The 72089-nt window shown below is 40.2% G+C and overlaps 2 protein-coding genes and 1 non-coding gene across 3 annotated transcripts in view; all 3 read left to right on the top strand.

The window, feature by feature from the left end:
- The window catches only part of KRT39 (keratin 39), a 6972-nt gene extending 373 nt beyond the window's left edge, over window positions 1-6599 (top strand). The window contains exons 2-8 of the mRNA XM_019980452.2: window positions 1-447; window positions 1300-1382; window positions 2108-2264; window positions 2983-3144; window positions 3259-3384; window positions 4721-4941; window positions 6338-6599. The exon at window positions 1-447 is cut by the window's left edge and continues 97 nt beyond it. Of these exons, the coding sequence (XP_019836011.2) occupies window positions 1-447; window positions 1300-1382; window positions 2108-2264; window positions 2983-3144; window positions 3259-3384; window positions 4721-4941; window positions 6338-6599 (1458 nt within the window). The remainder of the gene's footprint in view (window positions 448-1299; window positions 1383-2107; window positions 2265-2982; window positions 3145-3258; window positions 3385-4720; window positions 4942-6337) is intronic.
- A 29313-nt stretch (window positions 6600-35912) lies between these two features.
- On the top strand, window positions 35913-53762 carry KRT23 (keratin 23). The gene is made up of 8 exons (XM_019980644.2): window positions 35913-36676; window positions 44306-44388; window positions 45984-46140; window positions 47408-47569; window positions 47657-47779; window positions 50771-50991; window positions 51821-51852; window positions 53407-53762. The coding sequence occupies exons 1-8, from the start codon at window positions 36281-36283 to the stop codon at window positions 53478-53480; spliced, it is 1248 nt and encodes a 415-aa protein (XP_019836203.2). The 5' UTR covers window positions 35913-36280; the 3' UTR covers window positions 53481-53762.
- A 4877-nt stretch (window positions 53763-58639) lies between these two features.
- LOC139177878 (U6atac minor spliceosomal RNA) lies at window positions 58640-58765 on the top strand. The gene has a single exon (XR_011562343.1). It is a non-coding gene; the product is annotated as a U6atac minor spliceosomal RNA (small nuclear RNA).
- The last annotated feature ends 13324 nt before the right edge of the window (window positions 58766-72089 follow it).

Below are 72089 nucleotides of genomic sequence, written 5' to 3'. Positions count from 1 at the left end.
ACAACTATGTCTTCCGCAACACCATGCCAAAGCTGTTCTGGGATTACAAATTTAACAACCATCCTTCCTAACACCAGCTGCCAGCATGGTGGTCTTAAAGCCAATAGCTGTCAACCAACCGGCCATGGTCTGAGAACCCTCCAGTCCCAGGACGACGAACCCACTCCTTGCTTTTCTCTCACACCCCTCTGCTTAATCAGCAACTTCCATACCTGTCCCTTTCTGGATGATTGTGGCTGGTGTGATGGGAGCATCAATAGTAATGAGAAAGAGACCATGAAAATCTTGAACAATCGCCTTACTAAGTACCTGGAAAAGGTACGGATGCTGGAACGAGAGAACGCCGCACTGGAGTGTAAAATCCAGGAAGAATGTAACAAAGAACTCCCGGTCATATGTCCTGACTACCTGTCCCACTATGCAACCATTGAGGAGCTCCAGCAAAAGGTAAGATTCTTAGGAACATGTATAATCCCATTGTGAGTTGATGGTCTCAAAGCAATAGTCATTTGCTAAACTTTAGTACTTTAGTTCATTTTATACTGAAAAATATTTTGTAGAATAAGAAAATTTCTTGAATGAAATTGTTGAGGCAATATTTAGAGTTTTACAGCTTTTCATCTTCCAGAGTTACACTCTGCTATCAGATAACACATGACCAAAACATATTAATATCTGCTGCCATTTCTTTAACAAAGATTAGAAAACAGGGGTCTGAGAAAATGAATTTTGTTTAAACAAGGTCCGAAACAATTTAACTCGTATCCATTTTTTTCAATCATCATCACTCTTTTCTCCTTTTATGCTCATTTCATCATCTCCAAATTGTATAGTTTCTTCCCATGCCAAACCTAAAATTCTGAATGATATGCTGCTGCTACACATCACGGATTTTTTTTTTCTGTTACATTTTTTCAAAAAATATTTATTGGGCACCAGCAACAATGTACTGGACATTATTCTAGGCCCTGGGAACATATCGGTGAACTAAAATGTCTCACCCTCATAGTATGAACATTCTAGTGGACCCTGGTATGTTATGCAAATGTGTGATGAACTTTATATTTTAACAGCAAAACATCTACAGAAGTTTTTGTTGAAGTAATTCTTTTGCTGATCTTTTAGGAAAATAACAAAAAAACTCTGACTTCCCAAAGTTCCCCAGCATACTAAGCATAGCTACGAAAAGCCTAACCAGCCTCCCCCTGTTAACTGAAACACACAGAAGCCCCTTGGAGGCTTTTAAAGGAGGATATCTTGGTGTTTGTCTCATTTGTGTGTGCAACTTCTTAATTCTAGATCTTGTGTACCAAGGCTGAGAATTCCAGACTGGTTTCACAAATCGACAACACCAAACTGACTGCTGATGACGTGAGAGCCAAGTAAGCCCACCCGACTCTGTCGTCCATGACAGAGTTCACCCTGCGTCTGATGCGACACAGTCCCAATAAGACCATCTTCAAGTCTACTCACTCTCCTGCCCATGACATGTCAGCACCAGCCCAGAGAAGACCTCCATACTCAATATAAATGATTGAGATTCACGACCACTCACATGCATCCAGTATCTGCAGTTTATAACATATGAACACATCTGATTACCTGCACAATAGTCAGTAAGATAGATAGAGCTAATGTATTACTATCCCATTTAAGGTGAGAAACTGAGGTTTAACAGGCTCCAAGGCATGCAACTAGTACAAGGCAAAATGAAAACTTGGACCCAAGCTTGCTAAATCTTAATTTTGCTCTTTGCACTTACACTACACTGCCTCTAGTGGAAGGAGAAGGACGATAAACTCATTCATCTTAAATAATAAGAGAGCACCACTGACAAACTAAGGAATCATAATTCAGTTCAGTCTCTCAGTTGTGTCCAACTCTTTGCGACTCTTTGAGACCCCATGGACTGCATAATTGCATAACTGTATAATTTGCAAACCCATTTTGATGTTTTCAAATGATTCTACCTTTAAAGAGAATAAAAACCTCTGACGGAAACATAAGAAATGAGAAGCCTAGTGAAAAATGCAGAAGAAAGTTCTTCTTGGCTTGATTTACACCATCTACATTTTAATGCCTACTTTTTCATGTCTCATTTTTATAGGTACGAAGCTGAGGTGTCCCTACGCCAGCTAGTGGAGGCAGATGCCAATGGCCTACAGCAGATCCTGAATGCACTGACGCTGGGCAAGGCTGACCTGGAGGCACAAGTCCAGTCTCTGAAAGAGGAGCTCCTTTGCCTCAAAAACGACCATGAACAGGTTAGAGATAGACCAAGAGAGTTATTACAAACTAAGCCTCTAAAAGTAGCATCAATTTTTTTGAGTTGAATTTGACAAAAGTTGTCCCCACTAGCCACTACTCTGTTTTACCTTGATTATATCTACTACTACTACCATTCATTGATTCAGTGTGTTTCAAATCTGTTGCCTATAACACAATATCTGAAGCCTCCACTGTCCTCTCTAGTTTTTCCAGGAAAAGGAAGCAACCCAATTTTCCTGTGCTCACAGGTTTCCCATCTTTTTATAGGCATCTCTGCACAGACTTCTGCCACTACTGGTATAAGCCAATATTGGCATAAGGACATATTGGCATCATAAAGACTATGATCTCTCATTATAAATTTCACCTCTATGTCACTTCACCCGTTACCCATGGAAACTATCTAAATTCTTTTAAATCCTGATCTTGCTAGTTAATTCCTTGTAATATTGCACATACTTGAACACACAGTCGTATCTAAAATAGCCTTAAGTCGTAACATGTTTTATTTATTTATTTATTTTAATTGGAGGCTAATTACTTTACAATATTGTAGTGGTTTTTGCCATACAATAGCACCTGTAAATCATGTATTCCTTTATTGTGGGCTTTCTTTCAGATGCAATTAAGCTAAATTATCACTGTTAGACTGAAACAAGGGCACAAGAGGGTCATCTGTTCATCAAGTGACTTCACATTCTTTTCTTTCCATAGGAAATCAGTTCCTTACAGAGCCAGCTTGGGGACAGACTCAACATTGAAGTGACCAGTGCCCCTTCTGTTGACCTAAACCGGGTTCTACGAGAAATGAGATGTCAATATGAGTCGATCATGGAGACAAACCGCAAAGATGTAGAAGAGTGGTTCAACACACAGGTAGGGAGGGTAGAAAATGCAAAAACAAAAAGTTAACCCTACTTCCAGGGGCCTTGAAACACAGTCAAGTGTTCCCTTCATGATATCCTTTGATGGCCTTTGACTGTGTTTCAGATGGAGGAGCTGAACCAGCAGGTGGTGACCAGCACTCAACAACAGCAGTGCTACCAGAAGGAGATCATTGAACTGAGACGCACCATGAATGCTCTGGAGATTGAACTGCACGCCCAGCACCGCATGGTACCCAAAACACTGACCAGACCCAGCACAGCAGTGATGGCAATAGTCCCTGAATCTGTGTGGTGCTGTGTTTCCCAACATGTGTCCCTTAGAATAATAGTTCCTCTGTTTCCTAAAGGGTCTGTGCTAAAAAAAAGACTTTGTGGTCAAATAAGCCAGAGAAATCCTGGATTAAACAAAGGTGAAACAGGGTACCTTCCTACAGGCCTTTAATAAGCTGATGTTCACCATGAATCAACAAGAAAAGGATATATCGTATTCAGCATTTTAGAACTCATTTGACCATGGACTCCTTTTTTTTAAAAGAGCATCTCACAGCAATGATAATCCTTGGAGTACACTTTGGGAAACTCTATAAGAGCATTTTATTATATGCAAAACAGTTTTACAAACTATCAAATGTATTAAAATAATCTTTTGAAGGACATGGCATAATTATTAAGCCAATTTTACAGACGAGGCTCAGAGAGCTAAGGTGGCTTTACCAAGTCAAATCCAAGAGAAGTTTCACCTCACTTATTTTGTAGATGGAGATATGAGCTCCTGAGGCATTAAGTAACTTGTTAAAAGTCACAAAAAAAATTCAAGTCTGAGCCAGAATGCAGGTTCCAAAGCTGGAACCACTTCTTCCTCATTCTACAACCTCTCTGAAGTAGGAAATTATTTAAATGCTCTGGTATGAAGGCTATTAGGAAGACCTTGCCCCAAAGCTGGTTTTGTCACCAGCTGGTCAACTCATTTAAATTCCTGAGCCTCGGTTTTCTCATCTGTAAAAATTGGAATAATCATGAAAGACATATGTTATTGAAAACTAAAATCCCATTATATATAGTCATACAGAATGATAGATCAGGAAAGAACTTTAATTACCAAAGATTCAACTCTCATATTTTACATGTAAAGGAATTGCTCCAGTGAAGGAATTGTTTATGTCTAACTGCTTCTCACTTCCTTTTTCTCCTTTTTAAGGTACAAATCCTCATAAAGCAAGGTGCCATGGTAATGCGGTTTTAATGCCTAAGTGTAAAATATGTTGGAATTTTTTTCTGTTTTAGGTAGGAGAATGTGGTAGGAGATTGTCAAGTGATTAAGGAAGAGGAAGATAATTATTTAAAGAGATGCCCAAAGAAAAAAGACAAAAGCAAGTTTTAACATAGTTGATAATTTTATTTTTAGATTTGTTTGATCAGGAAATAATAAGAGGGCTTGGAGAATCATTAGTACCCGTCATTTAAAAAAAAAAAAAAAAAAACACTGTTTAAAATGATGCTGATCACAAATGACTTGGGTTTAAGGGAGTCATCATTAGAAATTCTCCTTTCCTCCTCTGTGATAGAGAGACTCCCAGGAATGTGCCCTGACAGAAACGGAAGCCCGCTACGCAGCCTTGCTGACCCAGATCCAGTGTCTGATCGATAACCTAGAGGCTCAGCTGGCAGAGATCCGGGGGGCCCTGGAAAGACAGAACCGAGAATACGAGATTCTGCTAGATGTCAAGTCGCGGCTGGAGTGTGAGATTGCCACATACCACAGCCTTCTGGAGAGCTCAGATGGCAAGTACGTAAAATAAAAGCAGTTTCTGCAAGAAAAGGCTCAAACACACACATACGTGTGCTGCCACCAGCAACGGGGAACAATCGCCTTGGTCTTCTTGTCAGTGATGGGGAGCTTCGGCTGAAACAGTCCATCCACTCTCTCTAGAGCTATGCCATTTGGAGGCCTACAATCGTAACCTAGTCCAAATTTGAGGGGTGAGCTGAACTGCATTGTTTTTGAAGAGCCAGTGCTCCAGATTGATTCCCTACAGGCTGGCTAGCTTCTTAAAGTCTTAAAAATTACTAGGGGAAAAAAATAGTTTCCCCAAAGATGAACATTCCTGGTGATTTACAGATTTTTCCCCTACTGAGATGAAAATCTGACTGTCATGAGATCGAATAGAAAAACCATGTTCCCTTAGAAGAAACATTCTGCTCAGGATGAAACTCCTAGCCTTGTCCAGTCACTTGCCCTTGATGGCCAAGAGCAGCATGTACACGTGTGTATATCAGCATCTTTTATAGAAGTTGTGATTTTGTTAATGATAAGAAGCTAACCAACTCATAAAGAACTGATAAGGAGTATGAGCTCTTTGAATCAACTCCATCCAAACTAATGCCCCAAATGCAGACTTAATTTACAACTGCTAAGGAGACTTCGTTCCCAGAAACAATCAGTGAACTCTGTTCACAGCAATCTTTTCACTGGCATGTCCACATTATATTAGCACAATGTTCACCTCTGTGATCACTCTGAGGAGCTATAACATACCAAAGTACCTTGAATCATCCATCAAAGAAACATGATGCTTCCTCAAAGAGTTCTCACTTGTAAGTCCTCCCAACTCTAATTCTCTAAAGATTAGTCACTTATAGACACCCAGAAGGTACTTCAGAGATCTTGGATGAAGTGTTGAGGACTCTTCCATAGATGGAGATCGGTCACCAAAAGTTCTGTGACTAACACTCTCATTAGGAAAAATACCAGATTAATTTCCTTTCTGCAGATAGTAAGCCCTCTGACTTGTCCCTTCTCACTGTTGAGTTCCCACTATATCCATTCTACAGATGAAAAACTAAAGCTCAGGAGGGTTAACTGACTTATCTGAGGTCATCAGCTGGCAAATGACAGACCTGGGCTCCACCCTTGTCTCGGACGCCTGGCCTGTTCATCCAACACCACGGCATTGGCTGTAATGGCAGCTTACATAATCTAGCACGTCTAAACCTAGGATGCTGCTTTCCCATGGGTCTGGTCTGATTCTTTTTCTTCCGCTGGTGCTTGTGCAAAATGAATAAACAAGTATTAGGAAGTACTTGTTTTAAGCGACACATACTGAAAAATTAACCACTGCCGTGTTTCTCCATAGCCACCATTGCCTTCCCTCAATCACAAGCAGAATTCTGTTTTTTCCTAGGCTTCCCTGTCACCCGTGTGCCATCAAGCTTGAGCCTTCTGCTTGCATATCCAGCAAGGCCAGGACCATGGAATGCACAGCCCCAGTTCACACGTCATCCTTAGGCCCCTGTGGGATACATGAGTCCCGCAGCGCCTGCAGCATCCTGCCCAGAATTCTGGTTAAAATCTGCACCATCACTGAGGAGATCAAGGATGGCAAAGTCATTTCTTCTCACAAGCACGTGCAGCCTTGCTTCATCACCAGAACTGCCAAAGCCTGACATCCCAAGGTGATAAAAATGACTCTGATTCATGAAAGAGAGACCAATCCTTGTTTCTGCCAGAACCCCCAGTCCCTTGAGGTACTTAGTTTCTTGCTACTACATTGGGTCCCCATTGCTAGATATAAGATTTTTTATTCTGCTCCTTCCCTAAGTCATTGCCACCAACACGACAATAAATGACATTTCTCTGGAAGCACATTTCCCATGCATCTGAAGGTCAGGCACGGATACGTAGGTGTGACGAGGTGACCTACATTACCTGACTCCACAGGTGATGGGCAGGTTCTCTTGTGTTCATTCAGGCCTGTTTACTTACATTCCTCTCTAAAGCCGGTCAGACAAGTTTGAGGGTTGTTTTTGGCCACAGAACATGAAGGTGAAAAGTTAAAATCTTCCCTTCTAAACTCCTTATTTGTATATAGAAAGAAGCTTATGTGAGTATGGCATGAACAGAGAAAAGTCTTTAATACTTAGTTTCCTTGAATAGTCATGAGTCTGAATCCTATTCACCTCTGTTGTCTCAATGACTGTTTATCCACACATACACACTCTGCCTGCTCTCAAATATTTTTTTAATTTTTTACTTATTTTATTTATTATGCTCAAGATGTTTTGGGCTTCTTGAATTTTAAGTTTTACAACTCATGGGTTTGAGGATATTCAAGTCCTTTATCTCCCATTCTCTGTTCTCTCTCTGCACTCCTTCTAGATGAAGACTGGAGCTTTTCCTCGTTTTTATTTTTGTTTGTGTGAATGTATTTTGTTGTATGTATTTTGTCTGCCTGCATGGCATGCAACATCTTAGTCCCTGGACTAAGGATAGAACCCACACCCTCTGCATTGAAAGCACCAAGTCTTCACTACCAGACTGCCAGGGAAGCGCCATGCACAAAAATATTTTTAAAGATGTACACATTCTCCAAAACTTTGTAAATCATCAGGCTCTCCAAACATTTTCATCAAGAATCGGAAATCCTCGTGGGGTATGAATCCAGAGCATTTTGAAGAAATATCTTGGATCCTTTCATTAAATGTTTGCTATTTCTCTTTCTATTCTTTAGGGAATGGGCTTTAGTTCTGATTGTTTGACAAAGGACATATAGCTGGAAATCTCAAGACATTACCCTGCTCCTCTATCTCCCTGTGACAGGCACCTTGAAAAAATAACTTAGATGCCTGCTTCAATCTATCAGAATAGAGAAATGGACTCAATAGCAACAAACTTTGCAGAGAAGTAATCAAGAATAATTCCTGCTTGCAAGCAGTCCCAATGTGAGAAAGCATTTAGGTACCAGCCATTATCAGAGCTTCTTACAGTAGGGTCTCAGAGTGTTTAAATCAGTCTGTACAAAATTTTTTTTACCTTTCCAGAGGTTTCAGTAAGTAATTTCAACCCACACACAGAATGTGAAGTCAAAAGTCCTGAAGTCCTATACTTGCCATTTTCTAACCATGACTCTGGCAAATCTTGAGCCGTCATCAAATTTAATTCCCTTGTTTGTTAAATAAGATTCATGCCTACTTCACAGGGTTGTTGTGATGATCAGATGAAGTTTCTATGTGATGCAGTTTCTATGTGAAGCTGCTCTGTATGCTGAAAATTACTATACAAATGTTATTTTTATATAAGCCCTAGAACTAATTTTATCATTCTTATCTCATGTTAAAATTCTTTCTCCATGAATTTAGTTCTCCAGTAATGATTTTAGAGTTTTAATAGTGTTTGGCTTTGATGGATAAAAAGAATAGAATAAGATCTCCTGTGATCAAGCCCACAGTTCTACTCAATAAAACATCTTTGAAGTCTTAGAGCACATATCAGTATCAGTTGATGGCTGTGGCCACATCAAAGATGAAAGCATTGTTTAGCTCACAGCTTAGCCTTACACTTCTTCCAGACAAGTAACAAATTACACTAAGCAAATGGATTTCAGGACTCCCAGAGGGATCTCTTTTCTATCAATAATCTCTTTTAACTCTGAATGCTCATATTACCCCTGATCAGCACTTCCTTGCATTCTATCTCAGACTGAAGGATGGAAATGTGGGAAGAGCATGCAGTTTAGAGTCAGAAACTCCAAGATAGAGTTTTAAATCAGCTTGTGTGTGAGTGTGAGCCCTTGAACAAAAAGGACATAATAACTAGGGCCCTGTCTGTTGTACAACTGGAAGGATTAATGGAGATAATGGTGAAAATCACCTTTTAATGAAAATCACCTTAACAATCTTGTGATCAACATAACTTTAGTCCATGCAAGTGGTCTATGACCCTTAAAATCAATGATTTTTCCAAAATTCATTAAAACTGAAATCTTATAAGATTCCAGGGAAAGCTCCCTCCTCTCTGACCTCACTAAATACCTCATGGTGATGGGGACTTATGTCTTAAGCAAATAGTGACAACAATGATATTCAATAAAATGTGCCATAAACTTTTAAAAAGGAGATAATGACAGTGAAAGGGTCTTATAAGCTGTAAAACGCTGTGCAGAAGGGAGTTTTTATTCCTTATATTGAAATCCAGGCATGTGTCATTTCCTTCCATACCTTCTTCCTTTGTGTCTGGTTCAGAGATAGTCCCCAGTCAACCCTGTACACACCATCAACACTAACTGGGAAACCAACTAAGGAAAGATCAGAGCTGCACGGTCTGCTCTGAGGTTCGAATCCAACAAGACTCAGGGTTTAGGAGCCTTGCTGGATTCAGAGAAACCTTGGGCTGATACGGCAATGCCATTGCCAACTTTTCCCAAAAATAGGACATCTTCCTTCTGCTCAGAGCAAAGTCTCCCACATGCCTTCCATGATTGAAGTAAATTATTAGAAACTGCGTGGTAAAGAGGGGGTTTGACCACTCAACAGCTAATGGGTTTCTTAAGTGTTTCTCTATATATGGGAAGATAAAACTATCTACTGGACTTTGTATATGAGTGGCCAAACCTTTTAAAGGTGATAAGTGGGTCTGGACTTTTCCCAGGAAGCTAAATTAATATCCTATACAGCCACAGGAGGGAGTTAAAGGGTTTTTTATTAGTTAGGTGTAGGCCAGGAGAACAGTACATAAGGGTCTAATGGAGAGGAAAAGGAGGAATTCGATTTAAAAAAAAACAAAACTTGTGGTTACCAAAGGAGAAGGAAGGAGGAATAAATTAGGAGTTTTTACTACTGTATATAAAATAACCAACAAGGACCTGCTATATAGCACAAGGAACTAAAGTAAGTATTTTGTAATAACCTGTAAGGAAAAAGAATCTGAAAAAACAGATACGTATCTATGTATAACTGAATCACTTTGTTGTACACCTGAAACAAACACAACATTTTAAACCAAATATACACCAACAAAATTAAAAAAATTTAAAGTGTAACTTTAGCACAGCTCAAAAGTCAATCATAAATCAGGAAACAGCATGTTCTCTGGAGTCTGAGTTCAAATCCCACCTCTGATTCCTCACTGTGAGACCTCAGACTGTTTATTGACCCTTCTTGGACCTCACTTTCCCCATCTGTGAAATGAGGGTATTAGCAGTAACACCACCAGATCATTCTGAGCATTAAATGAACTACAGCATGTAAAGTGCTTAAAGGAGTAGCTGATGAACAGTATGTATTCAGTAACTGTTAGTTGGTATTATTATCAATACTGCCATTACTAACAGAAATTTCTAGTTAGACAAAGCAGCCTAAAATAATTTCCCCAAGAACTGGGTTAGTGACAACCTCTTGCATTACTTTCCACCAGAAATTCTCCAGTTGACCCAGAAACTATGTCTAGATACCCTGGAGAGCTTGTAACATTCAAATTTGGGGGCCCTATCCCAGACCTCCTGCATTAGCATCTCCAGGTGTGGGACCCTGAAATGCAAATTTAAACAAATATCCTCAGCCGAGGCATGTATGCTGAACTAAAAGCCATTGCTTTCTATCTGACAAGTGCCTTTTGATTTAAAGTTCTGGATGATATGATACCTTTGTCGGGGGCTTTCTTTTAGGTTCTGAAATGAGCTTGCTAGATGACCACACTTGCAGACAGCTCCTTCTCCACATATCCATCCACCTGTTTATACAGTGGGGTTCATCAATAATAAATCTGTTAATAAGTGTTATTAACTACTCATTTAATCCTCAAAACACTACCATAAAGTAGTTATTATTAATATTCCCATATAAAAGATAAAGAAACCAACAAAATAAAGTTATTTTTTAATAACTGTCAATGGGAAAATAGTCTTTCAAACTTGTATAGAAAATAAAAAATAAAATACAAAAAAATAAAGAAACCAACAGATAGAGAAGTTAAGTGACTCACTCAATGCCACCACACAATAAGACTGAATTTTAAGTACTTTGATTTCCTTAGGAAAGTCACAATAGCACCTGATACTTGATATAATCAGTGTCCAAGAATAGAAACAATTCACAGCAGCAACAGATTATTTTTCAACCTTTCAAAGCACCTTTCTCCAGCTTGCTTGTCATTGCTTCCAGTGAGAAACCATCCCAGGAGTCTTTATGTCATTAGCACTGATAGTTCTCTTTGTCCAAAAATTCATAGACTAAGTGTGTTTATTTTAAATTTTACTTTACTGTGGTAAGAACACTTAACATGAGATCAACCCTCTTAACAGATTTTTTAAGTGAACAATACAGTTTTGTTAGACACAATACTATACAGTAGATTTCTAGAACGTATTTATCTTGTATAGCTGAAATTTTATACTTGTTGATTAGTAACTTCCCCCTTTCCCCTCATCCAAGCCCCTGGCAACTTCTACCCTTTGTTGCGATGACTTTATTTAAAATCATTCATATAAATGGAATTATGCATTTTTAGTCCTTCTGTGCTTGGCTTATTTCATTTAGTGTAATGTTCAGACATGTTGCCACATATTGAAGGATTCCCTTTTTTAAGGCTCAGTGTGTGAGTGTTTGTGTATGTGTGTGTGTGTGTGTGTGATTTTTTTTTTTTTTAATTCATCCATCAATGAACAGAGACGGTTGTTTCTTTCTCTTGGCTATTGAGAATAGTGCCACAATGAACATGAAAGTGCTCATATCTCTTTGAAAATCAGGAAAGTATTTTTGTGGCATCTAATAGTTTTTTTGGTTTTTTTTTTTAGTATCAGAGATGGAGAAACTGCAACTCAGAGAGAAAGGTGACTGGCCCATCACTACGCAGTCAGTAAGAGACTCCAGTACTCTCTCTTCTGCTTCTCTTTGTCGCGTCTGTAGTAGATAGACGTGAAACTGGGTCTGATGGAAACCACCCTGGGCCACAAGACAGTGCCATTCAGGTCTAATAGTCAGGAGCATCATTTGACTTCCCTGTGCTCTGGCTCCTCACCCAGAATCTTCTTGATCTAACATGGTTAGTTCCCCTTACAATTCCTGATGTCACTCAATGTGTCTAGTCCTCTGCATATGTACACAGGAAATGACACTTGGCAAAACGTCTCCAACTCCTCTCTCTGATTTCTTTCAAAATATATAGATCAGTCTTATGGACTCTGTGGGAGAGGGAGAGGGTGGCGAGATTTGGGAGAATGGCATTGAAACATGTATAATATCATGTATGAAAGGAGTCGCCAGTCCATGTTCGATGCACAATACTGGATGCTTGGGGCTGGTGCACTGGGACGACCCAGAGGGAGGGTCTGGGGAGGGAGGAGGGAGGAGGGTTCAGGATGGAGAAAACATGTATACCTGTGGCGGATTCATTTCGATATTTGGCAAAACTAATACAATATTGTAAAGTTTAAAAATAAAATAAAATTTTTAAAAAAAGCAATTTGATGCTATCAATAAGCTCTTTAAGTTCTTTATAAGCTAATAATTGTATGTTGTTATGATTATTAATTCCCTTAATTTCCATCTCTCCAACAATGGAGAAAAATATCTTACTCATTGTTTGAGTAGGTTTATCCTAATTCTCTCTGTTTTGATTTAAAATTGAAGTTTTCAAAGAACAAACTTATGGTTGCCCAGGGGAGCAATAAGGGGAAGGGGTAGTTAGGGAATTTGGGATGGACATGTACACACTTCTATATTTAAAATGGACAATCAACAAGGCCTACTGGTTGGCACATGAAACTCTGCTCAATGTTATGTGGCAGCCTGGATGGAAGGGGAGTTTGAGGGAGAATGGATACATGTATGTGTACGGCCAAGTCCTTTTGCTGTTCCCGTAAAACTATTACAATATTGTTAATCGGCTATAACTGAATACAAAATAAAGAGCTTAAAAAAATAAAAATAAAATAAAGAAAAAATTAAATTCAAGTTTTGATAATAAACGGTATTTTAAAAGCAAATGCCCTTTCCAAATGAGAGGAAGGGAGAAAGAGATTAAAATTCAGGAGAAAAGGTAAGTGTCCCAAAAAAGAAATGAGGTATGCCATCCATGCTAGGAAGAGTTCCTAGGCCAAGGCAACCAGCGTCCATGAGATAGTGCCATGGGTTAGTATCACTCAAGCAAGTCTGGGATACATTGTTTCAACACTGTGATCAAATGACTTTATAGGAAATGAATCCTTTGGCTATTTGGCTGGCCAGAAATATCTGGCCAGTGTGTTCATGCATGATTCACAAGCTTCATGGGAACAACCCACGCACCCAGTTCAAATGGGAACAACCTTATTTGGCAACATTGAAAAGGTTTATTTAATTGAATTATCATTTGGGGTTGAACATTATATATGCAGTTCTTTCTTAGGTGATGCATTTAAGACGTAGACCACCACTTACATGCACATAAGAAAATACATAATATGCCAATGTTTCTAAATATTCTAATTAAGGTGATGTCACCAATAGCCAAGTTTCTGAACGTGTTTTCTTGGCCCTCCCACTGTTCTCTTCATATTCTCCTCCTCCTCCTCTTCCTCCACCTCTTCCTTCTTCTCTTGCCCCTTCTCTTCCCCTCCATCTGTCTTCTCCTCCTTCTCTCCTTTCCCCTTCTTTCTCTTTTTCTCTCTCTCTCTTCCCTCTCTGCCTAGAACAATGCTAACAATCAACTTGGACATAATACTGGTACCCTGAAAAAAATAAGAAGGCCTTTATTCTAAGCCAGGGGCAAAGATCTCTGGTGTTACACCTCCTTGTGGTGGCCCAGTGGGTCTAGCAGATGCTTGTGAGTTACACTGGAGAGGATTGTACCTACTAATTCGATACGTGTTGCCCTTGGAGAAGCAACTTAAGGCTACAGGCCCAGAAGACCCTCTTGGGACTGAATTTCTCCAAAGCCATGTATTTGGTTATAGAGACCCGCCTATCTCTCACTTGTATGTAACAATAGAAAGGTCTTCTCTCTGCATCTCAGTGGAGAATAAGTGTTTGTCAACTCATTTTCTACTGACCCATCTGAAAAAACTAACTATGCCTTCCTCCTTAACCACCACAGTCCAAGAGACCATCCCTCCCCATCCCTCAGCATAGCTTTGTGGGTGCAGAGAAAACTCTCACAGTAGAAGGCAAATAAAAATTACAGCATTCATGAAGACTCTAACTTGATCAAGTTCATTTTGATATTTGGCAAAACTAATCCAATTATGTAAAGTTTAAAAATTAAATAAAATTAAAAAAAGAAAAAAGAAAATTCAGAACCCGTGACCCCTACCAAAGCATCAGAAAAAGCCAGAAGAGAACGTTGGCCATCTCTAGCTAAGAAGCAGAGTCACATGCTGATTAAGAACAAATACTTGAAGTTAGACTAGCTGGGTCTGATTCCCAGCCCTTCCCTGCCACCTACCATGAGATCTTGGGCAACTTACCTAACTTCTCTATCTCCACTGCCTATTAATAGCTTCGACGTCATAGGGTTGAGATGATGAAACTAATTAATGCAAGCAAAGCTCTGAAAGCCTGCCTAGTACCTGGCAACACTGTGAGTATGACTTCACTGCGTTGCTTTGAGAAGTGTACATTCAATGGGCAAAATACCCACATTTGAGCTAATGAAGTATTTCCGTTGATCTGGCAATGGTACAGAAAATGGAAAGCCATCCTGATAACTAATGAAAGTTCTAGATTTAAGATGAAATCTATATGTTATTTTTTAATAAACATTACCTACATTCAAGTTGTTTTGACGTATTACATACACATAGTGAATGATTGCCACATATAGGTCTAACTCTTCTATTTTCCAGCATGTTATGGAACTCAGATGGAAATGACCTCTTCTTAATATGTCAACCTTCACAGTCTTTGGCAGTCGATAGGAAGAAGATGACCCAGGAGGAGGATGGAAAATAGTTTGAAGCCAGCCTTGTAAATAAGATTACTGTTGTGGAATATGGCTATGACAGAACAGTTCAGATAGGACTGGTGACCATTCTCCTAGCATAACTGTGCTAAGAGCTTTACGTGAATTTTGTCTCTCAATCTCAAAACAAACCTGTAATACTACTATTATTATTATCATTCTCACCTTACTGATAAGTGAACCAAAGCTTACGGAAGTCCACTCGCTCAGTGTCATACGGTTATTAATCACTCAAGTTAAAATTGGAATAAATTCAAGTCTTCCATTAATATATGCCAAAAGACCTGAGCCTAATCACTCAAGTTTGACAATACAGTATCTGTGGCCCAATCAAGGCATAAATGTTTAAAGAAATAACGTGTGTGTCATAGAGGTCTGAAGAAGGGGACCCCTAAAAACAAATCAATGGTGTTCATAACCAGCCCAATCTATGAAAGACCAACACTGAACACAATCACAGTACATGGAGAGTCGGGGCGGTTCCTGAGGCTTCATTATGAAAACCCAGCATCTCTCATCTGGGTCCATTTTGCTGAACAACCTCCACACCACAAATTGGTTTCTCCAATACAATAAAGAAGGTGTAGACCGGAATTTTCTGGCTGCAGAATGGATCATCTCTCAATGTTAAATTAATTACATTTGCATTCTAGCTCACTCAACTGTCACTTAATAGTTAGGTTACTACGAATCAGCTCTTGAACATTCCTCTGGTTCTGGTACACTAATAATAATGATGCTCCTGGACCCACCAGCTTGAGAACAGAGATGGACCACTGTGACTGCTCAGAGGAGTGTCACCCTGGAAATGCTTTGCCTTCGCAATCAGACAGAGCCTTTCTAAAGAGCATCTCCACCTCATCTCAGTCTAACCACAGCAGTTATGTTTGCTGGGTTCATGTAAAGTTTATTGTTTGAAGGTTGGCATGCAGTGGTTCAACTCCACCAGACATAAACCAAGAGGTCTTCATTGGAGAACTATCAGGAAAACCTCATTTCTTTTTAATTGGGGTATAGTTGCTTTAATGTTGTGTTGGTTTCAGCTGTACAACAAAGTGAATCAGCTATTTGTATTATACATATATCTCCTCCCTTTTGGACCCCCCTCCACCCTCCTCTATCCCACCCATCTAGGTCACCACAGAGCACCAAGCTGCTAGATCTTTTTTGACCCACCTGCTAGAGTAATGAAAATAAAAACAAAAATAAACAAATGGGACGTAATTAAACTTAAAAGCTTTTGCACAGCAAAGACAACCATAAACAAGATGAAAAGACAACCCTTCAGTTCAGTTCAGTCGCTCAGTCGTGTCCGACTCTTTGCAACCCCATGAATCGCAGCACGCCAGGCCTCCCTGTCCATCACCAGCTCCCAGAGCTCACCCAGACTCACATCCATCGAGTCAGTGATGCCATCCAGCCATCTCATCCTCTGCCGTCCCCTTCTCCTCCTGCCCCCAATCCCTCCCAGCATCAGAGTCTTTTCCAATGAGTCAACTCTTCTCATGAGGTGGCCAAAGTGCTGGAGTTTCAGCTTTAGCATCATTCCTTCCAAAGAAATCCCAGGGCGAGAAAAATATTTGCAATGGACGAGGGATTAATCTCAAAACATACAAACAGCTCACACAACCCAATATCATGAAAACAAACAAACAAACAAACAACTCAATCAAAAAATAAGCCAAAGATCTAAATAGACATTTTTCCAAATCAGATAAACAGATGGCCAAGAGGCACATGAAAAGATGCTCAACATCACTAATTATCAGAGAAGTGCATATCAAAACTAAATATCATTCTAATCCTTTTCATATTCATGATAAACACAGGGTTGAAACAATGGCTACAAGATACTCATGTTTCCAACAGATGACTTATGGCTTCATCAGCTTCAGGGGCCACTAAAGCTCTAGAAGGTTTCTGGTTCTGATCCATCCTGAGATTAACAGGGAAAGGGGGGATAGGATAGGATATTGAAAATCCATCCCCAGAATCATGTTTAATGAAGGCTACAAATTTGGGGGCATTAGTTATCAGAAAAGAAATCAAGTGTAATATTAGGTTTAGATAGTAAAAGTAGAAGATGCTATGTTTGTGACTTCAGGGGAGAAATTGGGAGAAACAGAAAAAAATAAGGAAGAAAAATGTATGGTCTGGTGGCCACAGAGTGAGATAATCGAAGAGATCATTTGGAGCTCACCCAAATAGAACTGAATATTCAATGGGAGCAGAAGGCAGGTATTATGTCCACTGTCCAGCTAGTACACCATCACTTCATACTAATGATATGAAGCTTATGCAGTAAACAGTAATTAGTGACAGAGAAACCCACAGTTCAGGTTTGTCTGAGAGCAAAGTCCACAGGGGAGTTAAAAACACGTGGACAGAGAATGAGATCAGGTGGGAGATAGACTTGGGTGTAAAGAAAAAAATATTTGCATCCACCCTAACCATGGTACCATGTACACCTTGCATTTTCAGGAAAAACCTTGATTTTTATTAATTTTATACTTTTCAATAAACTCACTTGTGAAATGTTCAAGTTAACGTGATTTACATTCTAATTCTGTGAGGTATAATACATAAATTAATTTGTAAATTTAAAAATTTGCCTATAATTTGAATAATGTAGAGTTTATGAAGTAGTCACTGCAATCACCTTTGCTGCCATGGTAATAATTTAAAACTCCATATTATATATGTGCATTGAAAATATATGTTTTATAAGTGACATGGGAAAATAGTCTATCGGTCTTAATTTAATCTTCAGCCAAAATCAATCGCTAGAATTCCTACTTGCAATGTTATACACACATATATACATGCTGTATTAACTTTCTATGGCCTCTGTAACAAATTAGCACAAACTTAATGGCTCAAAACAACATACACTTGTTGTCTCACAGTTCTCTATTTCAGAAGTCTGATGTCTGACATGGATCTCACTGGGCTTAAAAAAAAAAGGTGTTGGCTGAACCATTTTCCTTCCTGGAGATCCCAGAGGAGAATCTGTTCCCTTGCCTTTTCCAGTTTCCCTCATTCCTTGACTTGTGTGTCCCTTCCATCTTCCAAGTCAGCTATCTCATCACTCTGAACCCTTCTCTGACTCACTCTTCTACCTCCCTCTTCCACTTTTACAGACACATGAGGCTACATCAAGTCCAACTGAATAATTCTAGAAAACCTCCCTATTTTAGGACCATCTTGTTTGCAATCTTAATTCCGTCTGCATCCTTAATTCCACTTTACCATGTAGCATACATGTGCACAGCTTCTAGGTATTAATGGACATCTTTAGAGGAGCGTTACTGTCTGCCACCCTTATCTAACAACTGAATCAAAGGTAAACCTGGAGAGGGGTCTCATGCATTATCTCCATAGAACACCAAAAGCCAAAACTGGAGATCGGTGCATATAAAGGCATGAGTGTTTAAATCATTTCAACATGAAATCATGTTTCCCTGTTGTACTTGAGCCTCAGGGAACACAACTGATGTAATGATAGTATATATTTAGATTTCTACCTTAACTAATAATTTGAAGATGTAAACATGCTCCATAACCTTCTATGGGTCATCTTTTTATAGCAACAATAATAACAAGTAACATTTACTGAGTACTTCCTATGTTGGAGACAAAGTGTTTAGTGTTCTCCTGGTGCTTTTACTACACTGCTCATTTTACAAATGAGGAGCCTGGGGCATGAATCATTCAAAATTTAGCATAGCTAGTATCAGAGCTGGGATTCAAACCCAGGACTGCATGATTCCAGATCCTGCACTTTAAACCATCATGCAAAACCACCTCTTCCTTTCTAAAGCAATATACACTTGGCAAGAATTTATTCCCTAATCAACTTGTGAAAAGAAAGTGAAAGTCACTCAGTCATGTCTGACTCTTTGCGATCCCATGTACTGAAGTGGGTAGCCTTTCCCTTTTCCAGGGGATCTTCCCAACTCAGGGATCAAACCCAGGTCTCCCAGGTTGAAAGCGGATTCTTTACCAGCTGAGCCACCAGGGAAGCCCAAGAATACTGGAGTTGGTAGCCTATCCCTTCTCCAGCGGATCTTCCTGACCCAGGAATCAAACCGGGGTCTCCAGCATTGCAGGCAGATTGTTTACCAGCTGAGCTTCCAGGGAAGCCTGACGTGTTATGATCTCAATATTAAAGAAAAAGGACAACTAGCTGGAATGATTCTGTCCCTCCAACCAACTTGACCACTCTCCCCTGATGTCTCCTCTAATTCTAGGAGAGAACTGAAAGAAAAAGCAGGAGGGAAGGAGTCATAGTTCGTACAAGAAATGAGGAAGACAGAGAGAGGGTAGGGAAAGATTGGGAGTGAGATATAACAAGAGACATTTGGGGATGACTTTCACCTGCTCCAAAGAAATAGGACACAGGCAAAGCCTCCCTAGCGAAGACTGGCACACTGCTCCACCCTACCTTTTATTTTTTTGTGTGTGTGTAATAAAGTTTTATTAAAGTATAAAGGAGATAGAGAAAGCTTCTGACATAGGCATCAGAAGGGGGTAGAAAGAGTACCCGCTTGCTAGTGTTAATAATGAGGTTATATAATCCAAAGAATGTCTGGAGGTTGTAAAGACCTCCTCCGACCTACTCCCATAATTTACATTTTAAGATAACACTGTCCTCAGGCAAGACACCCTACCTTTTAAACCTCAGTTATTATAACACATTGTAACATATGGAATGTTCTGGAAACCTGAGAATGGACATAGCATCCACCCTAAAGTATAAATAACTTTAAACAGATAACATAGTAAGAGTAAGAATAAAATATACCAAATAAAGAAACTGGGAATTATATTTAGGATATAATCTATGTAAAAAAAAGTGAGACTTTAAAATGCACTCAGGCTGGGACTTCCCTGGTGGCCCAGTGGTCAAGATTTTGTGCTTCTACTGCAGTAAGCATGGGTTTGGTCTCTGGTTGGGGAACTAAGATCCTGCATAGTGTAAGATGCAGCCAAAAAAAAAAGGCACCCAGGATATTGAAATAAAGTCCATAAGTTTAGAGCATTCTATTTAAAAAAATATAACTTCCCAGCAAACTGGATCCAAAGCCAGAACATAGTGTGATTTAGGCTCATTTTACCTGACCAAAACAGAGTATTCTCTTTTTAAGAGACAAAATCACCGAAGTTTATTGTTCCCTTTTTAATAGTCCAAGGTGAGTATCCTAGGTTGGCAGACACATCTGCTCTACATTGTTGATTTAAGGACCCACGTTTATCCTCCCGTATCATAACTCCAGCCCTAGGCATTGATGTAGTCTGCATAAATCACAGATGTTCTCTCGGATTTCAGCTGGTGGGAAGAAGAAAGAGAACACTGAGGAGGCACACCCTCAGGAACAAAGCCACAGCCTGTAAGTTGGCACCCACACTTCTGACTGTACTTCACTGGAAAGAAATTAGATATACCACCATGGCTAAATTTAAACAAAGCTAAGAAAACTAGTATGGTTAGACAGGCATGTGCTTGGCCAAAATTCCATTTCTATGGCTGAATAAATATTGAATTTTGGTAAATAGTGAGCAATATCTGCAGTAGTCTCCCAATTGCCTTCAAATTGTGAAATTATTACTTTTATGCTTCAAATTCATGTTTGTCAAATCCGTATCTAAAATTTGGATAAAACTCACACTTGGTAGTTTAATATTCTATGGAGGCCAAGTTGACACAAAATATTATATAAATTTCACGGGTACAACATCATAATTAATTTGGATATTTGCATACACTACAAAGTGATGAGCACCGCAAGTCTATTTACCATTCATCATCATGCAATTGGTCCTCTTCACCCATTTCATCCTCCCTGCAACTTGCCTCCCCCCAGTAACCATGAATCTAATCTCTATGAGTTTGTTTCCATTTCGTGTGTTCATTTGTTTTGTTTTCTAGATTTCACAAATCAATGAAATCATACAATATTTGTTTCTCTCCACCTGACCTATTTCAATTAGCATAATACCCTCAAGGTCCATCCACGTTGTCACACACGTCAAGAATTCTTTTTTTCATGCAGCTGAGCAGTATTCCACTGTGTGTGTGTGTGTGTGTGTGTGTGTGTGTACCATATCACCTTTACTGATTCATCCACTGATAGACGCAAGTTGTCTCCACATCTTGACTACTGTAAACAATACTGGAATGAATGAATATTGGGGTTTATATATCTTTGTTGAGTTAGCGTTCTCATTTTCTTTGGAGAAATACCCAGAAGTGGAATAACTGGATCATATGGCAGCTGTCCCCTGGAGAAGGAAATGGTGACCCACTCCAGTATTCTTGCCTGGAAAATTTAATCGACGGAGGAGCCTGGTGGACTACAACCGATGGGGTCGCAAAGAGTTGGCCACAGCTGAGCAAATGAGTAGCTGCATGGCATCTGCATTCTTAGTTTTTTGAGGAATCTCCGTTCAGTTTTCCATAGTGGCTGCATCAGTTTACATCCCCACCCACAATGTATGAGGGTTCCCTTTTCTCCACATACTCTTCAACACTTGTGATTTCTTATCATTTTGATAATTGCCATTCTAACAGGGGGGAGGTGATAATCTCATTGCGTTTTTGATTTACATTTCCCTGATAATTAGTAAAGTTGAGCATCTTTTCATGGGTTTGTTGGCCATCTGTGTATCTTCTTTGGAAAACTTTCAATTCAGTTCCTCTGTTTTCTTTTTAATCAGGTTGTTTGCTTTTATGTGGTTGAGTTGTGCAAATTAGAGTATGCTGTTGCACACACACATGCACTACAAATGTGTTTTAATAATAGAACCAACTGAGCTTTTTTTCTCTGTTCATATTTTTATTTTATTTTTTTTAATTGAAGAATAGTTGACTTGTATTAGTTTCAGGTGTACAACATAGTAATTCAATACTTTATAGAGTACACTCTATACAAAGTTACTGATTATATTCTTTGTGCTGTACATCCATGCAATTTATTCATTTTATAACTAGCCATTTGTATCTCTTAGTGCCCACCAACTGATGAATGGCTAAAGAAGATGTGGTATATCATGGAATATTACTTAGCCATAAAAAAAGAATGAAATCTTGCCATTTGCCACAACATGCATAGACCTGGAAGGAATTCTACTTAATGAGATAAGTCAAAGAAGGACAAGTACTCTGTGTTTACACTTATATGTGGAATCTAAAAAACAAAACAAATGAACAAATATAACAAAACAAGACCACTAGGCATTTTTATATGAGATGGATTATCTAATTTAATTTACACAATAACCTCATCAATCAGAGGTGAGTATTAATCTAAGTTCACATTTGTGGATACTGAGGTCTGAAGGGGTTGGGTAGCAAATAGCAAAGTCAGAGTTTAAACTTAAAGCTGGTAACCAGAACATTCATCAGCATAAACTTAGGCTGACCTTTACATGAACTTTATTGATAAAATATAAACTCTTGCAACTAATGTTTAATTTTTAATTCACCTGGAGACAGAACTATGCCTTTTATAAGTTGGAATATAGTTGCTTTACAATGTTGTGTTAGTTTCTGCTATACAGCAAAGTGAATTAGCCATGCCTTTTATATTGGAGTTTTTATCTAGCTCTTGTGACTGCCTGACAACTTTATTGACCCCTCTCCCTAGACCTGTGGGGTCATGGCTGCAGGACAGACAAAAGGTTTTACAATTATCATCATCTTCTGCCCTCATCTGCATACTGCAGTTTACAGACTACAAGGCTCATATATATACATCCATCACAGACCTCATATACATTCACTGTTTATATCAGCCCTATTAATTACAAGGGAAATTATTAGTCCCATTTTAATGATAAGAAAAAGCTGGGAGTAGAGAAGTTAAGAACACCCAGTGCTTTTAACCTAATAGTAAGCAGAGACTTAACCCCCAGCCCAAAGCCCTTTCCACTAATCCACACCGTAAGAAAGATATAGAAAAGGTGCAGTATCATCAAGACTTTTCAAAGGCTATGGAGAGATCTTTGAAACTGGAAGCATAGAAAAAGCAATCTTCTGTACCCAAAAAAAAGGAAAGAAAGATGAAAGAATAAGTTTAATTTTGTCAAAAGTCAAATCATGGAGCATATTAATAGGCAGGAAAATAGATAAGGAGAACATCATCCACAAATGTAGAAAGGAGCTTATGTTCAGTTTAGTCGCACAGTCATGTCCGACTCTTTGTGACCCAATGAACCACAGCACGCCAGGCCTCGCTGTCCATCACCAACTCCCAGAGTCCAACCCAAACCCATGTCCATTGAGTCGGTGATGCCATAGAAAGGAGATGCTACTGCTAAGTCACTTCAGTCGTGTCCGACTCTGTGCAACCCCATGGATGGCAGCCCACCAGGCTCCTCCGTCCATGGGATTTTCCAAGCAAGAGTACTGGAGTGGGATGCCATCGCCTTCTCTGATAGCAAGGAGCTACCTAGAAGTAAATCTTCAAAGATACTATAAACACACAAGAAGTGGCTGTAAACACAGCTGAAATATGAAGCCAGTGGTTATGTGGGGAGCTGGGCTCCATGGCACCTTTGCCACTGACTCACTGGACAACTTTAGGCAGGTCTTTCTCCTTTCACTGCTTTAATTCTTTCATTTAGTCCATCGTAGTAATCTGGCAATGAAACAAGAGCCTTGAATAAAAAACACTTCACTGAAATATATGACGGTGATTGTTGCTCTTAAGTCACTACATCATGTCCAACTCTTTGAAACCCCATGGACTGAAGCATGCCAGGCTTCCCTGTCCTCCACCATCGCCCAGAATTTGCTCAAGTTCATGTCCACTGAGTCAGTGATTCTTCCTAGCCATCTCATCCTCTGTCACCCTCTTCTCCTTTTGCCTTCAATTTTTTCCAGCATCAGGGTCTTTTCCAATGAGTCAGCTCTTTGGATATATAACTACTTCCTATCTAAAAGAATACTGATTAGAATATTATCAAGCATGTAGAGTTTAAGATAGCACAATAAACATTGCTTATTATATAATCCTATAAAATATATGAATGCAGCCTACACATACAATAGATGCCATAAGAGTCTGTAATAAGCTGAATTTTATTCAATATGCTCTTCGGGGTAGAAAACTAATAAATGCTGTGCTACTGCTCTAAATAATTCTTCCACAAAAAATAAATAATAACCTACCATTTTCTCTCTTCTGCACAATTGTAATAGCCTACCAGCTGATCCCCATAATTTACTCTTTTTTCTCATTCATTCTCTACAAGGAAGAAGGGGTTATCTTTTTAAAACACAAATATGACCACTCCATGGCACTCCCTTGATTAAAATTTGCCTCTGGTTTTCCACGACTCTCATGCTGAAGCTCAAAATAGTTAGCAGAGTTGAAAAACCCCAGAACAGCCCAGCAGCCGTGTGTACTGCCAGCTCATCTCATTCTACTTTCTCCCTTGCTTTTTGTGCTCTAGTCATTTAGATTCACTAGATATTTGTTCAATGAGTGGATGAATGAATAAAAAAGCAAACAATACATTAAGTTTTTTTTTTAATAAGAAACAATATTTTGGTGAACCAAACACAATAAATGGTTGAATTTCAGGCCCTGACAACTGCCAAATGGGGAAGAATCCTGGTGTGTAAGGACTTTCCCATAGTCTTCCATACACTGGTTCTGCTACAACATGAACCACACTGAACTAAAAGTAAAAGCTATCCAAACAAGATTCTAATAAATAACCCCCAAATTTGTATGGAAACACAAAAGACCCCAAATAGCCAAATGAATCTTGAGAAAGAACAAAGAAGGAGGTATCACACTCCTTGATTTCAAACTATTACTACAAAATTACAATAATCGAAACAGCATGGTTCTAGCACAAAAACACACATAGATCCAGGATAGAGAACCCAGAAATATACCCATGCACTTCTGATTAGTTATTCTACAACAAAGGAGGCAAGAATATGCCACAGGGGGAGGGGAAATCTCTTCAATAAGTGGTGCTGGGAAAACTGGACAGTTACATGTAGAACAATGAAACTAGAACATTTTCTCATACCACATACAAAAATAAACTCAAAATGGACTACAGATTTAAATGTAAGACCTGAAAACTCTTGGAAGGAAACATACGCAGTACTCACTTTAACACTGGTCTAAGAAATTTTTTTTTTGGATCTGTCTCCTTGGGTAAGAGCAACAAAAGCAGAAATATAGAAAGAGATTACATTAAACTAAAAAGCTTTTGCACAGTGAAGGAAACAATCAACAAAACAAAAAGTCAACTTACTGAATGGGAAAAGATATTTGCAAATGATATGTCTGATAAGAGGTTAATATCCAAAATATATAAAGAGCTCATACAACCCAACATCAGAAAACAAACAATCCAATTAAATGAGCAGAGGACCTGAATAGACATTTCTCCAAAGAAGATATACAGATGACCAACGGATACACGAAAAGATGTTCAACATCACTAATCATCAACGAAATACAAATCAAAACCACAATGAAATATCACCTCAGACCGTTCAGATGGCTCTTATCAAAAAGACAAGAAATAACAAGTGTTGGAGAGGATGTAGAGAAAAGGGCATCCTCATGCACTGTTTGTGGGAATGTGAATTGGTTCAGCCACTAGAAAAGAGTATGGAGTTTCCCCAAAAAGTTAAAAATTGAGTCACCATATGATCTAGCAATTCTTCTCCTGGGTATTTATCCAAAGAAAATGAAAACACTAATTTGAAAAGATATATGAACCCCAATATTTATTGCAGAATTATTTATAATATCCAAGATATGGAAGAAACTGAAGTACCCATCACAGATGAGTGGATAAGATGTGCCATATAGTATATACTGGGTTGACCAAAAAGTTCATTTCAGTTTTTCCAAAAGATAGTACAGAAAAATTCAAACAAACTTTTTGGCCAACCCAATATACAATGGAATATTCAGTCAGTTCAGTTCAGTCACTCAGTCGTGTCCAACTCTTTGCGACCCCATGAATTGCAGCACGCCAGGCCTCCCTGTCCATCACCAACTCCCAGAGTTCAGTCAGACTCACGTCCATCGAGTCAGTGATGCCATCCAGCCATCTCATCCTCTGTCGTCCCCTTCTCCTCTTGGCCCCAATCCCTCCCAGCATCAGAGTCTTTTCCAATGAGTCAACTCTTCACATGAGGTGGCCAAAGTACTGGAGTTTCAGCTTTAGCATCATTCCTTCCAAAGAAATCCCAAGGCTGATCTCCTTCAGGATGGACTGGTTGGGTCTCCTTGCAGTCCAAGGGACTTTCAAGAGTCTTCTCCAACACCACAGTTCAAAAGCATCAATTCTTCGGGGCTCAACTTTCTTCACAGTCCAACTCTCACATCCATGCATGACCACTGGAAAAACCATAGCCTTGACTAGACGAACCTTTGTTGGCAAAGTAATGTCTCTGCTTTTGAATATGCTATCTAGGTTGGTCATAACTTTTCTTCCAAGGAGTAAGCGTCTTTTAATTTCATGACTGCAGTCACCATCTGCAGTGATTTTGGAGCCCAAAAAATAAAGTCTGACACTGCTTTAACTGTTTTCCCATCTATTTCCCATGAAGTGATGGGACCAGATGCCATGATCTTCGTTTTCTGAATGTTGAGTTTTAAGCCAACTTTTTCACTCTCCTCTTTCACCTTCATCAAGAGGCTTTTTAGTTCCTCTTCACTTTCTGCCATAAGGGTGGTTTCATCTGCATATCCAAGGTTATTGATATTTCTCCCAGCAATCTTGATTCTAGCTATGCTTCTTCCAGCCCAGCGTTTCTCATGATGTACTCTGCATAGAAGTTAAGTAAGTAGGGTGACAATATACAGCCTTGACGTACTCCTTTTCCTATTTGGAACCAGTCTGTTGTTCCATGTCCAGTTCTAACTGTTGCTTCCTGACCTGCATACAGGTTTCTCAAGAGGCAGGTCAGGTGATCTGGTATTCCATCTCTTTCAGAATTTTCCACAGTTTATTGTGATCCACACAGTCAAAGGCTTTGGCATAGTCAGTAAAGCAGAAATAGATGTTTTTCTGGAACTCGTGCTTTTTCGATGATCCAGCAGATGTTGGCAATTTGGTCTCTGGTTCCTCTGCCTTTTATTACTCAGCCGTAAAAAATGAAACATTACTATTTTACAAATCCACAGCATGGATGCACCCAGAGATATTATGTAAAGTGAGAGAAGTTAGAGAAAGATAAATGCTCTATATTTTCACTTCTATGTAGAATCTTAAAAAACAAGCATAACAAAACAGAAACAAACTCATAGATACAGAGAACAAACTGGTGGTTACCAGAGTGGTGGGGAATCAGAGAATGGGCAAAATATCTGAAGGGGAATAAGAGACACAAACTACCAGACATAAACAAGTCATGGAGATGTAATGTAGATCACAGGGAATACAGTCAATGTTGTAATAATTTCGTGTCGTGCATAATCTATAAAAATATCAAATCACTATGTCGTACACCTGAAACTAGTATCATATTATAAGTCAGCTACACCTCAATTTAAAAAAAAATAAGATTTCAGCAAATTGCATGAGATGATGTCTCAGCAAACCAACACCACAGTTACTCAAAATGCCTCCTTAAATGGCAAAAGAAAATCACACCTAATGGCACCAAAGCTAAAGTGTGGATTAATTCAAGGATTATCAGTGACAACAGCCATTGTACAACGGATTTATTTGATTATCTATCATGTTCTCTGGATTAAGATGATAATAAGGAGAAAACCACAAGAGTGAAACCACTGTGGTCTTGTGCTAGCACTCCCCACCCACCAGTGAGCATCTGTTTTTCTTCTGTAGCCTTAAATGCACAAAATCACCCAACAGGCCTGGTGACATGCCAAAGGGATTTCAAAAGGACTGAAGGATCTTTCTAAGGTCGTGTTTAAACCAGATTGTCCCAGCACTCCCTTCAAAGAAGCTATCTGGCTGACACATCATTTACCTTCTCTGATAGGTTTGATGTCAACTGGAAAAGGATTCTAATAAAGGGGCAGAGATGGGCCTCCTTTTTTGAAGGTGATGGTGATAAATGAGATTCAACTCCCAGTATCGTGGGAGAAGCTGACTGGTTCTTCCCAGGCTTCACACTAAGGTACTTAACGACAAACATGTCACTCCAATGATGATGACTTCATCGATAAAAGGGGGAAAGATCCTGACAAACAGGAAAATGAGATTTTCTCTGTTGGTGATAATGCTAAATTTTCTCCCTGAAAATTAAAACTCGGAGTCCAAGGTACAAATAGATAAAGATCAGTAGCTGCTCCTAAGCACCCAGAACAGACCCTCATGTAACAGGTTGTGTCATTTGGCAGAGGAACTGAATTTGTGAAAAACAAAACAAATCCCACATCCATAGGCTGAAGGATCCTTGAAGGCAGGGACTGTGTCTTAGAATCACAGCAGTTCTAAAATCGGCTTTCTGGATTTCCTTCTCCAGCAACACAGTTCAAAAACTTCAATTCTTTGGCTCTCAGCCTTCTTTATGGTGCAACTCTCACATCTGTACAAGACTACTGGAAAAATCAGCGTTGACTGTACAGACTTTTGTCGGCAAAGTGATGTCTGCACTTTAGTATGCTTTCTAGGTTTGTCGTAGCTTTTCTTACAAGGAGCAAGTGTCTTTTAATTTTGTGATTCCAGTCACTGTCCACAGTGATTTTGGAGCCCAAGAAAATAAAATCTACCATTGTTTCCATTCTTTCCTCATCTATTTGCCATGAAGTGATGGGAAAGGGAAGGAGGAAAGTGAAGTCGCTCAGTCATGTCCGACTCTTTGCAACCCCATGGACTGTAGTCTATCAGGCTCCTCCATCCATGGGATTTTCCAGGCAATAGTACTGGAGTGAGTTGCCATTTCCTTCTCCAGGGTATCTTCCCGACCCAGGGATCGAACCCGGATCTCCCTCATTGTAGACAAACGCTTTACCGTCTGAGCCACTAGGGAAGTCTTGAAGTGATGAGACCATGTCCCAAATACCATGGGGCAACTGAGCCCGAGTACTGCAACTAGAGAGCCTGAGTGCTGCAACGAATAAATGAAACATCTCACATGCTACAAGTAAGACCCAACACAGTCAAATAAATAATAAAAAATGCTTAAATAAATGTTTAAAAGTAAATTTTCAATAAAATAATTAAGTGAATTACAGGGAGCCTGGCCTGGCACTCTGTGATGACCCTAGAGGGATGGGATGGGATGGGAGGAGGGAGGGAGGCTCAAGAGGGAGGGGATGTAGGAGGTGGAAGGCTCAAGAGGAAGAGGTATATATATAATTATGACTGATTTATGTTGCTGTACCACAGAAACCAAAACAACATTGTAAAGCAATTACAATGAAAAAAATAAATTAAAAAATTTTAAATAAGTGAATTAAATTAAAAGGCTCAGTAATAGACAGCATATTAAAAGGCAGAGACATTACCTTGCCGACAAAAGTCTGTCTAGTCAAGGCTATGGTTTTTCCAGTAGTCATGTATGGATGTGAGAGTTGGACTGTAAAGAAAGCTGAGCACCAAAGAATTGATGCTTTTGAACTGTGGTATTGAGGAAGACTCTTGAGAGTCCCTTGGACTGCAAGGAGATCCAACCAGTCAATCCTAAAAGAAATCAATCCTGAATATTCATTGGAAGGACTGATGCTGAAGCTGAAACTCCAAAACTTTGGCCACCTGATGCAAAGAACTGACTCATTGGAAAAGACCCTGATGCTGGGAAATATTGAAGGCAGGAGGAGAAGGGGATGACAGAAGATGAGATGGTTGGATGGCATCACCAACTCGATGGACATGAGTTTGAACAAGCTTCGGGAGTTGGTGACGGACAGGGAAGCCTGGCGTGCTGCAGTCCATGGGGTTGCAAAGAGTCTGACACGACAGAGTGACTGAACTGAACTGAATGGTAACAGTTAAACATAGCTAGCCACTTGTAAATAATAAACCATAAAAAATAAGGAACTCTAAAAGAATATAATGGAATACTGCTGCCAGTCTTTGCTCCTTTTAACTAGCCATGGGCTCTTGCCAGGAGAAGGCAATGGCACCCCACTCCAGTACTCTTGCCTGGAAAATCCCATGGACGGAGGAGCCTGGTGGGCTGCAGTCCATGGGGTCGCTAGGAGTCGGACACGACTGAGCAACTTCACTTTGACTTTTCACTTTCATGCTTTGGAGGAGGAGATGGCAACCCACTCCAGTGTTCTTGCCTGGAGAATCCCATGGACAGAGGAGCCTAGTGGGCTGCTGTCTATGGGGTCGCACAGAGTCAGACACGACTGAAGCGACTTAGCAGCAGTAGCAGCAGCAGCAGGGCTCTTGCCAGAGGTACTTCCCGTCTTTTGTTTCCTGTCTATAAAATAATGGGCATGAGGCAGATGATAAACATGGCTCATTTCAAAGTCTAATAGTATGTTCCTATAAAACATGAATATCCTAAACATTTGTTTGGTAACCAGAGGCCAATAGAAAGAAGGAGCTTTTAAAGTTTCACATCATTGGATCCTAACTTTTTCTGTTTATATACTCCTTGGGAAAGTTCATGGAAGTTATAATCTCCCCTTAAAAAAGTAAGCAGTAGAACACGTGGAAAAAATCTTGCATATCACTTTAGAGATCTTACTAACTTCCTGAAGTCTATCCACTGAATTCTGAATTAAAAATCTCAGCTTAAATTGAAGCGTTGTCTTGTTTTTCAGTTGGGAAATCTTCCCCATGGATACAGAAGCTTCAAGAGCTTAAACATCCAAGGTCAAGTAAGGTCACTATAAGATATTTCGTTAGGAGTGATAGAAATATTTAACACTCCCTATGAAGTATTATTCATGCCAAAAATGCCTAACTTGAATCCAACAAAGTCACTAGATCTAACTACAACCTAACGAGAAAAAGAGGGGGCAGAGTAACTAAAAAAAAACCACAGGGATGCAATCAGCAAAATCCAGCCTTTGGGAAATTCTACAGGATTCATCTTCCCTTCCATTCAATTGTTCTGACTGTATTTCCTGGGACCTTCTGCTCCTTTCCAAACATGAGAGTCCCTTAAGTATTCATTCTGTTGGAGAGCTTATATTTTTTTTAACTACACCTGCACAGCCATTTTTCTTTTCCTCTCATTTCTCCCTCTCTCTATTCTACAAAATCCACTGCTTTCTATTCTTCCCAAGACCAAAGTTGAGAAACATTTATGGAGGGCCTGCCACAGCCCTCTATAAACTGGAAGTATTAAGAAATTAAGAGCTGGGATAACTAGACAGTTGCTTGACATTCAGTGTGTGTATGTGTATTAGTCACTTAATCATGTCCAGTTCCTCGCAACTCCATGAACTGTAACCCACCAGGCTCCTCTGTCCATGGAATTCTCCAGGCAAGAACACTGGAGTGGGGAGTCATTCCCTTCTCCAGGGGATCTTCCCAATCCAGGGATCAAACCCACGTCTCCTGCACTGAAGGCAGATTCTTTACTATAGAGTACACGCAGCAAACATGTTTTTCACCTGTTTATGTGTTTGCAATTGCTCAGGAATATGCTAATACAGATTAGGACTTAAATAAATAATTACTTAGATTTCTGTCAATACAGATCTTATTAAATTAAAATCTGCTTCCTATTTCTGTAGTCTATTGTCTTATCTACTTCAAATTTCCTAACTCTTCCCTTTTTTTTTTTAACTCTTCTCTCTTTTTTCTAATATTTATTTATTTATTTTTGTCTGTGTTGAGTCTTAGTTGGGGCACTCAGGCTTAATTGCCCCAAGGCATGTGGGATCTTAGCTCCCCAACCAGGAATTGAACCCACAACCCCTGCATTAGAAGATGGACTCTTAACCACTGGAGCACCAGGGAAGTCCCCCTAACTCTTCTCTTAAGGTCCCTGATGCTATTCATTTGTAGTCACTTACAAGGCTCTATCCACCTCTGCATCGTTATCTAATTCTCTCCTGCTTTGAAAAATCAAATTAAGAAGGGCATATTTAAAGGGCATAGATAAGCAACAGGAGCCTACTGTAGAGTACAGGAAACTCTATTTAATACTCTGTAATGACCTAAATGGGAAAAGAATGGAAAAGAATAGGTATATATATTGAACATATGTACAGCCGAACCACTTTGCAATACACCTGAAAGTAACACAACATTGTTAATCAACTATACTCCAATAGAAAATAAAAATTTTAGAAAGAAAGGCTTCCAATATAGTTGTCTCATTATCTTCCATTTGAGAAAATTTCCTTCTATGATCTTAAAACTCTTTTTGCCTGTGTGTGTTTATTATTTTTCCTGGTTTGTTAGTCAGTCTAAACAGGTATATTTGGAAGCAACTTTAAGTTGGTTTGATTTCCTCTCCTAGTCTGAAAACAACATTGAATGCTTCTTAATTAAACCTTCTAGCTGTCAGCCCCTGTTCCAGGAAAAATCAAAATACAAGAAAATTTTATTTTTTGGCCACAGTTTGATAAACTTAGGCACTTACAGAATCCCTGCTCTGGCATCACTGTAGAAGCTATGTTTTATTTCTATAAATGTTTTATCTTTTTTATTTAACCCTCTAAATCATAGGATAATGACATAGCAATTTTGCCTGAAGATCTACTACTCATCTGTTTGAAATGTGATGCATAGTAAAGATCTATTTGGGGATTGTTTTGACCATTCTTCTCTCGCTATAAAGAAGAGGGTGCCAAGGGAATGCTTCCGTGATGAATGGCTATCTTTTAAAGGCACGAACACACTGCTCCCGGGTAATGACAGCGACCTGTTGACAGGGCTCTCTTCTGATCCCTGATACACCCACGGGCAATCCCATTCATCCACTCACCACCAACCTCTCCTACAAAATATCCACTCCCTTTTAAGACAACATTTCAGGTTATCAGAAAGATGAACCTAATGTGAAAATTACAAGCCTTTCATCTGGGAAGTCATACAAAGAAGAATAATTTAGATGTTAAACAATTTGAACTGCACAGAAATACCCCTCCCCCCAAAAATTCATGAAACCCTTTTACAGGTGAAAGGCTTAGTGACCACATGAAGTCGCTCAGTCGCATCCGACTCTTTTCGACCCCATGCACTGTAGCCTACCACGCTCCATCCATGGGATTTTCCAGGCAAGAGTACTGGAGTGGGTTGCCATTTCCTTCTCCAAGGATCTTCCCGACCCAGAGATCAAAGCCGGGTCTCCCGCATTGTAGGAAAATGCTTTACCATCTGAGCCACAAGGGAAGCCCTTAGTGACCAAAAGGATGAGTAAATGTAAGACATGTATTGAGAGTGCAACTGAGCCTTTTATCCCTTGAGTTCTTTAAAAAATAGTTTAAAAATTAGCTCAGAAATTTGAGGTCGACCTACTAAAAGCAAAGATCTGCACCAAAGAACTACTTGTTGGCCCTTTTTTAGCTCTGTGAGTCCACATATATTGGCACTTACAGGCCATTTCACTCTCCTTGAAGGTTGTCAATTAAAAGAATAGTATGACAGTTTTAAAACCCTATATAAAACTTGTAACTAAAGTGAATTCACTTTACTTTCTTGTCAGCTATTTTTTTAGTTAACCTAATTCTTCTAAATTAAAATAAACCATATGAAGTCATTTTTCTAAAATTATTCTAGCCGTCCATATGTCTAGCAGTATACACAGATGGAGAGGATCTGAAATGTTTCTAAAGTCCACTGGAACTCCACGCTTTGGGGGCTACAAGGAAAATCATCATATGACGTTCCTAGAAGAAATGACTTCGACCAAGTCCTCTCAAATCTCACCATCAGATTTTCCCTCCTCTGGTCCTGCTCCAACACCAGAATACTTTGCTCAAGGTTAACTCTTCTAAATCCAAACCCCGCATACTGCTGTAAAATGTGCCAGATTCATGGGGCTAAGGAGTCATTGCCAGTTATACACGCCTGAAATGAGCAGGTAATGATCAATTCCATTGTAGATGATTGTGACAGACTTTAGGGAAACGGAGCGCAGCCTGGCCCTAGCATCCTACAGCTGGATGTGAAGCTGGGTCCATGAGAACACAAACCTGAGCCCAACAAATAATCCAGAACCACCCACATCCGTCAGAACACAGCTTGCCCCCACATGTCTGAACAAGTCTCTATTTTTCCCTCGTTCGCTCCATGTTCATCACATCTCCCTTCTGTCTTTCTCTCATGTTTAGAGATTAAGTGACTGTAGAACTCCTGCAAAGTGCAGTCCCTGTAAGTCTTGACAAAGTTTTCCCATCTTGCACACAGTGAGATGAGGAAAGTCCAGAGCACTTTTTGCAAGGTTTTCTTGCCAGGGCAGACAAGCTGAGCTAGTGTGCTTTAGTTGATTTTATTTTAATTAGGAATGATTTTGCTTTTGTAGCTAGCTGGTTGACGGCTGGCAGAGGCTTTTTCTTACTCTCTGATTTTACAACTCACACTCCTAAAAGAGGCAGGAGGTGACCGTGTCAGAGGACCTGAGTTAAAATCCTGACTATTAAAGTTTCACTATTGAGTTAACACGCACTGTTTATGAAACACCTATAAGAAGCCAGACTTCGATGCTTTAAAGATGAAAGACATAATCCTTGTTTTCAAGAAGCCTGTAGTCCCCAAGGAGTGTAACAACTGCAAGACAATGTGGTGAGTGAAGGGTTAGAGGTGAACTTAGCCTCGGGTGGTGGCTGGACCCAGCTCAGGGTGGGGATTCCCAGTTCCCACCCTTCTGCTCTGGGGTAGGGAGGCTGGACCCAGCTCAGGATGGGGGGTTCCCAGTTCCCACCCTTCTGCTCTGGGGTAGGGATACCACGCTGTCTGCTCCTCTGGAAGATCTTGGGATCTAGAAAAGGCATTTTCCTCAAAGAAGGAGCACCCAACTCATGCAAGAAAATTCAGATAATGATTGCAATGAAAGCAGTAAGCCTCAAACTACATCTGGAAGGCAGGAGAGCAGGCCTAGGCAGCACAAGCAGTGGTTTTCCAGGCAGAGCAAACAGCACAGACCACGGGCAAAACAACCGCAAATTCCCGTGTTGATTTACATTACACGCAAATCAGCTTCCCATCTTTCACCTCTAGGAGGAAAAGGGGAACAATAACTCTTCCCTGGCTACATCAAGAGTTGCTATGTGGATTAAATACAGAATATCAAAGGGCTATGTAAACTGGGAAGTCCCATTATCACCATTATGAAAAAGAAGTGTGATCCAGGGCTCCGTCAAGATTCACCTCAATGATAACCACGCTATGTGGCAGAAGGAGCCACACCCTGGCTTTGCCACTAACCCACAATCTGTCCTCTGCCGTCCTGCCCACCCCACCCCACGGGCCTCAGTTTTCCTCATCTGTAAAATCAGTGGCTTGGACTAAGGAACTTCAAGATGCTGCCATTTATTCTAAAGTCTCCTTTAAATCTAGTTGCCAGTAAGCAGCACGTGGCTCTCCACCCCCAGACTATTTCTTTATTCATTCCTAACATTTACCTTGGCAGCCAAAGCAAAGGATTCATCAAGCGTGTTCGACAACCCATGGCACATTTCCTGTTTCCCTCTGTTCCCTCCGCAGGCCATAGATGCCCTTTCCAGGGCTCAGTGGGATCAGAGCTGCTGGCCACTTAACAAAGGCTATCTGCCTCCCAGGGGCCGAGGAAAGTCCTGGGCACAGGCTGGGGTTGTTTGGTTTTGAGGTGTGCTGGGATGAAAGGCAGCCTGGAAGTGGAAGATTCGGTCATTCATTCATTAATTATAATTGTGGGTTTGTTCTTAAGAATGATTCCTTTGAAATTACTTTCCATCCAACAGCGGCTGCGACAGAGGATCAGATATTCAGAACTGTCTCCATTTTCCTCTGCACAAGTATTTTCATCCAGGACCTGAGATTCTGTCCTGATCTGGCTCTTGCATCACGAGTCCCTCCCATCCTTGCTTTAGAGCTGGGGTGTGTTTATTTGGGGATTGGGTAGGGGCAGGTGTGTGTTTGTGTGTTTAATGTCTACTTTTTCAAAGGAAATCTATGCCACCCCAAATCACCTTTCTGTGGACTTTAATCAGAGCTTTTCCAGATAAATGGACAATGGAAAAAACCCACAGACAGACTGGAAACACCTGAGACTAACACCCACTTAAGGCCGTGGGCCACACCTCCAGGTTACCACTGGAAGGGAGAAGCAACCTGGTATATCGATGCGACTCTAAACAACAGCCCGTGTGTGTAGGCCCGGGGGCGCTTCGGGATTGACCAAGAGGAAACACGTGTTGCACAATGATAGGATCTTGTCGGTACAGCTGTCAGAAAAGGGAACTCCCACAGCAAAGGGCATAAAGCCATCTGGGGCAGTCTGGGGTGGCTCAGTTTTGTGGTGCCAGGGAGTGGACCAGAGCCCAGTCCTGCCCCAGACACAGATGGGACCATGAATTCCAACCGGAGCTTCAGCCAGAAGCGCTCAGGTTCCCTCTATGCCACAGGAGGCAGCTGGGGCCGGCCAGGGAGCTTCCCCCGGGCTCCTAGTGTCCATGGTGGTGCCGGGGGTGTTCGCATCTCTCTTTCCTTCTCCTCACCGAGCTGTCCACTCCCTGAAGGGTCTTGGAGGTCTGGAAGAGGCAGCTCCCTCCTAGGCGGAAATGGGAAGGAGATGATGCAGAACCTTAATGACCGCCTGGCCACCTACCTGGAAAAGGTGCGCGCCCTGGAGGAGGCCAATGTGAAACTAGAAAGCTGCATCCTGAAGTGGCATCAGCAAAGAGATTCAGGCAATAAGCAAGACTACTCCCAATATGAGGAAAGCATCAGCCACCTGCAGGAGCAGGTAAGATCCTGGGTAACCCTGGAACTCAAGAGGGGACTGCATTTCCAGGAGACCCATGAGAGCAGAAATCAGTAGAAAAGATAATTTCCTGGAAAATGATGAAAAGAGCTTAAAATAATCACGAACAAAAGTATTCAAGGATATTTTCTTTCTTTTCCCTAGTGGCTCAGATGGTAAAGAGTTTTTTCATTTACTTATTTATTGCTGTGCTGGGTCTTTGTTGATGAAGTCCTGAGCTTTTCTCTAGTTGTGGAGAGCGGGGGCTTCTCTCTAGCTATGGTACGGGGGCTTCTCTTGTTGGTGAGCATGAGCTCTAGGGCATGCAGGCTTCAGTAATTGCAGCTCCCAGGCTCCAGAACACAGGCTCAACAGTTGTGACAGGCTTAGGTGGCATGTGGGATCTTCCTGGAACAGGGATCGAACCCACGTCTCCTGCATTGGCAAGCAGAATCTTTATTACTAAGCCACCAGGGAAACCCAAGGATATTTTCTTGTGCATGTTGAGTTGCTTCAGTCATGTCCAACTCATTGCAACCCTGTGGACCATAGCCCACTGGACTCCTCTGTCCTTGAGATTCTCTAGGCAAAAGTACTGGAATGGTTTGCCATTTCCTTCTCCAGGGCATCTTCCCAAGCAGGGATCAAATCCCCGTCTCTTATGTCTCTTGCGTGGGCAGGCGGGTTCTTTAGCACCAGTGCCCACCTGGGAAGCCCAAGGACATTTTCTTATCATACCTTAAATATGGAGGTAGGAAAGTCTGTTTTGTATATTTAATCTTCTGTACATGAATTATATAGAAAAAATGGAAGGAAAGCAGGTGCTGTCTGGTACCACTTACGATCCGACAACATAATCGTAATGATCAGGGCTGGTCTTCATTCCTCACGCTCAGTGCACAAGGCACAAGAGAGCATTTACGTCTCGTCACATCAGTTCTGCTCCACCTCCAAGTCCTGACGACAGTGTGATTACCCTGCAAAAAAAGGCTGAGTTGTACTATTTTGGAGATCACACGTAAAAGCTGTCACTCCACTAGAAGATACATCTTTGGGATTTCCCTGGATGCTTCCTCTTGGGGACTGCCAGAAGTTCTGAATTCTAGCCACTCACAGTTCTGAAAAATGGCATATTGCTAGGGAAAAAAATAATAAAAATGGGTCTGATTTTTAGAATTTTAGAGTTAGGATGGATTATGGAGACTTCTTCAAAATATGAATAGCTTTTCAACCAAACATTTAAAAACCTAACTTTATACCTTCCACTCAGTCACTCAGTAGTGTCCAACTCTTTTTGACCCTATGACTGTAGTCCACCAGGCTCCTCTGCCCATGGGATTTTCCAGGCAAGAATACAGGAGTGGGCTTCCATTTCCTACACCAATATACCTTCTGGGATGTTTCATAACATTGGCTGGAAGTACAGGGAATCCAGTCATCTAGGTTATATTTTAAAGCTATGTAAATTCTCTTAAGTAAAGCAGTACCAGAAAATTTCCTGTAAGATCATAATTGAACCTATCCTAGAAAGAGCATCAAGGGTTTCCAACATTTCTATGATACTATTTCTCAACATTTAGTTGTCCCTGCTTGAATCAAGATAATAGAAATCTGTCCTTATAATGAACCCTAATTATTGAATAATCAACCTAACAGCTGACTGTGTAATTGTCTTAACTATATAGTACATGGTTGTCTTTACCAAAAAAAACAAGATGACTCAACAAACCTTACCATACTGTTTTTATTAATAAAGTTGCTTTGGTTTTAGAATGGAGAGGACAGAAGTTTTTTCAAATGGGGAGCTAAGAACATAACTCCGAAAAGAAACGTGAGGTTAGACCTGGTCAAATAATGCATGAGCCGACAGCAGAAGGAGGGAGGAAAGGGGACGGAAAAATTTACTGAGCGATTTTTATATGCCAGGCATCATGTCAGGTACTGAATACACTCATCAGCATGGTCCAAGAGCTTTCTGCAATGATGGAAACATTCTGTATCATCTGATTTATTTCTCACCACAACCCTGGAAAGAAATTGAAGCTCAGAGAAGTGAAGCAGCCATGCAAAGCCACCAGGAAGAGCTAGAGCTGGGATTCTAACCTAGGTCTGTTTCTAATGGCCTCGTCATTTCCACATAGTGTGATGCTGGCCAGTCTGCCTCATCAAAAAATGATGCTACTTGTTAATAAAGATAGTGCATTCCATTTGCACTCTTAATCATACAACACGTATTTCATACCCATTATCTCATTCTGTGAAGCAGGTGTTTTTATCCCCAGTCTATGGATGAGGAGACTGAGGCCAAGTGGGTGCCTAAATTCTTTGGAACAGAATTGAGAAAAGTGAGTGGGGACAATTACAAGGAGTGGGTGGCTGGCCCACCCTCCAGGAAACCCCAGGTTCTTGGTTCTGACACTAAATAGGAAGCTCCTTCAGCTTCAAATTATATTCATTTCTGGATTTCTTACTTCAGTTGTTTTTCTCTGTGTTTGAAGAAAACAGCTATTTGAAGTTCAGATGCTCTATCAGACCTCCCCTGTTTATAGGTGAAAATAGAGACCCAAAGAAGTCCCACCATGCCCAGGACTTACCCCTTCCTGGGCCTTTCAAGACTCATGAAATGTTCTGAGTAGATACAGCTCTCTCCCACCCCCACTTTGTAATCACCAACTCAATGGACACAAATCCGAGCAAACTCCAGGAGACAGTGAAGGACAGGAGAGCCTGGCGTGCTGCAGTCCATGGGGTCACAAGGAGTCGGGTATGACTTAGTGATTGAACAACACCCCAACTTTAGGGATGTTAAATGTTACTCCAAAAGTCTGTAAGAAAACATTTCAGGAATTCCCTGGTACTAGTCGTTAGGACTTGATGCTTTCACTGCTGCGGGCCTGGGTTCAATCCCAGGTCAGGAAACTAAGATCTCACAAACCTAATGGCCAAAAAGAAAAAGAAAGAAAGAAAAGAAAATGATTTCAAAAATTAATCTATTCCTTTGAAATACAGAGTTGGACACCATCATACAAATAGTAGGTGCAGAATGGCTCTCAATAGTTCTATATTTGGCTCATTGGCTTACAGTCATAGGTTCTGTTCTCCTCTCCCTAGTAGATTACACACCCTGAAGCAATGCTACACTAATACACAAACTAGATTATTTTAAAAGAATGAACTCAGGTCCTTGGGGAGAATCCAGGTGATTAATTACAACACAATGCAATACCTATGCCTCATATATTATTTCTCAACCCATTCTTGTTCATTCATTACTGTGAAGGATGGCTCAGAAATAGTGGTTGTATCATAATATTGTATCAGGTAACCCAACGAGGAAGAAATAGTTTCGGTTTTTAAATTTCTTCTATATCAACTCATGTACTATAAGAATGCTACCTGGGGAAATCAGACTTTTGATGTGGGTTTTGCCATGGACAAACTATCAATTTAACTCAGAAAAACCAAACAAGTTCACAGATGATTTTTTTTTAACTATACACACTGCTTTGCATCCTTCTTATTATTTTAAATAAACTTTTCATGTGGAGTATTTTTAGATTTACATGGTACAGAAACTTTCCATAAATCACCCAGCTCCCCTCATCATTAAAATCTTCCATCACCATGGCACATTTGTCAAAACTAACAAAGCAACATCAGTACACTTCTGTGAAATAAATTCACTTTTGTCTCAAACTTAATATCTGTATCAGTATAGAGAAAGTGACATTATTTTTTAATTGAAATAGAGTTGATTTACAATGTGTTAATTTCTGCTGTGCAACAAAGTAGATCGGTTTTATATATATTTATATGTAGATGTATGGATATCCCAGGTGGTACTAGTGGTAAAGAACCCGCCTGCCAACGCAGGAGACATAAGAGACGTGGGTTTGATCCCTGGGTTGGGAAGATACTCTGGAGGAGGGCATGGCAACCCACTCCAGTGTTCTTGCTTGGAGAATCCCATAGACAGAGGAGCCTGGTGGGCTACTGTCCATGGGGTCACAAAGAGTTGGACATGACTGAGGCAACTTCTTTTTTTTTAATATCATTTTCCATTATGGTTTATCACAGAATATTGGATATAGTTCCATGCACTATACATTCTGTATAGCACAGAATATTGTTTATCCATTCTATTTGGAAGTGATGTCTTAAAGATTACTCCATGGTCTTCCAGTTAAAAGTATGTTATACATAAGGTACTTCATTGGAAAACTGTGGTGTTTCCAACACAGGTGGTGTGTTTCATTTTCTGATTTCATGGAGTGTACAGGGCATGGATTCTCTGAATGTCAAGCAAAACCTCAGGGAACAGCTGAGGCTAACTGCAGGGATCCCCAGGCCATTTTGGATGGAGTTACTTTTCATCTCCCATGAGCTTAGATCATGCAAAGACTAAACAGATGGAGGGGAAAACATTGGTAAGAAATCGCTAAGCAGCACTGTAGAGGAAAGACAAGGAAATATCTACAGAATCCCTTTTCAGACCCATGGAAGTCGTCATGATACCATTTGGAATCCATTAAGGGAATTAAGAAGTTGGGCATGGGCAGCCAGTCTGGTTATCTCCCATCATGAACAGCAAAGTAAACAATGCATCTCAACATTTAAACCTTAGGATTTATCCAGTGCAGACACTGGCTCTAATTACAAAAGTTCTAGCCTTTTTAAAAGAAAATTAGATTTTCTTTACATTTTTCTGAACTAATTTAGCTTCAACTGATTGTTTTCAGAGTGTCTAGACTGTGCCCAGAAATGCTATTTTACATTATTTTATTTAATCTCTTCTAATCTAATTCTCATAACTCTGTGGTTGTTATTATTGCCATTTTATGGATGAAGAAGCCAAGACTTGGCAGAGCTCACTCAGGAGGTAGGTGCTGGAGCAGGACCCCAGGCCCTGCTCTGGGAGTTCCAGACCCAGTGTTCTGAACACCTCTGAGTCCTGCTATTGTGTATTCATGACACAAAATTCCAAGTAATCAGTGTAACTTTGAACAGGGCCAGATTTTTGAAAGGTGTCTTTGTGTCGAAGTATAAGTTTGTCCTAAGAAAATCCTCTCTAATTAAAGCAACTATCTGCATAAGTACGATGGGAATGTCACAGATTCTTTGGCTCCAAGTAAGTTACAGAAGTTTGGAGCTAGGACCCTCAAGGTCACTTGTTTTCAGTAGAAGCTCCTTATTTGTAAAGAGCGTTGATGGAACTGAAGTCCACAGAGTTGGGTAACTGACCCAAGTTCACACCAATGGTCAGTAACAGGAAATAAAAGGAAAATCTGCTGGTTCCCAGTTCAGCGCAATGCTTGGTACAAAAGTAGTATACTTTTGACATTGAGATATCTTCCATCCAATTTTCCCCAAGACAATGACATATATTAAAATTGAGTGTCATATATTATTTCTCTGATATGTGTATTTCTCTGATTACAACTACTTAGAAATATTTACAAGTCAAACATTTATATACCCAATTTCTCAGGTGGAGACTTCAACAATAATTCTCTTTTTAAATAAAAAATATATACACGTCTAGTGAAAGTCTTTAACTAGAGGCAGTTACAAAGTTAAAGTTTTAACATGAAGTTTATTAATCTAATTTATGGTAGAGAATTATTTCAGTTAATATTTTTAATTTTTTTTTTTTTGACTGAAGCAACTTAGCAGCAGCAGCAGCAGCAGCTGGTATACAATGTTTCAAGTGTACAGCACAATGATTCAATTTTATATATATGCATAGTTAGTTCAGTCGCTCAGTCGCATCCGACTCTTTGCGACCCCATGAATTGCAGCACGCCAGGCCTCCCTGTCCATCACCAACTCCCAGAGTTCACCCAGACTCATGTACATCGAGTCAGTGATGCCATCCAGCCATCTCATCCTCTGTCGTCCCCTTCTCCTCCTGCCCCCAACCCCTCCCAGCATCAGAGTCTTTTCCAATGAGTCAACTCTTCGCATGAGGTGGCCAAAGTACTGGAGTTTCAGCTTTAGCATCATTCCTTCCAAAGAACACCCAGGGCTGATCTCCTTCAGAATGGACTGGTTGGATCTCCTTGCAGTCCAAGGGACTCTCAAGAGTCTTCTCCAACACCACAGTTCAAAAGCATCAATTCTTCGGCGCTCAGCCTTCTTCACAGTCCAACTCTCACATCCATACATGACCACAGGAAAAACCATAGCCTTGACTAGACGAACCTTTGTTGGCAAAGTAATGTTTCTGCTTTTGAATATGCTATCTAGGTTGGTCATAATATATCCTTTTTCAGATTCTTTTCCATTATAAGTTATTACAAGAAATTGAATATAGTTCCCTATGCTATACAGTGTGTGTGTGTGTGTGTGTGTGATATAGTTGCTCAATCATGTCTGACCTTTGTGATCCATGGATTATAGCCCACCAGATTCCTCTGTCTATAGAATTCTCTAGGCAAGAATACTGGAGTGAGTTGCCACTCCTATCTCCACAGGATCTTCCTGGCCCAGGAATCAAACCTGTGTCTCCTGCATTGCAGACAGATTCTTTACCATCTGACCCACCAGGGAAGTCCATGCAAAAAACAGTTGCTCTTGTTATTTATTTAATATATAGTAGTGTGTATCTGTTAATCCCAAATTCCCAACTCATCCTTCTCCCCTTTCAGTTAATATTTTAATAGCTACAACTGGGACATTCTCATCATTGAATAATTTACAAACACATATACATACCTATAAGTTATGCATATAAATATAGTCATTTAGGGCAAAAAATAATTATGCTTAGTTCAGTTCATTTACTTAGTTGTGTCTGACTCTTTGTGACCCCTTGGACTGCAGCACACCAGGCTTCCCTAGCCATCACCAACTCCCAGAGCTTGCTCAAACTCATGTCCATTGAGTCAGTGATGCCATCCAACCATCTCTTCCTCAGTTGTCCCCTTCTCCTCCTGCCTTCAATCTTTCCCAGCATCAGGGTCTTATTTCAAATGAGTCACCTCTTCACATCAGGTGGCCAAATTATTGGAGTTTCAGCTTCAACATCAGTCCTTCCAATGAATATTCAGGACTGATTTCCTTTAGGATTGACTGGTTGGATCTCCTTGCAGTCCAAGGGACTCTCAAGAGTCTTCTCCAACACCACAGTTCAAAAGCATCAATTCTTTGGTGCTCAGCTTTCTTTATAGTCCAACTCTCACATCCATACATGACCACTGAAAAAACCATAGCCTTGTCAAAACAAGTCTGACAAAACAAAAACAAGTCGGAAAAACCGAGTCAGACACGACTGAGCGACTTTCACTTACACTTTGTGTGGATCTTACTAAATAATTAAAAGGCATTTTCCACAATTACTCTCCTTCCCCCGTCTATATCATTCTTTGAGCAGTTGCATCAATCCTATCAAAAGCCAATATAAAAAAAGACAGTGAAAGTGACTGCAGACCATACCCTTACTACAAAACCACTTTTGTGCTTTGCATTTAGTAAGTGCTCAATAAATATTAATTGACTTCACTGCTCATTATTCCACTGCTACAAAATAAAGCCTTAGCTGCTGACAAGTCAGATTCTCAGGAACTGGGCAGAAATGCAGCTGTCCTGTGGATTTGCATGCGACTGAAGTGACTCTTGGTGTGTGCTTTACAGATAGCAGATGGCAAGGTGAACAACGCTCAGATCATCCTTCTCATTGACAACGCCAGGATGGCAGTGGATGACTTCAGCCTTAAGTAAGTTCCTTCTTCACAGTGTTGTGGTGGGTGGGGGGAGGGGACAGGGGTTGGTTTGGTTTGGGGAATTGTTCTTGTTTCTGTTTCTGTTTTGCAGAAAGAAGACGTATCTCACCATTACCCATGTGTAAAATCTTACTAAGCTATAATGAAAAGGCATGCAGCTGCTGCTGCTGCTGCTGCTAAGTCGCTTCAGTCACTAGGGTCCAGACAGATATTAAATATATGTCTGGATCCTAGTTTAAACAAGTCAGATATAAAATACACTTTTTGGTATGGGGAAATTTGAATACAAACCCTTCAGTTCAGTTCAGTTCAGTCACTCAGTCGTGTCCAACTCTTTGCGACCCCATGAATCGCAGCACACCAGGCCTCCCTGTTCATCACCAACTCCCTGAGTTCACTCAGACTCACGTCCATCGAGTCAGTGATGCCATCCAGCCATCTCATCCTCTGTCGTCCCCTTCTCCTCCTGCCCCCAATCCCTCCCAGCATCAGAATCTTTTCCAATGAGTCAACTCTTCGCATGAGGTGGCCAAAGTACTGGAGTTTCAGCTTCAGCATCACTCCCTCCAAAGAAATCCCAGGGCTGATCTCCTTCAGAATGGACTGGTTGGATCTCCTTGCAGTCCAAGGGACTCTCAAGAGTCTTCTCCAACACCACAGTTCAAAAGCATCAATTCTTCGGTGCTCAGCCTTCTTCACAGTCCAACTCTCACATCCATACATGACCACTGGAAAAACCATAGCCTTGACTAGACGGACCTTTGTTGGCAAAGTAACGTCTCTGCTTTTCAATATGCTATCTAGGTTGGTCATAACTTTTCTTCCAAAGAGTAAGCGTCTTTTAATTTCATGGCTGCAGTCACCATCTGCAGTGATTTTGGAGCCCAAAAAAATAAAGTCTGACACTGTTTCCCCATCTATTTCCCATGAAGTGATGGGACCAGATGCCATGATCTTCGTTTTCTGAATGTTGAGTTTTAAGCCAACTTTTTCACTCTCCTCCTTCACTTTCATCAAGAGGCTTTTTAGTTCCTCTTCACTTTCTGCCATAAGGGTGGTGTCATCTGCATATCTGAGGTTATTGATATTTCTCCCGGCAATGTTGATTCCAGCTTGTGCTTCTTCCAGCCCAGTGTTTCTCATGATGTACTCTGCATATAAGTTAAATAAGCAGGGCAACAATATACAGCCTTGACGTACTCCTTTTCCTATTTGGAACCAGTCTGTTGTTAGATGATATTAAAAACTTATTATTGATTTTTATGTTACTGTGCTTATTTAGAAAACTCTCTTTTCTTAAAAGATACATTCTGAAGTATTTAGGGGTTGAAAGGACATAATGTCTATAATTTACTTTAAAATACAAGATAGAATATAGATGAAACAAATATAGCAAAATGTTAATAGCTGCTAAATCTAAGTGATGGACATATGGCTCTTTATTATGCCATTCTCTCTAATGAAAAAAATAATATTGGATCACCATCATAGAAAAACCTGCATGAAATGTAAAAAGTAAGAAGTTCAGCCTAAAACTAAGGTGAATCCTTCCAATAACAAGTGTTCTGTTCTCTTCCTTCTAACCAAAGGTATGAAAATGAACACTCCTTCAAGAAAGACTTAGAAATTGAAGTTGAAGGTCTCCGAAAGACCTTGGATGATCTGACCATTGTCACCACAGACCTAGAACAGGAGGTTGAGGGGATGAGGAAAGAGCTCATCCTCATGAAGAAGCGTCATGAGCAGGTAGGATTCCCAGGATCTCCAGGAACCAGTACAGCTCTTAGTCTACACATTTCAGGTGACTCAGTCGCTCCAGAAGAAACCACCACCTGGATGCCAGCTCTATTGTCTTCAACCTAAATAATCATAAGGAACCACATACATATCTAATTTTTCCGTGTTCACGGTTATTTACCCTGGTGTCAAATACAACAGCTAAAACACAATTCCAATTAACTATGACATCAGTCAACAATTTTGTTAATATACAGTGTTTATCTAGACCTGTTTATTAATATGATGAGAGAAAAATAAATGTGTAGGATCGAACTTCTTTCATTAACCCAATGTGCAGCAAGTTGGAGAATAACAGAATAGACTGTTATGGATCTGCCATGGATCCAGATTATATTCAATATAGTTATATTCTATAGTAACTCGTAGTTACAGTTACTATATATTTGATATAACTATTGGCAAAAATTGAGTCTCAATTGCCAAAAGCATTTAACTGACTTTAAAAGTTAGCATCCATCTAAAATCCCCGAGACTCTGATGAAAAGATAGAAAAAAAAAAATCCCCATTTTAGGCAAACAAAACTGCTTATCAAAGAACCTCACCTTCTGCACAGCTGGTTAGACATGATTGTTAGTTAAACCTTTCCTGTAGTTTCTTGGTTTCATGATACCTCATGGGCATCATCCCTACAGAGTCATAATACACTGACAAGATTTTGAAAGTCTTTATACCATTTGGCTTTGGGTTACTGAACTGCTGCCCCAAAGCTTTGGCCTATAACCTGAAATGTTCAAGTGTTTCATTGTGTCATCATTTTACTCATGAACACTTGTTGAAGAGTACTTTACACTCTATGTAAGCAAAATTCCTTGTAAAATGTTTTCAACCAGGGATTAAGTCAGTAATCACAGGGGCCATTTGACTACCTGTCCAGTGCTATTCTTTACTTCATAAAAGTATAAGAGAGGGGCTTCCCTGCAAGTCCGTTGACTAAGACTCCTCACTTCTTCCACTGCAGGGGCCCTGGGTTCAATCCCTGTTCGGGGAATTAAGATCCAACATGCAGTGTGGTGTGGCTAAAAATATGCTTTTTTCCCCATATATATGTTTTGTCATCAACAAATAATAACTGAGAAACCAAACCAAGCCGATGGAGGAGTGGCAAACACATAAGCTGAATTTTTAAAAGATCTGTGTACTGCTGCCCATCAACATACTTCTGGCCTTCTGATTGTCAAAACTGATTCATTTTCTCTCTGTGTGGTTAAACAGGAAGTGGAGGAACACCGTGTGCCAAATGACTTCAAGGTCAACGTGAAGGTGGATACAACCCCGGGAGAAGATCTGATTAAGGTCCTAGAGGATATGAGGCAGGAATATGAGTTTATAATTAAAAAGAAGCATCAAGACTTGGACACTTGGTATAAACAGCAGGTAAAAGAAAGATGCCCAAACTTCCCAAAGTTTCCACTTACAAGTGGTCCCAATGCCAATGCCTCTCTTCTTTTCGTGGTCTCACAGTCAGCAGCCGTGGCCCAGGAAGCAGCCAGTCCAACAGGTGTGCAGAGCAGCCAAAGTGACCTTCACGAACTGAAGCGCACTTTCCAGGCCCTGGAGATTGACCTGCAGGCACAGTGCAGCAAGGTGAGTTTGAGCTGGAAACATCTTAGGTCAGGTACCACCTCCTCCACAAAACCTTCTTCTCTCTCCGGGGCCTTTCTCTCCAACTCCCTTGGGGCACTTCTCCATCCAAACTCCCACTTTCCATCCAAATTGTCCACAATGAGGATGATAAGAGCTACCATTTATTGAGGTGTCCGTGCTGTGCCACATTCATTGCATTCAATGTCATCAATCCTCACATTAACCTTTCCAGACAGGTCTGGTGTCCCCATTTTGGAGATAAGGGCACCAAAGCCCCAAACAGTTAAGTGAGTTGACCAGGGTCACACAGTTAATAAGTGGCCAGTGGTGAAGCCACATGGTGGTGTGGGGTTGGGGTGGGGGTGGGGTGGGCAGTTCTACACTTTCAAAACCCCTATCAGTGCTCTCCCCCTTACAACCATGCTGCCCCCTCCCAGTTCCAAGAAAGAGAAATTCTGGTGCCGACATGAGTAAGTGGCAAATCCAGGCTTGGCTGACTCCAAAGTGCTGCTCTATTATTGTGTATGCGTCTTATACAGTGAACAGTCTTATACCCAGGGAACAGTAAGTACTTGTGTCTAAGTCATTTCTTTGATCATCATGGTTTTCAGTAAAAATGCTTTTAGGAGTGTTATAAGCACTTAAAATTCATTAAATAAAATATATCATTGAATTTCCTTCTTAGCCTATCTGAATCTTCTAATCATTCATCAATACCATTCCCCAGTGCTACTCTGCTCTCAGTCTTGAGGAGAAATAATTAGTTCATTTTGTTGCACCTGGTAAATTACTGTCACATTTTAAGAATCAGTGACGATGGACAGACATTTAAAATGTACACTGTCAAGGTGATGATAATGAACACATAAATAATTACAATATTTTATATTATTTAAATACAAATAAATTACTATATTTTAAAATTATCTAAATAGTTTTGTAGCCTTCAGAACGTTTTAGCATTAGATATTTCACAACAACTCTGCAAGGTCAGCTTGACATTTATACCCAGTTTCATTCTTTCTACTACCTGACACTATTCTAAGTAACTGAGGATTTGATAATAAAGGACTTTGTATACTACTGTAGACGACAGACAATAAAGGCACAAATCATCAAAATAAATAATATGCCAGATGGAGGAAAATGCTGCAAAGAAATGAAACATGAGGGAGAGGTTAGGCTTGCCAGGAGAAGAGCTGTCATTTTAAAACCAGGTAGTTGGGAGAAGCTTTACTGTTAAGGTAAGAGTTGAGCAAAACCCTCAAAGTGATACGAAGATGCTTTACATGGCTATGGGGAGGGAGTTCCAGGTGGAGGGAATAGCAAATGCACAAGCTATGAGGCACGGGTGTGTCAGACAGGTTGGAGGAACAGCCGGGAAGCCAACATGGATGCAGTGAGTCAACAGAAGGAAGAAGAAAGGAGAGAAGAGGAGGCCCTAGGGTTATTCCCCTTGACCCTTAGAGGGAAGTCAAGGGAAATTTGAAACAGAGGGTATAGACAACTCTTTGAGGAGCTCTGCAGTAAGCAAAGGTGAGCAAAGAAATTGGCTGATCGCTGAAGGTAGTTATGGGCTTGAGAGAACAAATTTTAAGGTGGAAGAAATTCTATATGAAAGCTGGTGGGAATAATCTAGGAGAGAGGAAAGCATTCATGTTGCAAGACGGTGGGTAATTGCTGAAATAACCATGGCACAGACAGGGACGGTTATTCCCCTCATAACAGGAGGGGAATGAGTGTCGACACAGACTCATGTCTGTGGGCAGAAGCTGGTGGAGCTGGTGGGAGCCCTCCCCTGAGGGCTTTCATATCCTTGGCAACAGAAGAAGCAAGGTAATGGGCTAAGAGAAAGGACAGGGAGAAGAGGGGTTTTCAGACAGAGAAGAAGGGACAAAATATCCGTTTGGGAGAACAAGAAAGTGACGACACCAGGGACATGTGGGGTAATAGCCAGGCAGCATGAAGGGCCCCCTGGACGTTAGCAACCCTGAAGTGCAGGGCGCTTTATTAGCTATGAATGTCTCTTTAAGATTAAAGTTATGTGCCCTAGAAAAGTAGGTGGTAAATCCAAACAGAACAGGGACTTGAACTTGGTTCTCTGCTTCCTTTATTTTGCAGCTTTCAGAATTTCCTCAAAAATGACAATGTGTTTGTTACCAGAGTCACCAAATTAAAATGGAAGACACACAGTGAGATTTGAATTCAGATGAACAAGTGTTATTTTAGTATAAGTTCTTGTGCAATATTGGGGGAACATTTGGAACACATCTATACTAAAAAAAAAAATTATCGATTGCTCATCTGAAATTTATACTTAATCAGGTGCCCTCTATTTTATCTGGCACCCTTACTTGAGACCCTTCTCTGAAGATACAAAAAGATAGCAGTCCTGGCTACTTTTTCCTTCTAGGACCTTTCAGTCTGGCCAGAGACAAAATATAAGCAAAAGTAGGTAAGGAACAGATCAGGGCAAGGTAGGGAATACTCACTCCCAAACAAGCTACATCAACAATAAATACTACAGGAGTGCAACTAAGTTGCACAGAACTCCCTGACACAAAGGCTTTATGCCTAGAAAAATGAGATTCAGAAAGTCCTGACTCCTCGTTGCCTGGCTCCAAACCTAAAAGTCAGCCTGCTCCTCCTCACTCATCCCCAGCTCCACCAAGACACCCAGCAGAGTGGTTGGTATATTCTCACTACTCATCAAGCATGCGTGCTCAGTTGTGTCCAGCTCTTTGTGAGCCCATGGACTGTAGCCCGCCAGGCTCCTCTGTCCGTGGAATTTTTCAGGCAAGAATACTGGAGTGGGTTGCCATTTCCTCTTCCAGGGGATCTTCTCCACCCAGAGACCAAACCCACATCTTTTGAGTCTCCTGCATGGGCAGGTGGATTCTTTACCGCTGTGCCACCAGGGAAGCCCAACTCAGCAGGCTATTAAATCAAGCCATCAGTCAGTAGATGAAAGAAATTTCATTCCTCTTTCAGAAATCTGCTTTAGAAAACATGTTATCAGAGACCCAGTCTCGGTACTCCTGCCAGCTCCAGGACATGCAACAGATCATCTCCCACTATGAGGAGGAACTGACGCAGCTACGCCATGACCTGGAGCGTCAGAACAACGAATACAAGGTCCTCCTGGGCATCAAAACCCACCTAGAGAAGGAAATCGCCACCTACCGCCAGCTCTTGGAGGGAGAGAATGGAGGGTAAGGCAAAGACTGGCAGGGGAGGACAATGAAAGTGTACCCATCCTTGTGTGCATTCATGTACCCTACGGTCCCGTTGGCCATCATCCATGTAGAGAAAGAAAGGCTTATGCTGAATTTCTTCTGTAGCTACTTAGATCAGGTTGTATTCCGTTAAGTAGGAAGTTTGAATTCATCAACTGTTATTCCCAGGACACTAAGATTTGAAGTCAACAGTTTCACTTAATATTTTATATCTCTAGAAACAAACCATGAAGAAAGTTCGGCTACAGTGTTTCCCAGTGGGAATGCACCCAATTTTCGCTCAAAAAAGAAAAAAAAAGATTGAGGAATCTAACAGCAGGAAAAGACTCATAAGAGATTGAGATGTTCAGATATTTTATCTGGAATCTCTGACTACTTTTGGTATAACTGTCCACAAAAGGGCACATATGTTCTGTGACTCAAGAGAAAGGGTTAGAATGTTTTTAGTACATAAATAAAATGTTATTGGACCAAATTCAAAACAGTCTGAAAAGCCCAGGGGTTTCACACTTCAGAGGCAGACCCTGGAAAGGATCCCAGGGAGGCAAAGCCTGAAGCTGGCTGAAAGGATGGAGGTGACTCAGCAGATTTCTCCCGCCCCCCCAGGGTTAGTGGGAGGCAGTACTTACTGCCTTTTGGTTCAGTAGGGTTCTCCCATGAACTCATGACCTTGAAACTACAGAACTCAAACAATTATCCTCATTAAAGAACTGTGAATGTACTAGCAGGCAAAGGAAGTTAGTTCATCTTGAGACGTTTTTATGGTTGTTGCTAATACTAAAATGAGCCTTTATCACTTTTATAGGAAAATGGAAGAATCTAAGTCAAACGTCAAAGGTAAAAAATACCTTTTCATTGTTTGAATCTACCTTTTTTTTAATTTAATCAGCACATTTATCCATCCTTCAGTAACCATACTCTCTCGTGTACTACTGAATGTTCTTTGTTCAGTTTTTATTTTATTGCCAAATGGCCAGGAATATTGAATCAACTTAAATTAGATATGGCTGAACCAAGTGAGCTCTCAATTTTGTCCTCAACAATATATATATATATATATATGAGCTCTTTGCCAGCAGTAAAGTAGATAAAAATAATCAGTGATATTATCATATCTCTATTAAATTATGGGCTCAATGGACATGAATCTGAACAAACTTTAGGAGATAATGAAGGACAGGGGAGCCTGGCACACTGCAGTCCATGGGATTGCAAGAGTCAGACACAACTTAGTGACTGAACAACAACAATTAAGTTATGGAGTCTGCTGGCCAAACTCCTAGGAAATTAAGGAAAAAATTATGTCCCATAATTTCCCAAACTACATTCTGTTGAATACTAGCATCCCATGAGATTTTAACTGTGTATTATAAAAGATGTGTTCTGTGGCCCATTATGGCTGGGAATACATGTACCACTATCCTCTTGGTGAAGAATCAGGCTATGTTTCAGCATTGAAGATGGAACAAACACTGCTGCAGGAAGAAAAAGTAAGAGAAAGAAACCACAACAAAATTTATTTTGCTTAGCACAGTGTTCCCAAATACCTTTGACCAGGGAACCCTATTTTCTCAGATTACAATTAACATCTCACAGGAAAGTTTAAGAAGTCACAGTCTGGGACAGGTGGCACTTTCTGATTAGTTTATGATAAAATGTTCTAAGGCATTAAAGGTTCAGGGACTGAGAGTCCAAGTAACCGTCACAGAATAGCTGGCTTCATTGCCATCCCCCTGCAAGATCCCAACAGGGTCCTTCAGCCTCTCTTTGGTCATGTCCAGGGTCAGGGAACCCATTACTGGAGAGGGTGAACAATCTACTGTTGGAGAACCTTGACTTTAACAAAGTTTTCCCTGGATCTCTAGTACTGGTTTCAATTCTTCCCTCTGGTCTAGAATCGGTGTATTGATGCATCAACAAAGCACTTATTCAAATAAATCTTATCTTTGAAAACAGTGACCATGATAAACATTCCTGGCTTCTCATGATCTTTCATACAGCATACTCTATAGATCTTAAAATGAGGTCCCCAGAATGGCATTTAAGGCTCTGTACGTTCATAGACTCTATGACGCAAGGGCTCAAAAGCCCATAAAAGCAGAAAGGACCCCTCCAACACTTGTGGTCCAATACTGGATTCTGTATCAGGAACACTTGGGGTGAAGGGCTTGACCTCTAGAAAGTGACACTGTTCAGATACCCTCATTTCCTAGAAGGTGGGAGGAAAATCTTCCTTGGTAAGATCTTTTTTCACTCCATTAGAGCCCACCATATTGCTTAGTGATCATTCTAGAGAGCTGAGAACAGGAGCCTTGGAAAGGAGTGCAGTTCAGATGGTGGGGAGAGCATGGCAGTGACCTCTTTGTTGCTTTTTCTTTTTTTAATTTGCAGCTCCAAAGATCAAGGCCATCACACAGGAGAGCGTCAATGGAAGAATAATTCTTTCTCAAGTGAATGAGATCTGAAAGTACAAGTGAGGCCAATAAAAATTTCTGCCTGTTGTAAAAACTATTTCCCCTCAATGGAAAGTCCTTGCCCAGGTGAATTCTAAGAGGTTTCCTTGGAGTTAACAAACTCAGAAACTTTTTTTCTCTGTAACAATCCCACCATAACGATCTTCATATATTGCTGCACTTTTTCAATTGAAGTATGAGTTCATGAGCTTAAAGCTGTACTTTACTACTACAGTTGTCAGATTCCCATCATTGTACACGTTTTATAGCCAATAAAACTCCACACCAGCTGCATCATGTCCTTTTTTTTTTTAATATCACAAGGCAAGACAAAACCTCAAGATAAGGTCAGTCTTGTCTTGACAAGACCTCTTTATCCTAAAAATGGATCCTCGGAGCATTGTCCATGAAAGAGCGACAGGGACCTTAATGCTCTGAAGGTGTCTGCAGCAAACACTGGGCAGAATTGTTACCTGCAGCGATGCAACTGGGGACAAGATGTGGTTCACAAGGCTTTCCAAGATCTCTAGACTTCTTCCAGCAGAAAAGTGGGAGTGGGGCAGGGATAGAGGGAGGAATGCCCAGAAAGGCCTCACTGAGATGACCAAAAACTATTCTACCTCACAGATGAGTGAATGAACAACTTCAGTGCCTAGAAGAGAGTTAAAATTAGAAAAGGAAATTCAGGGGAAAAAATCCTCATTACAGATAGGTACTGAGACCCTAAAAGGGGAAACAACCCATCCAAAATCTGAGTTGTAAACATTAGGATCCAGGATATTATGTTGATGTGTAGTAAGGACTAAAGAAGACAGACTAGGCACCTCTGCCCCTGAAGAAGATGTCTTTTTCTCAGATTTTAGCTGTGTGAGCTGCTAGTCCAAGGCTGGTACAGAGGAGCAACACTGGAGAAAAGGAAGACAGAAACCTACATATTCACTAAGACATCATCAGAAGGCCATACATGAAACAATAGGATATTAACAATTCAATGGACCATCAGTTCAGTCGCTCAGTCCTGTCCGACTCTTTGCAACCCCATGAATTCCAGCATGCCAGGCCTCCCTGTCCATCACCAACTCCCAGAGTTTACCCAAACTCATGTACATCGAGTCAGTGATGCCATCCAGCCATCTCAACCTCTGTCGTCCCCTTCTCCTCCTGCCCCCAATCCCTCCCAGCATCAGGGTCTTTTCCAATGAGTCAACTCTTCCCATGAGGTGGCCAAAGTACTGGAGTTTCAGCTTTAGCATCAGTCTTTCCAATGAACACCCAGGACTGATCTCCTTTAGAATGGACTGGTTGGATCTCCTTGCAGTCCAAGGGACTCTCAAGAGTCGTCTCCAACACCACAGTTCAAAAGCATCAATTCTTCGGCACTCAGCCTTCTTCACAGTCCAACTCTCACATCCATACATGACTACTGGAAAAACCATAGCCTTGACTAGACGGACCTTTGTTGGCAAAGTAATGTTTCTGCTTTTGAATATGCTATCTAGGTTGGTCATAACTTTCCTTCCAAGGAGTAAGCGTCTTTTAATTTCATGGCTGCAATCACCATCTACAGTGATTTTGGAGCCCCAAAAAATAAAGTCTGACACTGTTTCCACAGTTTCCCCATCTATTTCCCATAAAGTGATGGGACCGGATGCCATGATCTTCGTTTTCTGAATGTTGAGCTTTAAGCCAAACTTTTCACTCTCCACTTTCACTTTTATCAAGAGGCTTTTCACTTTTCACTTTTCTCTTCACTTTCTGGACCATAGGCACGGGCTTTACCATTTGAGCTACCCGGGAAGCCTTCCCTGGAAACTCAGCTGGTGAAGAATCAGCCTGCAGTGGAGGAGACCTGGGTTCGATCCCTGGGTTGGGAAGATCCCCTGGAGGAGGGCATGGCAACCTACTCTAGTATTCTTGCCTGGAGAATCCCCACGGACAGAAGAGCCTGAAGGGCTACAGTCCATGGGGTCACAAAGAGTCAGACGTGACTGACTAAGCACAGCACTATACAGGCACGGGCTAGTCAAACTCTCCCACTTTACAGACAAATAAACTGAGACCCAGACAATAAAGGCATAGCCCCAAACACGCACTGGATTATTGCAGTTGGATCTAGATCTGAGCCCGTAGACTCCATATCCAGGTGTTAACCTAAAAATACATTTATTTCCATGTTCATCTAACACATTGGCAATACCCTGAATACTTTTTGTCTCTATGTCTGAATACTCCCTTGGAAAGGATTGCTTTTGATTTTTTTCTGACCTGGGATGTGTTAAAACTGGATTAGTCTTCCCTTTAAGGCAATAATTGGTATTTTCTGATTCTCAATACCCAAAGAATAGAAAATCAACCCTTAACAATGTGAAATTAGGCAAAAGGAATCCAGGATAATCACATGATTGCAAAAATGTATCATTGGTTTAAATGAAATACCTTACTTCCCTGGGGTAAAACTATAAATTTATCTTTAGTGTGTGATTACTTCCAAGAATTTCAAAAATAACCAATTTATAATATCTTCAATGAATTTTTGTGCAATACCTCTCTGTGCAAATTTTGATGCTTTGGGGGGTGCAAGAAAAGATCCATATTAGACTATATTAGTCCTCTTTTTCTATTTCATTCTACTAGAACTTCTTCATGTTAATAAGGTACTATAGTCTCAAGGCATATCTTAAATTGATTTTTTCTCTAGCATCAATTCACTCTGCTATTTTAGACATTATCTCTTTTTTTAAATCTAGATATTAGACATAAAATATACTTATTTTCTCAAGATGAAATTTAGCAATGCTAGCAAAATCTTTTGAAGAAATATTTTAAGAGCAGCATGACAGGCTGAAGGTAAAGTTTTAATACTAGCCCCAGAAAATAATCAACTAACCTTACATTTACTGTTATCACTTACATAAGATTTGGTAGTCATAAATCAAAACATAAGAATAATTTTTCCCTGGTGGTCCAGTGGTTAAGAATCTTCCTTGCAAGGCAGGAGACACAGGTTCGATCCCTGTCAGAGAACTAAGATCCCATGTGCTGCTGAGCAACTAAGCCCGCATGGCACAGCTACTAAAGCCCACGTGCTCTGGAGCCATGCTCTGCAACTGCTGACCCTGCAAGCCACCACTGGAGTCCACACACCCCAGTGAAAGATCACACATGACGCAAAAGGATTCCACCTGCTGCAACTAAGGTCCAACTCATCCAAACAAATAAATATTTTTTAATTTAAAAAAAAAGGATAATTTCAATCAAGCAGCTAAAATACTCCCAAAGTATTCATTTTCTCTGTACCAATTAAGGTGAACCAACTCATCCTGGTTTGTTCAGGAAACCCCTTAGTCCCAAGCAAACTGGAGTGCTTGGTCGGCCTATTGATAAAGAATTGCTCTTGCCTTACTCTATTCAGGCTGCTGTAACAGAATACCACAGATTGAGTGGCTTATAAAAACAACAGAAATTTATTCCTCACAGCTCTGGATGCTGGAATGTCCAAGGTCAAGGCACCAGCAGGGTTACATTCTGGGGAAGGGTCTCTTCCTGGTTCATAGCCTGTGCCCTCCCATGATGGTAGGGGCTTGGGAACTCTGTGGAGTCTCTTTTCTAACAACATTAATCCCATTCACAGAGCCTCCACCCTCATGAACTAAACGCCTCCCAAAGACCTCACCTTCTAAAACCATCACCTTTGGCGGGGGTAAGATTTCAACATATAAATTTTTCAGACAAGTAGAGAGGAATTAAACCATTTTCCTGAGTAAAGAGACAGTTGCACAAGTTTAGACTCTAGGCAGCATAGAATAACCTCTCTCACACATCTGAGTAAGTCCAAAAATATTTCAAAATACCCATTACAAACTTATTAGTGCCTGTAGGTTCAGGCAAGTTGCCAACTGAGAAGGTTTCATTTGTATTTGGTTTTGACCCACGCACACCCAATCCACATAAAAGAGTTGGTAACAAATTCTATTGTTTCCATTACAGGAACACTTCAAGTAAATAGCAGCTATTCCATTACCCAAAATCCAATTAAAGAAATACTTGGCTAATCCAGAGATGTATAAGATGTATCAAGTATTACTTTGGAATATTTATGTCAACATATCTTTCAGTAGTACCATAATAACATGGTTAAGTGGATAGATCCATTTAATATCTTTCAGTCCAGTCAAATGCATGCCTTGACTAAAAGCTCATTTTTCCATTAATGTTTTTATATACCTGCCCTGTTAATGATGTGTGGAATTGGAAACTAAACTTCATAAAAATTTATTATTAAGGAATGTAGCAATTTTACATTGGTAGAAATGTCACAGAGCTGAGAAAAGAGCAAGAAGATGAATCACAAATTATGGTGGGAAAAGGTAGGTAAGAGAAAGTGACCTGAGAAAGTTACTTTAGCACAGAGCTTCTCAAACTTGGCTGCGCCTTAGGATCAACTGTGGAGATTAAAAAAGTCTAATGCCCAGACAACTTATAGATCAATTCAATCAAGTTTTTTGAAGGTTAGAATATAGACATTCATATATTTTAAAGATTCCCAGGTAATTACAATGTACAACCAAGTTTGAGAACTTGTTGCTTTAGTAGCGTCAAGTGCTTTTGTATTTGTTTGTATGTTTCCCATATTTCTAATTGTTTAATACTCTCATGAGAATTAATTACTTGTTCTGTTCAGTTCAGTCACTCAGTCAACCCCATGGACTGCAGCATGCAAGGCTTCCCTGGCCATCACCAACTCCCAGAGTTCACTCAGACTCACATCCATTGAGTCAGTGATGCCATCCAGCCATCTCATCCTCTGGCGTCCCCTTCTCCTCCTGCCCCAATCCCTCCCAGCATCAGAGTCTTTTCCAGTGAGTCAACTCTTCGCATGAGGTGGCCAAAGTACTGGAGTTTCAGCTTTAGCATCATTCCTTCCAAAGAAATCCCAGGGCTGATCTCCTTTAGAATGGACTGGTTTGATCTCCTTGCAGTCCAAGGGACTCTCAAGAGTCTTCTCCAGCACCACAGTTCAAAAGCATCAAGTCTTCGGCACTCAGCTTCCTTCACAGTCCAACTCTCACATCCATACATGACCACAGGAAAAACCATAGCCTTGACTAGACGGACCTTTGTTGGCAAAGTAATGTCTCTGCTTTTCAATATGCTATCTAGGTTGGTCATAACTGTTGTATGAAAGGAGAGAAGGTTAGCATTCCCCTTGACAAGGATGGAAGAGGCTCTCGGGCCTGACAACACGCATACAGCTAAGGCATTGCCACCTACTTCGTGGCATCTAACCACCAACTCCCAGAGCTTGCTCAAATTCATGTCCATCAAGTCGGTGATGCCATCCAACCATCTCACCCTCTGTTGTCCCCTTCTCCTCCTGCCTTCAATCTTTCCCAGCATCAGGTTCTTTTCCAATGAGTCAGTTCTTCGCATCAGGTGGCCAAAGTATTGGAGCTTCACTTCAGCATCAGTCCTTCCAATGAATATTCAGGAGTGATTTCCTTTAGGATGGACTGGTTGGATCTCCTTGTAGTCCAAGGGACTCTCAAGAGTCTTCTCCAACACCACAGTTCAAAAGCATCAATTCTTTGGCACTCAGCTTTCTTTATGGCACAACTCTCACATCCATACATGACTACTGGAAAAAACATAACTCTGACTAGATGGACCTTTGTTGGCAAAGTAATATCTCTGCTTGTTAATATGCTGTCTAGGTTGGTCACAGATTTTCTTCCAAGAAGCAAGCATCTTTTAATTTCATTAATCACTGCAGTCACCATCTGCAGTGATTTTGGAGCCCAAGAAAATAAAATCTCTCACTGTTTCCATTGTTTCCCCATCTATTTGCCATGAAGTGATGGGACCAGATACCATGATCTTCATTTTTTAAATGTTGAGTTTTAAGCCAGCTTTTCAACCTCCTCCTTTACTTTCATCAAGAGGCTCTTTAGTTCCTCTTTGCTTTCTGCCATAGGGTGGTATAATCTGCATATCTGAGGTTATTAATATTTCTCCCAGCAATCTTGATTCCAGCTTGTGCTTCATTCAGCCTGGCATTTCTCATGAGGTACTCTGCATATAAGTTAAATAAGCAGGGTGACAATATACATCCTTGACGTACTTTTTTACCAATTTGGAGCCAGTCCATTGTTCCATGTTCAGTCCTAACTGTTGCTTCTGGACCTACATACAGATTTCTCAGGAGGTGGGTGAGGTGGTCTGGTATTCCCATCTCTTTAAGAATTTTCCACACTTTGTTGTGATCCACACAGTCAAAGGCTTTAGCATAGTCAATGAATCAGAAGTAGATGTTTTTCTGGAATTCTCTTGCTTTTTCTATGATCCAATGGATGTTGACAATTTGATCTCTGATTCCTCTACCTTTTCTCATCCCATCTTGCACATCTGGAAGTTCTCAGATCACCTACTGTTGAAGCCTAGCTTGGAGAATTTTGAGCATTACTTTGCTAGCATGTGAGATGAGTGCAATTGTGTGGTAGTTTGAACATTCTTTGGCATTGCCCTTTCTTTGGGATTGGAATGAAAACTGACCTTTTCCAGTCCTATGGCCACTGCTGAGTTTTCCAAATTTGCTGGCATATAGAGTGCAGCACTTCCACAGCATCATCTTTTAGGATTTGAAATAGCTCAACTGGAATTCCATCACCTCCACTAGCTTTGTTCATAGTGATGCCCATTTGACTTCACACTCCAGGATGTCTGGTTCTAGGTGAGTGATCACACCATCATGGTTATCCGGGTCATTAAGATCTTTTTTGTATAGTTCTTCTGTGTATTCCTGCCACCTCTTCTTAATATCTTCTGCTTCTGTTAGGTCCATACCATTTCTGTCGTTTATTGTGCCCATCTTTGCATGAAATGTTCCCTTGGTATCTCTAATTTTCTGGAAGAGATCTCTAGTCTCTCCCATTCTATTGTTTTCCTGTATTTCTTTGCACTGATCACTTAGGAAGGCTTTCTTATCTCTTCTTGCTCTTCTTTGGAAATCTGCATTCAGATGGATATATCTTTCCTTTCCAGGTACCTAATCAAATATTTTCCCAAAGCTCCTATAATGAATTCTATGATGAAAATTTGCCATGTTATTTTAGCCTCTTCATTTCTTTTACCTCTTAGATTTTTGTCAAAGTAAAATATTAACATATGCAGATAAGAGGCTCCTTAGGCAAAACATCTCTAAGCCAAGCAACTAAAAGATTTAGTATTGGGAACACCTAAGTAAATTTTTCCTTAAAGAAATATCAGATTGTTTTAGTATTTCCCACAGGTACATTTTTTATTTCTCTAACAGTTAATTAGACATCATGCATAAGCTCAAATTTAAAAAAGTAGCTTTAGAAGAAAACACAGCAATCAACTAATTGAATCCACTTGTTTAAGAGATGAGGAAGGTAAAGTGTAGAAAGGTTAGCCAAGCCCTCCTGGGATTCAAATCTCATTCCCACCTACATATAGCACCTCTGACATATGGAAATATCAGAACTGAAGAGAGCATCACATAATTTTTAATACTCACTGTTGTTGTTCAGTCTCTAAGTCGTGTCTGACTCTTTGTGACCCCAAACTCATAGCAAATTAAAAATAACAATTCTAAACATGAACTACTGAAAAGTCAAGATAATTAGGGTATTAACTCTTAAGTTGAAACAATTTGCAAAAATGCCAGTAATTGCAAGAAAAAAGTAAGCCTAAGATAGGTACTAGAGGTTGAGTATTTTTATTTTCTCTACATATGGTCTTAAATAAATTATTTTACATAGACTATATGTAGCATGGACATTTTTAAAAGCTTATACTGTGCCAGATGATATACCATACCATTTCTCCAGGGGAAAAAGTAATATAATTCCAAAATTACATTTTATGGACATCAAGCAATATTGTATTATGGTTACATATACACCTATCTAGCCTTTCACTTTATTTTTTTTTTTTTTTTTTTATTCTTCCAATTTTATTTTATTTTTAAACTTTACATAATTGTATTAGTTTTGCCAAATATCAAAATGAATCCGCCACAGGTATACATGTGTTCCCCATCCCAAACCCTCCTCCCTCTTCCCTCCCCATACCATCCCTCTGGGCCGTCCCAGTGCACCAGCCCCAAGCATCCAGCATCATGCATCGAACCTGGACTGGCAACTCGTTTCCTACATGATATTTTACATGTTTCACTGCCATTCTCCCACATCTTCCCACCCTCTCCCTCTCCCACAGAGTCCATAAGACTGTTCTATACATCAGTGTCTCTTTTGCTGTCTCGTACACCGGGTTATTGTTACCATCTTTCTAAATTCCATATATATGCGTTAGTATACTGTATTTATGTTTTTCCTTCTGGCTTACTTCACTCTGTATAATAGGCTCCAGTTTCATCCACCTCATTAGAACTGATTCAAATGTATTCTTTTTAATGGCTGAGTAATACTCCATTGTGTATATGTACCACAGCTTTCTTATCCATTCATCTGCTGATGGACATCTAGGTTGCTTCCACGTCTTGGCTATTATAAACAGTGCTGCGATGAACATTGGGGTACACGTGTCTCTTTCCCTTCTGGTTTCCTCAGTGTGTATGCCCAGCAGTGGGGTTGCTGGATCATAAGGCAGTTCTATTTCCAGTTTTTTAAGGAATCTCCACACTGTTCTCCATAGTGGCTGTACTAGTTTGCATTCCCACCAACAGTGTAAGAGGGTTCCCTTTTCTCCACACCCTCTCCAGCATTTATTATTTGTAGACTTTTGGATCGCAGCCATTCTGACTGGTGTGAAATGGTACCTCATAGTGGTTTTGATTTGCATTTCTCTGATAATGAGTGATGTTGAGCATCTTTTCATGTGTTTGTTAGCCATCTGTATGTCTTTTTTGGAGAAATGTCTATTTAGTTCTTTGGCCCATTTTTTGATTGGGTCGTTTATTTTTCTGGAGTTGAGCTGTAGGAGTTGCTTGTATATTTTTGAGATTAGTTGTTTGTCGGTTGCTTCATTTGCTATTATTTTCTCCCATTCTGAAGACTGTCTTTTCACCTTGCTAATAGTTTCCTTTGATGTGCAGAAGCTTTTAAGGTTAATTAGGTCCCATTTGTTTATTTTTGCTTTTATTTCCAATATTCTGGGAGGTGGGTCATAGAGGATCCTGCTGTGATGTATGTCGGAGAGTGTTTTGCCTATGTTCTCCTCTAGGAGTTTTATAGTTTCTGGTCTTACGTTTAGATCTTTAATCCATTTTGAGTTTATTTTTGTGTATGGTGTTAGAAAGTGGTCCAGTTTCATTCTTTTACAAGTGGTTGACCAGATTTCCCAGCACCACTTGTTAAAGAGATTGTCTTTAATCCATTGTATATTCTTGCCTCCTTTGTCGAAGATAAGGTGTCCATATGTGCGTGGATTTATCTCTGGGCTTTCTATTTTATTCCATTGATCAATATTTCTGTCTTTGTGCCAGTACCATACTGTCTTGATAACTGTGGCTTTGTAGTAGAGCCTGAAGTCAGGTAGGTTGATTCCTCCAGTTCCATTCTTCTTTCTCAAGATCGCTTTGGCTATTCGAGGTTTTTTGTATTTCCATACAAATTGTGAAATTATTTGTTCTAGCTCTGTGAAGAATACTGTTGGTAGCTTGATAGGGATTGCGTTGAATCTATAAATTGCTTTGGGTAGTATACTCATTTTCACTATATTGATTCTTCCAATCCAAGAACATGGTATATTTCTCCATCTATTAGTGTCCTCTTTGATTTCTTTCACCAGTGTTTTATAGTTTTCTATATATAGGTCTTTAGTTTCTTTAGGTAGATATATTCCTAAGTATTTTATTCTTTCCGTTGCAATGGTGAATGGAATTGTTTCCTTAATTTCTCTTTCTGTTTTCTCATTATTAGTGTATAGGAATGCAAGGGATTTCTGTGTGTTGATTTTATATCCTGCAACTTTACTGTAGTCATTGATTATTTCTAGTAATTTTCTGGTGGACTCTTTAGGGTTTTCTATGTAGAGGATCATGTCATCTGCAAATAGTGAGAGTTTTACTTCTTCTTTTCCAATTTGGATTCCTTTTATTTCTTTTTCTGCTCTGATTGCTGTGGCCAAAACTTCCAAAACTATGTTGAATAGTAATGGTGAAAGTGGGCACCCTTGTCTTGTTCCTGACTTTAGAGGAAATGCTTTCAATTTTTCACCATTGAGGATAATGTTTGCAGTGGGTTTGTCATATATAGCTTTTATTATGTTGAGGTATGTTCCTTCTATTCCTGCTTTCTGGAGAGTTTTTATCATAAATGGATGTTGAATTTTGTCAAAGGCTTTCTCTGCATCTATTGAGATAATCATATGGTTTTTATTTTTCAATTTGTTAATGTGGTGTATTACATTGATTGATTTGCGGATATTGAAGAATCCTTGCATCCCTGGGATAAAGCCCACTTGATCATGGTGTATGATCTTTTTAATGTGTTGTTGGATTCTGATTGCTAGAATTTTGTTAAGGATTTTTGCATCTATGTTCATCAGTGATATTGGCCTGTAGTTTTCTTTTTTTGTGGGATCTTTGTCAGGTTTTGGTATTAGGGTGATGGTGGCCTCATAGAATGAGTTTGGAAGTTTACCTTCCTCTGCAATTTTCTGGAAGAGTTTGAGCAGGATAGGTGTTAGCTCTTCTCTAAATTTTTGGTAGAATTCAGCTGTGAAGCCGTCTGGACCGGGGCTTTTGTTTGCTGGAAGATTTTTGATTACAGTTTCAATTTCCATGCTTGTGATGGGTCTGTTAAGATTTTCTATTTCTTCCTGGTCGAGTTTTGGAAAGTTGTACTTTTCTAAGAATTTGTCCATTTCTTCCACGTTGTCCATTTTATTGGCATATAATTGTTGATAGTAGTCTCTTATGATCCTTTGTATTTCTGTGTTGTCTGTTGTGATCTCTCCATTTTCGTTTCTAATTTTGTTGATTTGATTTTTCTCCCTTTGTTTCTTGATGAGTCTGGCTAATGGTTTGTCAATTTTATTTATCCGTTCAAAGAACCAGCTTTTGGTTTTGTTGATTTTTGCTATGGTCTCTTTTGTTTCTTTTGCATTTATTTCTGCTCTAATTTTTAAGATTTCTTTCCTTCTACTAACCCTGGGGTTCTTCATTTCTTCCTTTTCTAGTTGCTTTAGGTGTAGAGTTAGGTTATTTATTTGACTTTTTTCTTGTTTCTTGAGGTGTGCCTGTATTGCTATGAACTTTCCCCTTAGGACTGCTTTTACCGTGTCCCACAGGTTTTGGGTTGTTGTGTTTTCATTTTCATTCGTTTCTATGCAAATTTTGATTTCTTTTTTGACTTCTTCTGTGATTTGTTGGTTATTCAGCAGCGTGTTGTTCAGCCTCCATATGTTGGAATTTTTAATAGTTTTTCTCCTGTAATTGAGATCTAATCTTACTGCATTGTGGTCAGAAAAAATGCTTGGAATGATTTCTATTTTTTTGAATTTACCAAGGCTAGCTTTATGGCCCAGGATGTGATCTATCCTGGAGAAGGTTCCATGTGCGCTTGAGAAAAAGGTGAAATTCATTGTTTTGGGATGAAATGACCTATAGATATCAATTAGGTCTAACTGGTCTATTGTATCATTTAAGGTTTGTGTTTCCTTGTTAATTTTCTGTTTAGTTGATCTATCCATAGGTGTAAGTGGGGTATTAAAGTCTCCCACTATTATTGTGTTATTGTTAATTTCTCCTTTCATACTTGTTAGCATTTGTCTTACGTACTGTGGTGCTCCCATGTTGGGTGCATATATGTTTATAATTGTTATATCTTCTTCTTGGATTGATCCTTTGATCATTATGTAGTGACCTTCTTTGTCTCTTTTCACCGCCTTTGTTTTAAAGTCTATTTTATCTGATATGAGTATTGCTACTCCTGCTTTCTTTTGGTCCCTATTTGCATGGAAAATCTTTTTCCAGCCCTTCACTTTCAGTCTGTATGTGTCCCCTGTTTTGAGGTGGGTCTCTTGTAGACAACATATGTAGGGGTCTTGTTTTTGTATCCATTCAGCCAGTCTTTGTCTTTTGGTTGGGGCATTCAACCCATTTACATTTAAGGTAATTACTGATAAGTATGTTCCCGTTGCCATTTACTTGATTGTTTGGGGATCGAGTTTATACACCGTTTTTGTGTTTCCTGTCTAGAGAATATCCTTTAGTATTTGTTGGAGAGCTGGTTTGGTGGTGCAGAACTCTCTCAGCTTTTGCTTGTCTGAAAAGCTTTTGATTTCTCCTTCATACTTGAATGAGATCCTTGCTGGGTACAATAATCTGGGCTGTAGGTTATTTTCTTTCATCATTTTAAGTATATCTTGCCATTCCCTCCTGGCTTGAAGAGTTTCTATTGAAAGATCAGCTGTTATCCTTATGGGAATTCCCTTGTGTGTTATTTGTTGTTTTTCCCTTGCTGCTTTTAATATTTGTTCTTTGTGTTTGATCTTTGTTAATTTGATTAATATGTGTCTTGGGGTGTTTCTCCTTGGGTTTATCCTGTTTGGGACTCTCTGGGTTTCTTGGACCTGGGTGATTATTTCCTTCCCCATTTTAGGGAAGTTTTCCACTATTATCTCCTCAAGTATTTTCTCATGGTCTTTCTTTTTGTCTTCTTCTTCTGGAACCCCTATGATTCGAATGTTGTAGCGTTTAATATTGTCCTGGAGGTCTCTGAGATTGTCCTCATTTCTTTTAATTCGTTTTTCTTTTATCCTCTCTGATTCATTTATTTCTACCATTCTATCTTCTAATTCACTAATCCTGTCTTCTGCCTCTGTTATTCTACTATTTGTTGCCTCCAGAGTGTTTTTAATTTCACTTATTGCATTATTCATTATATATTGACTCTTTTTTATTTCTTCTAGGTCCTTGTTAAACCTTTCTTGCATCTTCTCAATCCTTGTCTCCAGGCTATTTATCTGAGATTCCATTTTAGTTTCAAGATTTTGGATCAATTTCACTATCATTATTCGGAATTCTTTATCAGGTAGATTCCCTATCTCTTCCTCTTTTGTTTGGTTTGGTGGGCATTTATCCTGTTCCTTTATCTGCTGAGTATTCCTCTGTCTCTTCATCTTGTTTAAATTGCTGAGTTTGGGGTGTCCTTTCTGTATTCTGGCAGTTTGTGGAGTTCTCTTTATTATGGCGTTTCCTCACTGTGTGTGGGTTTGTACAGGTGGCTTGTCAAGGTTTCCTGGTTAGGGAAGCTTGTGTCGGTGTTCTGGTGGGTGGAGCTGTATTTCTTCTCTCTGGAGTGCAATGAAATGTCCAGTAATGAGTTATGAGATGTCTATAGTTTTGGGGTGACTTTGGGCAGCCTGTATCTTGAAGCTCAGGACTGTGTTCCTTTGTTGCTGGAGAATTTGCTTGGTATGTCTTGCCCTGGAACTTATTGGCCCTTGTGTGGTGCTTGGTTTCAGTGTCGGTATGGAGGCATTTGATGAGCTCCTGTCAATGAATGTTCCTTGGAGTCAGGAGTTCCCTGGAGTCAGGGTTTGGACTTAAGTCTCCTGCTTCCGATTATCGGTCTTATTTTTACAGTAGTTTCAAAACTTCTCCTTCTATACAGCACCATTGATAAAACATCTACATTAAAGATGATAAGTTTCTCTACAGTGAGGGTCACTCAGAGAGGTTCACAGGGTTACATGGAGAAGAGAAGAGGGAGGAGGGAGTTAGAGGTGACCCAAATGAGATGAGGTGAATCAATAGTGGAGAGAGTGGGCTAGCCAGTAGTCACTTCCTTATGTGCACTCTACAACTGGACCACTCAGAGATGTTCACGGGGTTATACAGAGAAGAGAAGAAGGAGGAAGGTAACAGAGGTGGCCAGAAGGATAAAAGGGGGGAATGAAAAGGAGGGAGACAGATCCAGCCAGTAATCAGTTCCCTAAGTGTTCTCCACCGTCTGGAACACACAGAAATTCACAGAGTTGGGTAGAGTAGAGAGGGGTTAGGGAGGAGACACAGGCGACCTGGTGGAGAAAAAGGAGGGTCCAAAGGGAGAGAGAGCAGTCAAGCCAGTAATCTCACTCCCTAGTGAAAAATGGGTCCTGAAGATTGGGTCCTTAAAGGTACAAAATTGGTAACAAATACATAAAAGCGAAAATTAAAAATCTAGAGTAGAGTTTGGAATTTCAAAAATACGATGTTAAAGAAAAGAAGAAGGAAAAGTAAGAGAGAAAGAACGAACAAACAAAAACAAACAAGGTCGTGAAAATTATAAAGAAAGTACAGGTACAAAATTGATAACTAATACCAGAGAGCGAAAATTAAAAATCTAGAGTAGAGTTTGGAATTTCAAAAATACGATGTTAAAGAAAAGAAGAAGGAAAAGAAAGAGAGAAAAAATGAACAAACAAAAACAAACAAGGTCGCGAAAATTATAAAGAAAGTACAGGTACAAAATTGATAACTAATACCAGAAAGCAAAAATTAAAAATCTAGAGTAGAGTTTGGAATTTCAAAAATACAATGTTAAAAAAAAAAAAAGAAGAAGAAAAATAAAGAGAGAAAACAAACAAACAAATACGAACAATGTCACAAAAATTATAAAGAAAATACAGGTACAAAATTGATATCAAATACCAAAAAGCAAAAATTAAAAATCTAGAGTAAAGTTTGGAATTTCAGATATACAATGTTATATAAAAGAAGAAGAGAAAGAAACAGAGAAGAAGAAGAAAAAAAAAAAAAAATCACAGAAATTATATAAAAAAAAAAACTATAGGTACAAAATTGATAACATATACCAAAAAGCGAAAATTAAAAATCTAGAGTAGAGTTTGGAATTTCAAAAATACAATGTTAAAGAAAAGAAGAAAAAAACAAAAACCAACAACAACAAAAAAAACAGCAAGGTCAAAAAATTATAAAATATATATATATGAAGTTTGCTGAAGAAGAAAAAAATAGGGTCTTTTTTTTTTTTTTTTTTTTTTGCGAAGTAATAGGTTATAAAAGTGAAAATTAAAGGAACAATAGAGGACTTAAAATTTTTTTTTTTTTTTTAATTAATAAAAAAAAAAGAAAGAATGATTGTAAAAATAATAAAAATATATCTAGGACTTTTTTGTTTCTTTTTTTGTGGGTGTTGTGGGTTCAGTTCATTTTTGGCTAGTTCCTTGGTCAGATTTATATTTCTCAAGATCTATAGGCCCCTTCCTATGTAGTCCGTAGTAACCACAGGGTTTTGATCTATTGCCTGTAGCTTCCCAGGCGTTTCCCTCTGTTATATCTTCTTCTGTTTGCTAGTCTCTTCAGTATCTGGTTTCCGCCCTGACTCAAAGGGCACGGTGGAGGACACTTTTTTTTTTTTTTTTTTTTAGGCTTACTTGTTCAGTCGCGCTGTGGGGAGGGGGGGAGGGAGGGTGCAAACAAATAACACTGGCGTGGGCTCGCAGTGCCTCAGCCACCCTGGGTCTGCCCCCGCTCACGGCGCGTGTAGCCTCCCTGTCCACACTGCTCGGACTCTAGGTTGTTCCGCCGGGAACAATCCGAGGCTGGCCCTGGGCTGCATGCACCTCCCAGGTCCAAGCCGCTCAGGTTCAGGCACTCGGGTAGTCCTCAGAGGCGCAGACTCATTTGGGCCTGCGTTTTGTACTCTTCCCAGGTCCGAGCGCCAATTTGCTCTTCCCAGGCGAGCGCCAATGCTGCGACTTATCGCCTCCCCGCCACTCGGTTATCTGGATGTAAAACCGGCGCACCTTCTCAGGCAGATGTTGACCGTCCAGACCCCCAAGAAGTTTTAGTTAGCAAAGAAGCCTGCTTACAATTTTATAGATAATGTCTCTCTGGGGCTGCGATTGCCCCCTTCCGGCTCTGGCTGCCTGTCACCGGAGGGGGAAGATCTGCAGCCGGCTATCTCTGTTCAGTCCTTTGTTCCGTGCGCGGGCCTGGCGGTCTTAGGTTAGGGCTGGCTTTTCGCGTGGTAGGTATCCCACAGTCTGGTTTGCTAGCCCAAATTATTTCGCTCAGATAGCGCTCAGGGTATTCAGGCCAGATTCTTACTCTCAGCGATGCAGCCCACGCCGCGCCTCCCTGCCCAGCCCGGATTCGCTAATGGCGGATGCAGGCGTCTGCGCTGCTTCTCTGCTGGGGGAGTTACCGTAGGGCTCGCAATCTGCGAGTTTTAAATTGTTGATTTATATTTTCTCCCTGTTATGTTGCCCTCTGTGCTTCCAATGCTCGGCACAGATTCGGCAGTGAGAAGGTTTCCTGATGTTTGGAAACTTCTCTCTTTTTAAGATTCCCTTCCCGGGACGGAACTCCGTCCCTCCCTCTTTTGTCTCTTTTTTTTTGTTTTTAATATTTTTTCCTACCTCCTTTCGAAGAGTTGGGTTGCTTTTCTGGGTGCCTGATGTCCTCTGCCGGCATTCAGAAGTTGTTTTGTGGAATTTACTCGACGTTTAAATGCTCTTTTGATGAATTTGTGGGGGAGAAAGTGTTCTCCCCGTCCTACTCCTCCGCCATCTTGGCTCCTCCCCCTAGCCTTTCACTTTAGAAAATGGATACTAAATGGTATTTTTTTTTTGATTATGCAGTAGATATTGGCGGCCCCAATGAATCCATACGACCACCACCATCACCCTACCCCACACACCCCCTGCCCCGGGACTCATGCCTTTCTGTAATTTCTCCCATATTTACTTTGTCCTGGGCCACGACTTGATTTCACCAGTGGAACATCAGCAAGCATGATGAAGCAGTAGTTTGATGAATGCTTACACATCAGCCTTACCCCTTGGACTGCTCTTTCTAGGAAACCAGCTACCATGTAAGAAGTTCATTTACCCTAAAACTATCACACTGAATAAGTCTAAGCTAGCCTCCTGGAGAGGCCACACGAAGGAAAACTGAAGAAACCAATCAACAGCCATAACTGAAGCTCCAGACCTATAACTCAGATCAAGCCATTCCAGCTAGTTCTCAGCCATTCACGCTGAGGTCCCAGATACCATACAGCAAAGACAAGCCATTTTAGTATGCTAAATCTGAAATTGTGACCCATAGAATTATGAAAAGATAAAAAGGCTGTTGTTTAAAGCCAGTATATGTTGGGGTAGTTTTTCATGCAGCAGTGGATAAACAAAACAAAGTATTTTAAAATAGAAGAGTCAATTATTTGCTCAGTGACAATAGCTGATTTAAGGCTAGTCCATTAACAATGTTATGCGGCAGCCTGGATGGAAGGGGAGTTTGGGGAAGAATGGATACATGCATATGTATGTCTGAGTCCGTGTTCTGTCTACCTGAAATTCAATACACAACAAAAAGTTTAATACAAATAAATAAGTGAAACTAGTCTATTAGCATCCCATCCAACTTTCTACCAAGCTTTTTAATCATTTTAACATTGAAATGGATCTCTACAGAAGTCCTGGTCCAATAACCGTAGGTGAAGCACCAGGTTTCCAAAAAAGCCAAAGTCTTCACTCTTCAAAGATGCAACAGAGTAAAGCCAATGCTTAAGTATCTTCACAGCTTCCCTCTGTGTCTCTTCACAAGTGGGGACCAAGCAGTGTAAGTCCAACCCAGAAAGGAGCATGTCAGGATGCCCAAGTAAATTCTTGTCCATCGTATCTTTGAGTTTCAGTTCCTTTCAACTCTGTGTTTACATTCCTCATTCCGGGGACATTAACAACTTCTCTCTCAATACTTATGATTACAGGAAGTATGACACAGATCAAGAGTTTCACTGAAAGGTGATCTGTTTTCAGTGTAGGTAAGCAAAGTCCTCCTTCACCAAGAAACTATTAAAGCCTGTACAGATTAAGATGATCACAATCATCAAGTTGTTATAATGTTTAAGTCATTAAGACCCTAGAATATTGTCCATTCATTCTAGGCATGTTTTTTTCAAAATTAAATACTACACTCGTATATGGCCTTTAATCAATAAATACTTTTAAGATTTTTGGTTGGATAGATAGATAGGTACTCTGAAGTGTTTTGTTGGTTATTTGTGTATCATAACAACATTGGTTCTCCAACTTCCAAGATGCCTGGGATCATTCCTGTGTGTGACTCACTCTGCATCTCATTTATTCTATTACAACATCTACTTGTCACCATCTTCCTGAAGAGGATTACAGGGTTTCTAAAATATATTTGCAGTGAGGTCATGCAAAAAAGGAAAAGAAGACTGTCTCTGACATACTTCACAATCTGATGACCTAACCATACTTACAATTTTTACTAAAGAAGTTTGTATGTGTGTATGTGTTAGTCACACCAGTACATGGACTATACTGCTCACCATAAGGTCTCTTTGAAATTTAAATTAGAAGCCATCTAAAAAACTTAGTCACTAAGTTGTATCCAACTTTTTTGTGACCCCATAGACTGTACCTGCCAGGTTCCTCTGTCCATGGGATTTTCCAGGCAAAAATAGAGGAATGGGTTGCCATTTCCTCCTCCAGGGGATCTTTCTGACTCAGGGATTGAACTCGTGCACTGGCAGGCAGATTCTTTACCACTGAGCCACCAAGATTAAAAACTACAAGTCACTTTATGCTAATTTTTAAAGTATGCATGCCCAACACTCATATATGTGATATACATACACACATATATTTTTGAAAATTTTTAAC

Source organism: Bos indicus, chromosome 19, assembly GCF_029378745.1.
Source record: "Bos indicus isolate NIAB-ARS_2022 breed Sahiwal x Tharparkar chromosome 19, NIAB-ARS_B.indTharparkar_mat_pri_1.0, whole genome shotgun sequence".
NCBI classification, from domain to species: Eukaryota; Metazoa; Chordata; class Mammalia; order Artiodactyla; family Bovidae; genus Bos; species Bos indicus.
This window is presented reverse-complemented; position numbering and strand designations above follow the sequence as displayed.

What these genes read in the sequence shown, in the direction of transcription:
- KRT23 (XM_019980644.2), top strand. Translation starts at nt 36,281, where the DNA reads ATGAATTCCAACCGGAGCTTCAGCCAGAAGCGCTCAGGTTCCCTCTAT. An exon ending in TGCAGGCACAGTGCAGCAAG is followed by an intron (nt 47,780 to 50,770) that starts GTGAGTTTGAGC and finishes TTCCTCTTTCAG; the next exon opens with AAATCTGCTTTAGAAAACAT. An exon ending in TTGGAGGGAGAGAATGGAGG is followed by an intron (nt 50,992 to 51,820) that starts GTAAGGCAAAGA and finishes TCACTTTTATAG; the next exon opens with GAAAATGGAAGAATCTAAGT.